The sequence below is a fragment of the Oryza brachyantha genome, chromosome 9, assembly GCF_000231095.2.
Source record: "Oryza brachyantha chromosome 9, ObraRS2, whole genome shotgun sequence".
NCBI classification, from domain to species: domain Eukaryota; kingdom Viridiplantae; phylum Streptophyta; class Magnoliopsida; order Poales; family Poaceae; genus Oryza; species Oryza brachyantha.
The window spans coordinates 6,034,605-6,106,693 of NC_023171.2; the positions used below are offsets into that span (position 1 = coordinate 6,034,605).

General features: G+C 39.1%; 5 protein-coding genes and 1 pseudogene across 11 annotated transcripts; 3 read left to right on the forward strand and 3 right to left on the reverse strand.

Annotated features, from left to right (window-relative positions):
* The first annotated feature begins 3,563 nt into the window (after positions 1-3,563).
* Positions 3,564-5,054, forward strand: LOC102707427 (zinc finger protein WIP6-like). Its single transcript, XM_015841168.2, has 2 exons — positions 3,564-4,400; positions 4,500-5,054. Exons 1-2 carry the CDS (start codon positions 3,750-3,752, stop codon positions 5,052-5,054), a joined length of 1,206 nt encoding a protein of 401 aa, XP_015696654.2. The 5' UTR covers positions 3,564-3,749.
* An 18,698-nt stretch (positions 5,055-23,752) lies between these two features.
* LOC102707707 (histone-lysine N-methyltransferase ASHH3-like) lies at positions 23,753-39,884 on the reverse strand. Of its 5 annotated transcripts, XR_001551095.2 has the most exons (13): positions 39,761-39,884; positions 38,772-38,889; positions 38,202-38,304; positions 37,902-38,001; positions 30,663-30,741; positions 29,172-29,343; positions 29,006-29,086; positions 28,690-28,893; positions 28,225-28,276; positions 28,078-28,143; positions 26,547-26,584; positions 24,535-24,622; positions 23,753-24,247 (listed from the first exon to the last, which is right to left on the reverse strand). XR_001551095.2 is itself a non-coding variant. In XM_015841260.2 (12 exons), exons 1-11 carry the CDS (start codon positions 39,782-39,784, stop codon positions 26,558-26,560), a joined length of 1,026 nt encoding a protein of 341 aa, XP_015696746.1. In that variant the 5' UTR covers positions 39,785-39,884; the 3' UTR covers positions 23,753-24,247; positions 26,547-26,557. The 5 variants fall into 5 exon arrangements, 4 of the variants coding, with proteins under 4 accessions (XP_015696746.1, XP_040383393.1, XP_040383392.1 ...); XM_015841260.2 differs by lacking the exon at positions 24,535-24,622; XM_040527459.1 differs by lacking the exons at positions 23,753-24,247; positions 24,535-24,622; positions 26,547-26,584; ... (7 more) ...; positions 38,772-38,889; positions 39,761-39,884 and adding exons at positions 33,308-34,204; positions 34,280-34,396; positions 34,508-34,657; positions 34,734-34,871; positions 34,950-35,272 and having other exon boundaries at positions 37,902-37,989.
* A 3,613-nt stretch (positions 39,885-43,497) lies between these two features.
* LOC107304964 lies at positions 43,498-44,928 on the forward strand. Its single transcript, XM_015841153.2, has 3 exons — positions 43,498-43,863; positions 44,166-44,433; positions 44,526-44,928. Exons 1-3 carry the CDS (start codon positions 43,646-43,648, stop codon positions 44,652-44,654), a joined length of 615 nt encoding a protein of 204 aa, XP_015696639.2. The 5' UTR covers positions 43,498-43,645; the 3' UTR covers positions 44,655-44,928.
* A 768-nt stretch (positions 44,929-45,696) lies between these two features.
* On the reverse strand, positions 45,697-46,536 carry LOC102707995 (leucine-rich repeat extensin-like protein 3). Its single transcript, XM_006661042.2, has one exon. It carries the CDS (start codon positions 46,515-46,517, stop codon positions 45,882-45,884), a length of 636 nt encoding a protein of 211 aa, XP_006661105.1. The 5' UTR covers positions 46,518-46,536; the 3' UTR covers positions 45,697-45,881.
* A 14,363-nt stretch (positions 46,537-60,899) lies between these two features.
* On the forward strand, positions 60,900-72,059 carry LOC102708276 (putative disease resistance protein RGA3). Of its 3 annotated transcripts, none has more exons than XR_001551088.2 (6): positions 60,900-61,218; positions 61,848-62,976; positions 63,468-65,589; positions 65,694-65,832; positions 65,949-66,099; positions 71,865-72,059. XR_001551088.2 is itself a non-coding variant. In XM_015841237.2 (4 exons), exons 1-4 carry the CDS (start codon positions 60,914-60,916, stop codon positions 65,735-65,737), a joined length of 3,600 nt encoding a protein of 1,199 aa, XP_015696723.2. In that variant the 5' UTR covers positions 60,900-60,913; the 3' UTR covers positions 65,738-65,833. The 3 variants fall into 3 exon arrangements, 1 of the variants encoding a protein (XP_015696723.2); XR_001551087.2 differs by lacking the exon at positions 71,865-72,059 and adding an exon at positions 69,402-70,419; XM_015841237.2 differs by lacking the exons at positions 65,949-66,099; positions 71,865-72,059 and having other exon boundaries at positions 65,694-65,833.
* LOC107304999 lies at positions 69,092-70,225 on the reverse strand (annotated as a pseudogene).
* Positions 72,060-72,089: the final 30 nt, after the last annotated feature.

Below are 72,089 nucleotides of genomic sequence, written 5' to 3' on the forward strand. Positions count from 1 at the left end.
ATTTTCACCGCATAAACCTTTTGGCCACGCCATCAACATTGGTTGAAAACAAGAACTCGGGAAAAATATGTCTTTTCTATTATTTATAAAACAAGAACTCGGGAGTGCTTTTATTTCCTCATTTTTTTTCAATTCCATGTCAGTCATAATGTATTCTAGAAACATGAAGTATAATTCGGGTGCTGAAAAACGTAAGATACAAAAGCCAGATGTGTCAACTCAATATTAATTATATGGATATAATTGAAGATTTCATTTGATGGATCGATGATACTTTTCAGTAGAAGATAAGGTCAGTAGTACCATTTTTTTCTTATACCATTAATATTTGTACAAAATAACACATTAAAGTTATATAGTTAATTGAAAGTATATTTTGTTTATACTATTATATGAAATTTCTAAAATTTAGGGCCCCAATTAGTATTTCGCACAGGGGCCCAAAATTTTTGGAGACGACCTGTGCTGCCTCCGGCACAAACGACCCCCTCGCTGCGGTTGCAGTGCTCGTCGTCGTCCCTGCTTGCGATCGGATATGCCATGGCCTGTCGTCCTCAAGATCGGATCCATGTCATGCTCGCCGCTCGCAAGGGTTGGATCTGTCGCTCCCCGCAACCACAAAGGCTGGATTCACCAAGGCTCACCCTCCCCCTTCAATGGTTGCCATTGCTGCTCTGGGACAACTGCTGTTGAGATAGCGGGAGAGGGTGTGGGTGAGAGATAAGGAGGTTTAATTACCTGATGAGTAGAGCGGACCTCGACGTCGATCCACAGATCTATCAACTCCAACGCCACTCTCTTTATGGTGTCTCGGGACCTAGGCTCGCCCCCTTTTGAAGGGGTTGGGCTGCCCTGACCCCTTTCCTAAGGAGCAGGCATGTCTCCTCAAGACCTCAGTGTCCCTCAAGAGCAAGATGGCTTGGACGTTGGGTACGACCCAATGTCCGATGGCCATCTGGGCGGCACACCTCTCACATGTGTGTGTGTGAGGGGCTCTCCGTAACCAAGGTCATGTCCGTGCTCCAAGCGACCCACTCGGTTCAAATCTAGAAGGCCACATGACTTCCCTTGATAAGTCATGCTTGCTCTACCAAGATCCCACTTTGCCTCAGATTCCACTTTATTTACCTCTTCCCTTGTGGAGATAAGATAGAATCTTCATGATTTTCTTGTGCGCACACCCCGCACACACCTTGGTTAATTGCTCACATGCTTCTCCTTTCCTGAGTGGCTGTAGTTCAACAGCTTGAAGCACAAATACTCTACTCCACTCTCTCTAGCAGTTCATATGCTCCAGCACACTCTTGAGATGATGGGATATCAACTAGTATTCTAATCTTTGCACTAAGCACACACTGAAGACTTAAAATTTTCTTAAGAGATCTTTAATGAACTCTTGGGGCTCTTAGGAGAGCCTCCAAGAGTAATAAGGTTGGATGGAGGCCGATGACAATGCCCAGGTGCTCTTCACGACATCCTCTTCGATTGCAAAACCTAGCTTTCTATGTTTGGCCACTTTTTCTCTAGAGGGCTAAGAACCCTAGAGATAAGGGAAATGATTGGTGGGGATCCACAGGGAGGAAGGTGGATGCAATGCTTGCACACCTCTCCAAAAATATGGAGGAGGCTTAAATAACCCACCAACCACCACTAATTGACTGGCACAAATTTGATTTCTGAAGAATCTAGTGAAAACCATCAGAAACTCATGAAGACCTAGTTTCTTGCAACTACAAATGTCATCGGAGACTCCGATGAATGGACTAAAACGAAGCTCGGACGAATTTTCTATGAATGTTAGAAGGTTATATGTATTTTTGGGCGAAACAGAAAGTACTACTGCTAAATATGAATTATTGCGTACTAAATGGTGTTTGTGTGTGGTAGTGGTGGGGGGCTGAAACCACCAGAAAAGAGGCCGGCCGGCACGGCCACGACCACGGCAGCGCTGCGCGCAAAATATATATACGTGACCCGGCCCTAAGCTAGCCGGTGTCAAGTATCAACCTACCTTGCAATATTAGCATTATATCGGATTAAGTGTGTGTATACATCCTGGGGAATCGGGGCGTGCATGGGTGGGGCCCCCGCGGAGAGACGAGACCAGGAGGAGGGGGGACAGGCAGGTGGGTCCCGGCCGGTGCGTGGTCCCACGCATGCCTCCCACCATGGAAATGTCCCCTCTCTGCCCTAATGCCTCCAACGCCTACCTTCTGCGATGCTACCCTAGCCCTCCCATCTCTCCCCTTTCGCAGCAGCAGCTCCATCACTCTCGTTCGTTGCAGCAAATAATCCGTCCATGTCCTATCTCCTCCCTGTACGTACGTTACCACTGCTCTCTCCCTCTTCTCTCTGATCGTGTCGTGTCAAACTAAACTTGGTCAATGTGTACGTACTCATATATACCATCCCTCCTCTCCGTTCGATATTACCTTGTCTATGTTTTTATACGATATCGTTGACACTCAGAAAGTATAATTACTAAAACTTGGTAATGCCACCTCAAAGGAAATTAGCATGACTTTACAAAGTTTGGCATCTAAATCATCGTTTTTTCATGGACACAACACTGAATTAGAGAGAGTTATATGCCTGATTGTTTGGTTGTTTCATGTAAAAAGCCAAACGACTTATTTAAAAATGAAAAATAATTTATGAATAAAAATTTTATAGACGTATTCTTAGTGATCTAAAAGGCAAGGCTGAAAAATAAACTTCGGTGAAAAAACTCCAGTATAAACTTCAACTTAGAAGTTAAAAAATCAAATATTGACTTATAAGAATAAGCATAAGAGAAAAGATGAGATGATAGTAATTACCATCTAAGTCAGACACTAATTAGATGCCAAAACCACCTAAAAACAAAAATTAAAACCATCATTGTATTGCCCTTTCGGGGTGGTATTAATTCCGACTGATCCATCTCCGGTGCATTCTATTGGCAGTAGAATTTGATCGATACCGTTAATCTATTTTTATTAGACGGTATGATTAAATTATACTACCAACAATATTAGCTATAGTAGAAATTTGAAGGGGTAATATCATCTTTTTTGTTATGATCTTTATTGCTAAAAAACAAAATTAGAAAATACTACTAATCAATTAATTAATAAAGTACAAAATACTCTTTCTAATCAATTGCTGAGATTAGTTCTACTTATGTATAATACCAGCAGAATACACCGAAGAGGGACCATTATGACCTTTTCTAATAACCAAACTGCCAAAAAAAGTTTGATTTTTCTACACTCCACCAAGGGTAAAACAGACTTTAAACACACTACACTATAGCACTAGACAACACATATAATAACATGCATTAATCCACATGATTGTTAGGGTATGTACTACATACGTACCTACATGAAAATGTCATTGCACGTGCAATCACCCCCCCCCTACACTACTACATACCCCCACCCTACCAATCATTCACTATACCTTCAAACACACACACACACTCTCTCTCCTCTCTCTAGCTATATATACACCCTACCTTGGACATGGACATGGACATGGACACCCATCCACAGACACAGCAGCAGAAGAAGAAGCAGAAAGAAGAAGAAGAGAGGGCCATTCATTCATCAACAACATATCACCTAGACTAGATAGAGGCCCCCCTCCCTCCTCCTCCGGCTCTTGTTTGCTCTCCTCTCACTCCTCTTCTTAGAGAGAGAGAAGTGGAGCTGCCTAGACATAGGTGGTAGCTAGAGAGAGAAGATCTAGTTAGAGCGAGAGTGGCCATGCACAGCAGCTACAGAGCCATGCATCCTCACCTGTACCAGGGCCACCGCCACCACCATGGTGCGCCTCCGAGCAAGCATGGTGGTGGCGGCGGCGGCGGCGAGGAGGACGACCAGTCCATGCTTCTGCTCTCGCTGTGGCCTCCTGGCCACAGCCAGCACCAGCACCACCACCACCATGGCGGCGCTGCCTCGTCGGCGTGCTCGTCTGTGTCCATCTCCGCCGCCGTCGCTGGCACTACCGTTCACTCCGGTGGTGGTGGTGGTGGTGGTGGTGGTAATGGTACAGCCGCCGCGTCGTCGTGGTTCAACCCGAGCCACTACCATAGCGGCGGCGGGGGAGGAGGAGGAGGAGGAGGAGGACGTGGTGGTGGAGGGTTCTTGTTCCAGGAGCAGGAGCCCAACGTGAGCATATCGCTGTCCATAGCCCCCCCGTGCGGCGGCAACGCGGCGGTGGCGGCCGGGAGCTTCGCCTCGCCGCCGCAGCATCAGCTGGCGTCGCCGATGCCGTCGACGGTGGCCACGCCGCCGGGAGGCGGGCAGGTGCCTAGCCAGTATTGGATCCCCTCCGCCGCCGAGATCCTCGTCGGCTCCACGCAGTTCTCCTGCGCCGTCTGCAACAAGACCTTCAACCGCTTCAACAACATGCAGGTAATAGTTACAGCTTCTTGCACGCGTGTCGCCATGGACGACGGTGATTCGAGCTCGAGGGAGAGTAAAAAAATGCTCATGGTGTTGCGGATGATGCAGATGCACATGTGGGGGCACGGTTCGCAGTACAGGAAGGGGTCGGAGTCGCTGCGGGGGGCGATCACGGTGGGGACGGCGCCGCCGGCGTCGCTGATGCGGCTCCCGTGCTACTGCTGCGCCGAGGGGTGCCGGAACAACATCGAGCACCCGCGGGCGCGGCCGCTGAAGGACTTCCGGACGCTGCAGACGCACTACCGGCGGAAGCACGGCGCCCGGCCCTACGCGTGCCGGCGGTGCGGGAAGCGGTTCGCCGTCCGCGGCGACTGGCGCACCCACGAGAAGAACTGCGGCAAGCTCTGGTTCTGCGTCTGCGGCTCCGACTTCAAGCACAAGCGCTCGCTCAAGGACCACGTCCGCTCCTTCGGCGGCGGCCACGCCCCGCACATCGTCGAGTCCGTCGCCGCCGACGACGACGACGATGACGACGACGACGACGACCTCGCCACCACCACCACCACCACCCACTCCCGCGCCGGCCACGACGACGCCTCCTCCGACCTCCTCCTCCACGACGACCACGCCCACGACGGCAGCGACAGCATGCTCGTCGTCTGATCTAGGCTAGCTCCATCTTATTACAACCTAGTAGCTTACCTATGTGTCACTGAAACCTTCATCACATGTAGTACGGACGCTCGTACGTGCGTCGTCTCGTCTAGCTAGCTAGCTTCTCTGTTGGGTCATCGTGAGCGTGGGTGTCCGGCCGGCCGGCGAGGAAGACGACCGTACAGCCTAGACACCTCTACTGTAGGGTTAGAGAGAGAAGCAGAGAGAGAGAGAGATGTGTACGTACGGTTGGTGTCATGGTCATTTCTTGTACCTGTCAGTTTGGTCTTTATCTGCACCCAAAGTTCTACCACTGTTTCATTGTGTCTCGTGCTCTCTCAAATCTCAATCTCTCTCTCCCTCTCTCTCTTCCCTTGTCATGGAGACCTTAACATAAAGCAGCTCAGCTAGCTAGAGAGAGAAATACTCAAACACACATATGTATAGATCAGAGAGAGAGAAGGATTAATTAGTTATTGATGATGCAATGCAAATGCATGGATCGTGATGATTAGTTAAGCTAGCTAGAGAAGGATTAATTGCTTATTGATGATGCAAACGCATGCATATGTATCAAGGGTCCGCCCAGTGATTAAATGTTTGAAAATTTTAATTTTATCAATCAAATTTGGTCACTGCAGTTGGATGGTAAAATAAAAACTGCACTTAAGTCAAAAATCTCATACAGGTCTTCCCCCAATCCCCATGCATTGCATACGTGTTTGACAGAGAAAAAAAAATTGCGAAAGTGATTATCAATATATGTGTAGGATGAATGATGCTTTGTTTGTGTGGTTTGCTGGGCGGCGACTCGACTTGTCACGTCGAGCGTCGCAGTCCGGTTTGGTGTTTCACTCGAACAACAGGTGCTTTTTCCAGCTTGTCATTTCGCACGTATTTGTGCAACCTCTCCGTCGACTACTACTAGTGCCAACTGATAAAATCATGTATGCGAGATCCAAGAGTGGTAACAACGAATCTCTCTCTAGCAGCCAGAAAGTGTGTGTCACTTTGTCTCAGCCAATCAAGGTGTGTGATCCATGCATACAGTATACATGCATGCGCATGATTGGGAGGACTGCATATATAACTTAGTTTTGTAGGAAATTAATTTTGTACTTCTGTGTTTTCCAAAATATAAGGTGTAGTTTACTTTGTAAAAGATAATGCTTAATTTGATAGACAATTACTACCATACGAGAGTACTTTTCAATTGGATGCAAGTCTAATAAAATCAAATTAGTGTCATTAATTAAGATTATGCTTTTAATAGATTAAGTATTAGCCAAAGTATTGTTCTAACGAAACAAAATATGACTTATAATTTGAAACGGATGGAGCAAAAATTTTAGGATGTACTATCACAATGCAATGTTCCAAATCATACTCCTAATTCCTAGCAGGGTTTAAATATTGGATTCGGTCTAAATTTTCATAATTTTTTGAATTTTGTTTTGTGAATTTAGCATAAATTTTTTGGAAACTTAAATTAATTCGGACCGAAATTTTGGTTTGATCGATACCCCCGATGTAATGACTGAAATTGAAAATTTTAATCCTGATTCCTAGTGTACATTTACATCTGAAAGCTTAGATCCATTGACGGCATTCGAAAGCATTCTACCTTCTCATCGCCATCTCCTAACCTAGCTAACGGTAACTTCCCTCTAAATCAAGGGAAATTCCTCTTCCCCCGTCTCAAAACCTAATTTGTAACTGTCACCTTCTCCATTTGGAGTTCACGGCAATCATTAGAGATGAAAGGGAAAGGCCACTGAGGCTCAAATGACATAATGGATTAGGAAGTTAGTGAATTGTAAGTTTTACCCCTCAAATGTATCTACTGAAAAGCTTCACTTCCCCCGGTAAAAAATATTTATCGTTCCGGACAACATTTGATCAAACGTCTTAAATTAACAAAAGCATTTTTACATATGTGAGATTTATGTGTGGCTTGCAGTACATATGCAAATGAACAGTAGTGATCTATGTGCTACACAGTAATACTACATTAATCACCAATGGACGCAGCTAGCTCTTGTGTCAAATAAACATGAACCAAGAGGGCCTGCATCTAATGCTGAGGAGAATATGCAATGACAGCAATGTGCAGTGCACCATGAGATGAGTGTGCATAGAGATGGACAGAGAGACGCATGCATGCTAGTTCGTGTTGTACTTGTACTATAACTAATAGTACATGTGAGATAGAGATGGATGCACATTTATGCAAGAGAGGCGTATATGGGAGAGGGGAGTAGCGCTGCACATCACTATGCAAAAAAAAATGCAACGCATGGCATGGATTCAGTGGAGAGTACAGCAAGGAGCCAAACTCCTGAGTTTGCTAACCAGCTTTTGGCTGTGGCGCTCACTTGGCGCCTTCTCACTCCCAACCAGCTGATCAGAGAGAGAGAGAGCTAGAGAGAGAAGCTCAGTAGCTCACACAAACACACACACATAGAGAGAGATAGAGATAGATAGATAGAGAGAGAGAGAGAGAGAGAGAGAGAGAGAGAGAGCTGGAAATGGGTAGCAAGGAGTTCGTCACGGCATCCCATCCTCCTCCTTTCTTTCTCTCTTTACCCAGCCGGCCAGTGAGGCCAGAGAGCTCCCTCTCTTTCTTTACATGCTTTTTCTCTCTCTCTCTGCCCTCTCTTCTGCCAAAGCTATACTCGCTAGCTCAGTATTGCTGCAGCTGCTGCTCGTCTACCTAGCTATCTCATCTACAACCTCTCTCTCTCGAGTTGCAGATGCACATGGAGAGAGCTGCAGATGAATGGGGCTGCATGCAGTTGGGCTCTGCTTTGCGAGGCGTGTGTGTACGTGCATGTGAGACAGTGATCAGAGACGACGACGACGAGGCCGGCCATAGCTTGAGCTGAGCTTGTTCAAAGTTGAAATGAGCAGGGAGGGGGGACAGCACAGAGGCAGGCATGCATGCAGCCGAGATCGATGCAGTACGTGTACGTGCAGAGAGGTCGTCGTCTCAGATCATCAGCAGTAGCTGGACGCATGCATGCAGCCATGAGCTACCAGCTACTACGATATGTGGCTTACTCCTAGCCATGCATGCCACGGTGGTCGTCGTCGTCGTCGCCGTCATGGCAGCAGCAGGTACGTCGTGCATGGGGGTAACGTGGCGGCGAGGGATTGGGCGGGGGGATCGGAGCTCCGGCCGGCAACGCGGTGGCTGCCGGCGAGGGAGGCGACCACGTACGTAACGGCCTCAAAGTGAGCGCCGGCGCGAGCCTCGCACGCTCCGCATGCCGCAGCTAGCGAATCATGCTCTCTGCGTGTCTTGTGCTGGCCTCTTCCATGTCGTCCATCCAACAATCATTTTTACTGCTCTTGCCGGGTTATATGATCTACCACTATACCCACACATGGATGGATGACTAGCTAGCTAGCTGCATGTTTTTTTTTTTTTTTTGAAAGCAGCTGCATCGGGTTGGATTAATTGCTAACAACCTGTACCTACCTCCTGCTCGCTGCTGCAGCCCATGCATGCATACATACTGCTCCATGTATAGATATTAATATCGAGACGTGGTTCAATATAATCATTCACTTATTGATATTTCGATAAAGTATTATAAAAGAAAAATAGTAGTCAAAAGTTACTTTTTGAAGACCGTGTGTCAGTATACAATGACAAGTGTTTTTAATCGGGAAGGAGTAGTTTAATTTTATCAGCACTAAATATAATAATGGTTACGTAGACTAGTGGCATGCTTTGGGTTCCTACTTCTACAAAAGTGGAAGCCCAATCAAGCGGTTTTAGCTCCAACAAAAAAGAAAGTGAATCTAGCGATGGACTAAACTTATTTTTAAAGATAAACTACAGGAACGGAACAGGGTTGATCCAACCACAGCTTCACTCCTAAGTGAAATTTAGGACATTGTTACGGTACCTTAAAGAAGGACAGGTAGCAGTGTAGTAAAATTTAATTCTAATTATATATTTTTATTTAGAAATTTATCTATTTTAATATAAAATATTATACATAAATTTATTGAAATGTTATATATTTTAGTTTAAATTTGACCCTTATAATATTTGTACTACACTACTACTAACATAGTATAAGAAAATTAGATCCGCTGGATCCAAAGTAACGGACGACTTATAATTATTATGGAACGTACCTTGAAAAGTCCTAAATTTAGAAATGGAAGCCGTACCAAGCAGATCTTAAACTAGATTAAACATACTTCCTTAATGGCTAATTTTGAATCAAGTCACCTTAGCCACAGTACATGCACGGCGTGCATGCAGCTCAACGTACGTACGTACGTCGGAGAGCCAATATATTAATATATGGGAGGGGAGGGATGCATCACGGGATGCTACAGTGCGCCGCTGCGTGCATGCATATATTGTCGTCCGACACATCCATCACCCGGCCATGCATGCATGTCCATCATATCACACGTACCTATACGTAACGTACGTACGCACTCAAACTCATCGTGCATGCATGCATGCAACCACGTACACTCCACATGCACGTACGCACAGTAAACACACACATAATATATATATATATATATATACATACATATATATATATATATATATATATATATATATATATACCTTCTAGCTACTAAATTCTTTTTCTCTCCTCTTCTCGGTGAAAGCTACTACGAGCTATCATGCATGCATGCTTGCATTCATGTACAGTGACAATGCTGTACTTGTAGCTCCATCCAGGTTGGATAATTGTTACTCCTCTCTATTTCACAGTATAAGATGTTTGACTTTTATGGTTGTAATATTAGACTATTTATTTTATTCAAAAAATTATGGAAATATTATTTATTTTGCTTGTGACTTACTTTATTATTAAAAGAAGTTTAAGCACGAATTGTTATTTATATATTTGTATTAAATTACTGAATAAGACGAACGGTCAAATGTTGCAATAAAAAAGTCAAACATCTTACATTATGAAACGGAGGTAGTGCAGTTTTGGATAATGATATTCCATTCTAAATCTATCTTTGACTATAACTTTCTATTAGTATGTATAATAAATAAATAAAAATTTACTTTTGTTAAACTATAATACATAAATAAATATTTATTTTTATTAAAAATACTCTTTATCACTCATATATACATGTTATTCTAGTCTTTTTACATTAAATGTTATAAAATTTATTAATAACCAGAAAATTTAAAATTTTAATCATTCAAAACGAATAAAAATTATAGCACTGTATAGAGTGTGAAGTGTCAACTGTTGCATGCTGCATGCATGGCACTGCACGCATATATCTTCGTGTACGATGCATGCATGACCCTGAGATGCTGCAGTTCTTCTCATGCATGCAGCAGCTTGCATATGCATGTGTGTTGGGGCATCGTCGTGGTCGTCGGTCGGTCGGTCGGTCGCTGCATGCATCTTCTCCTCGGTCGGTTGCATCGTACGCAGTGCACTGCATGCACTCTTGCCGGCCGGCCGGTCGCTTTATCCATGCACACACATGCAGCTATCTCTATTCTCTAGCTACAGCTGCAGAGAAAGAAAGTGTGTGTGTGTGTCATGCACACATTGCCACATGCAAATATCCAATATATACATACATACACACAGATATAATGTATTACAAGGAGTATTTATGTAGGTACATTCTTTTTTTATAAAGTAAGACTTTTGATTTTGTCTATATTTATCAATTGATTCACATGTATGATTTATGTATGTGTTTAAATTTATTAGAATCAATATAAATTTATATAAGGTTAAAAAGTCTTGTATTATGAAACAAACGGTATATATAGTGCATTATACTCTTTGTTTTATAATATAAGCTCTATATGCTTACTTAGATTTATATATATAGTATTGAATCTAGATATACATAAAAAACTATATATTTATCGTTGAATAAATCTAAACAAGGATGAAAGTACTCACTCCGTCCCAAAATAAACCAATTTTCTATTTTTTACCTTCAATTTTTGACTCTTCGTCTTATTTCAGATTTTTTTTGCGATTAATGTTTTGTTTTTATTAGACGATAAATAAGTAATTTTTCTAATTTTCTAATTTTTTTTAAATAAGATGGATTATCAAACGTTAGACACGGAAACCAATTCGTTTTTTTGACCGAGGGAGTACGATGTTGCAGCAGTGTGAGAAAAACCGAGGCATAGGCATGGTATGGACGGATGGACCATGCATGAACAGTGCGACTGTATCTGTCGTTGTGTGTACGTTCCTACCCATCACATCGATCCTATGTAGGAGTATGTGTGTGTGCTGTGTCTCGTCACACTGTGCATCGATCTCTTCCCTGCTTGTTTCTACTACTTGCTTTTCTCTCAGTCACTGTGTTCCTCTCTCTCTCTCTCGACTCTCTGGAGAGAGAAAGATAGAGATAGAGAGAGAGAGAGTGATTGATTGATTTGAGTGATACAGTGTGAGAGAGAGTGAGAGTGAGAGAGAGGACTAGTCTGTGAGTAACGTGTGCAGCGTAGTCATGTCACTGGCGCGTGGGCCCACCTGCCAATGCATTTGGAAGCCAAGCATGTCAGTGTCTGTAGGATGCAAATCACGCGGAGCCATGGTCGACAACAACACTATGCTCCCGCGGCGGCTTTCTCCATCGTGCCACGCCTTTTAGTAGTATTTATCATGCACATGCATGTACCTTTCCCAATCTGCTGCATCTGTTATAAAGTATAACTATGTTGTAGGTTGTCTAATTAATTAACTCAAGTATAAGTATTTTTTAGGTTATTTAACCGGAATTAAGTTTTGTACTAAAATATAGTAAGTATTTATAGGTTTAGTGGGGATTAAGGTTAAGAAGAAAAACTATAATGCTCTTTATTAAATGAGTAATAGATAGAGGGGGAGAGTAGGTGGAGATAAAATGAGAAAAGTCTTGATTGAATGAGAAGGGATTAATTGATTGGGTCAGTATATAAATATGATGCTAGAAATGCTTGTATTTTGAAAGATTTAATTGCTAAAAGTCAACCCAGTATGTGTCACATCTTCTATCAAGATTTATTGTACTACTAGATTCATTTTTTTGGGGATGGGGGAGTAAACGGCATCCCCCAATTCATCTCATCAATACCTAAGGCACTGTTCTTTTCATATGAGATTTTCGTATTTTCTTGATTATCTGATTTCATGTTAGTTATTTGAGGATATGAACAATTAAATTGAAAATTTATTTTAGAAATATCATACGTCAGACTTTTATAAAGAAAAAGTTTTACATGATAATCCACAATCAATAAATTATACAAAATATACCTAGTATAACTAAAGTTACTATTCCCATCAAACATCTATTCCAAAGGGAGTACTACATATATTTCTTGCTCGTTTTCATGCAAACATTGAATTGGCAGCTGGTAAATTAAACACAAAAAGCTAGTATGTATAGGCAGCTAGCGGTAGATGGATGAGGATCTCTGTTATCATGAAACCAAGGTGGTTCCCATGTTCTCATGCATATATACAGGTTTTGCATTTAGATATGTTGTCCTTGATGAGCTAGCATGCAAAAGGATGAGCTCATGGCTTCTTTTCTGTTTGGACCGGTGGGCCCACGGGTGCACACTGACATGGGTTGCACCCAGGGCACCATTTCAGGAGAAGAACAAGCACAAGCGTCTGGCTGCATGGATGCCAACCTCCAAGCTATATATGCATGGCCATGCAGACAGAGAGAGAAAGATATATAGAGAGCATGCAGAGGCTGGCTGTAGCATGCATTGGCACTGTACCTCCAGCTTCTTTAAACCGCAGATAGCCCTGCCCTGTACTGCACTGCATGCCTGTCTGTGTGTCTGCACTGCATTGCATGGTCCCTAGCAGAGGTAACTCTACACAGCTAGCTGCATTCTCTCCTCTGATCTTCATCGGTTGAGAGCAAGTATAATAGTATGCTATGAGTTGACTAAATGTTTATGTGAAGGAGAGAGGGGATGAGAGAGTGTAAGCAAGTTGTAAGTTTATAGCCAGCTCAGGCACAAAAAACAAGAAACTCCGTGAGAGTGACATATGGGTCCTATATTAATAATGAAGAGCTAACTATTATATGGATGAGCTAGGAGCTGGCTATAAAAAAAATCTTATAGGCAGCTTATTGGCTATATTATTAGTCTTGCTATAAGAAATCTTATATGATCTGATCCCTGCATCTATGTATGCATATGCATCGCATGTTGCATTTAATAACACCAGTGAGTGTGTGTGTTTGTGTGTGTAGACTAGTAGTAGAGCTTTGGTTGGAGTACTGTCTCTCCCTCTCTCTCTCTCATTCTAGTAGTACCTCTCTAGTCATCTCTCTCTCCCCCAGTTTGCCTTTCTCTGTCTTGTCTCTTTTACCTTTTCTTTTGTCCTTTTTTTTTGCAATTCTGCGCGTGTAAAACTTCTGTTTTTACCTCAGTAGTTCTGTATCCATGCATGATTCTCCCCATATCAAAATGTTTACATTTATAATATTTGAATTTTATATCATATACTACCTCCATTTTTATTTATATGACGATGTCAAACGTTGTAGAATGGACGGAGTAATATGTATTTCTAACACTATTTATAGTAATACTTTTCCCATCAATCACTTTTTATTTATTTATTTTTAATTTTATTACAACCTGCCCTCTCACCTCCATCCATTCCTTAGTCTTTTCTCCTTAACTTAATCCATGCTAGACAACTTAGAAATACTTATATTTAGGAACGGAGGTAACTTAGAAATACTTATATTTAGAAACGGAGGTATTATGTTAGATGTTTTTTGTCCAGTAGATGCTACCGAGTAGTACATTAATTGTACATGAAAATAACAATTAAAGTGTTATTACTTTTTAAACATTGACACGGTACACAAAGCAAGCAAGTAGTTTATGGCAATTTTAATAATATACTCCCTTTCTTCCATAATATAAGTATCTATAGATTGTTTATTAGCGTTTTGGTGGTGCCCTTATTTATATAAGGAAGGCATGATGTGAGAGGCTAGTTTGGGATAAAATGAGAAGATTTTGAATAAGAATGAGTGTAATACTATGAATAGTGTTTGGAATATTTATATATCATGAGACAAGATTTAAATCATATAAATACTTACATTTTTAAACGAATAGAGTATATTCTATGAGTCGGACAAATGAACACATTAAACCACTCTTATCACCCTATCTGAAAGGAGTGACAAATCTATTGTCACTCATTCATAAGAGTAGCAAAATGTTAAATTTCCCCACATGCATGAATATATATGGTCGCATTGAGCAATAATTAGACAGCTCTATATATCCTTACCTTCTCAGAACTAGAATAATTCAACTGCAAGAACAACTAGTAGAAAACACAAGGTAGTACTATATATATAATTTATATACTAAGAAACGGATGAACTATAAATTAGTGATTTTGTACAATAAAGAAGAGAAAGTTCAAGCATTCCCCCATGCGAAAGCTAACTGCTAGTGCTAGGTAGGTTGATTCACAAAATTATCATGGGAGATTGCCGGCGGCCCCATGCATGGCAATCATTGTTTGGAAGGGTACAATAATGCATAGCATTCCAATTAAGTATGCATGACGTGTACATATGGGGATGACAGGAGATATCCAATTGAGGAGACAATACTACATATGTAGTGTGTTTCAGTTATGTGTTTTTTTTTTGGGGGGGTATGACCCACTACTATATATTCATATTCATGCACCTTCTATCTCCTCCACTAGTGTGGGTTGAGACCACTCGTGTCTAAAATGGGCTTTTCCCGCAATACAAAGAGGCTCGAGGATTGGCTTGAATTCTTTATTGGTGCCCTTGACACTTTCTATTTCAGTCCTAACATTTTTTTCTTAATTTATGGGAGTCTAAAATTTTATACTAAACAACCTATAATCAAGACTCTAATATAAAACCATGCACTTCAAACCCCCTTCATCTCATACTCTCATGTTCTCTCTCTCTGGTGCCACCTCACCCCTCTCTCCAGTGTGACAATGCCATCATTCCCCTCTCTATAAATGGTCAAACGATTCGCCCGGCCCGATACAACCCTGCCATGACCAGGCCTGGGTCTGAGATCAGACGGGTTGGCACGACCCGACTTACATACTACATGAAAGCCCACCCACTTGCTTGACTAGCTCGAAGTAACAACCAACCACCTAAACAAGGGGTGGGGCTTTGAAATACCCCACTAGTTAGCTTGAAGTAACGGTTACTCACATATTCAAACACCGAAAACTCTAATGACACTTTAGCTCATTGAAAACATACTCCAGAGTATCCGGTGACAATCATCGGAGGCTTCGTTAGACTTTCTCTACCAGATATAGCATTTACACTAGAGACTCTGGTTTGTAGGACTAGATACTCTGGTGTGAATTTGTTGCCTCACACAGTCAATATACCAAGTGTTCCACTTGAGCGCTTCACAAATGATTCTAACAAGCATCAATACTAAACCTTAGTGTGTAGTGTAGAATGTATCGCTAAAGGACACTAAGGATTTCATGAGAGCACTTGGTGTCACTTATGACCATGTTTTAAAGTCCTCTTAATAGTACAAAGATCCTAAGGATTCAATAAAAATAAAATTACAAATTTATATTCCGAGCCTTTCTCTTTTTCTCCATCTATTTTGTAGAGGTTCCTTTTCATCGCAATCATCACCTATATCAGGACTATCTTCATGTACTTAATCTCGTTGCACGGGTTAACCCCCTAAGTATTTTGTCACTTCATAACCAAAACCTACACAGGGAACACTACTACAGAACCTAGTAAATTTGACGGGTCATCCGTGACGGAACCTAGCAGCCCGTCACACCTACACTCATCTGTGACGGGCCAAAACAAAGCCTGTTGTAGATGACTCTATTCGGTTTGGCCCGTCACCGATGACATATTGTCTGTGTCGGGCTAAAATTTACGCCCGACACGACTTATCTGTGAAGAGCCAAAATCAGCGCCCGTCACCGATGACACTCATCCATGAAAGGCCAAAATAAAGGCCCGTCACGGATGAGTCATCCGTGACGGGCCATAGTTATGGCCCGTCAAAGATGAAATGAGTCATCCGTGAAGGGCCAAAATTAGTGCCCGTCACGGATGACTCATCCATGACGAGCCATAATTATGGCCCGTCAAAGATAACATGAAAAACTTCCCTTGAAAATCTTTCCTCCTCACCACTTCAAAGTTTTTATCTTTCCTCCTCCTCTCTCTCTGTCCTCCTCTGATATTTTTCCCTTCTCCTCACTCTTTCTCTCCCTCTCTCACTCTTTCTCTCCTCTCCCTCTCTTTCTCTTCATCTCTCAGCGCCGAGCTCAAGTGGGCGGCGTACACGTGGCAACCGGCACGTCGCCCCATCGCTCGGGCTGCCCCCTTCGCGGTGGCGCCGACCTCGATGATGGGCGGCAGCGACAACGAGTGTGCGACGACGACGACACGGGTGGTGGCAGCGGCGTTGACACCGACGACAACGACGAGTGGGCGGTGACGCGAGCCTCGTCCTGCCCGAAACCGTAGGCGGGAGTGGGCGGTGGGAGCGGGGGCGGCGCAGCGGATCCAGCTCGGGCGCGGCGACAACAACCTTGGCGACGACGATGGCGGCGAGCGATGTAGTTTTAGCACGCTACTAATTTACTTGGTTGTAATTTTTATTTTAGTGCACTACTGATCTGAAAAATTTCTATATGCTGTAGTTTTTATTTTATTGTTGAAATCAAAATAATTTATGGATGGATATATATGTCTGTGTCTATATATATATATATATATATATATATATATATATATATATATATTGCTTCATTCATCTTTTGAGGGCATCACTACCAACATCGTGAGGCCAGAAAATAAATCAAATTATTTTTTTGTGTGTAAGTGTCTATCACTAATTTTAGCCCGTCAAAGATGAGTCAACCGTGATGGGCTATGAGCATCTCGGTGACGGGCTTTACTTTTGGCCCGTTAAAGATGATACCCATCGGTGACGGACTTTGGCCCGTTAATGGTAGGTTTTTCTCATCAGTGACCACTCATCACTGACCAGACCAATCTCCGTCACAAATATGAGTTTAGGCCCGTCATAGATAACTGGTTGTATAGTAGTGGAAGCCTTGATGCACTTTCAATGGGCTTCCCACCCACGAGCAGCCTGGGGAGGGCAGGGGATTCAAAGGTTGAGATGTGTTTTGAATTAGACATCTCTATATAGGACTCTTTTTTGTTGTAGTGAAACTTGAGCTTGGCGCCAAGCAGCTCGATATGATCCAACTGAGCTCGTCGCAGCTACGCTACGGGAGAAAACAACTAAACAAGTCTGGGCTCTTCCCTCCTCGTGCGGGTTTTATTAATTAAATAAGCAATTATATTAATTTTAACTTTAGCGTCCGTCATAGCTACTTCTTCTGTCCCAAAATAAGGTTATTTTTATCATTAATTCTAGTTTACCTCAAAATAAGTTTATTTTTAGATTAATAATTGCAATGGAGTTTTGAAAGCAAGTAGTAAATGCATTGAAAATAGACAAAGTAGGGGATAATTATATTAAGATTTGATAAAATAGAGCGTGTATTTTAGACTTTTAACTGTATGTGATGAGTGAAAAATAAAATTATTTTGGAATTGAGGAATTATGTATTACTACGAGATACTTGCTTTTTTGCATTGCATATGCTGATCGATTTGCGTACGCTGCTGCATGCATGCTAACTTTTGAGCCGAAAGCTACTGTGTATATCATCAACTAGCGAGCGATGATCATGATATATGTGTACAGAGCAAAGAAAGAATGCTTACAAAAGTGACGAGCTACACGTACAAAAAGGCCGACAGCGTTCATCATTCTGATGAAAGTTCACGGCAGCCATTGTCGTCGTCGATCGCTGCATGGACTTTAGTTTGTGATTTCAGAGCCAGGTAAAGGTACTCATTAACTGTGTGCTTTTCATGCGCATATATATATATATATATATATATATGCATGCATGCCTGCCTCGGTAATGTAAACATACACTAATTTAGGTGTTGTTTAGATGAGGCTAGACTTTTTAGCCCCATGTCACATCGAATGTTTGGACATTAATTTAAAGTATTAAACATACACTAAAAAAACTAATTTCATAAATGAGAGCTAATCCGTGAGATGAATTTTTTAAGCCTAATTAATCAATAATTAGCAAATGTTTACGGTAGCATCACATAGGCTAATCATGGATTAATTAGGCTCATTAAATTCGTCTCGTGAATTAGTCTAAAGATTATGGATGAGTTTTATTAATAGTCCACATTTACTATTTATAATAAGTGTCCAAACATCCGATGTGACTAGGGGCTAAACTTTAGCCCCTAGAAACAAACATCCCCTAGGGCACTCCTAATGCTAGAAACTACCATATATGGTTTCTATATTCTAGGACATTGTGTCAAGAAACTACCTTGCACAATGCAACTTTTATATCTTGTTATCACATGGCCCACTCATCTCTCTCACAATTAGTTTTGTTTTACGTAAAGACACTAGTTCTTAATCTAGAATCAATTTCTTTATTTTTACCTCTCTCTCTTCGATAAATAATCTGTCACATCACCAAATTGCTTATGTAACATAGCAATAAATACAGATAGAAACTACCATCGGGTCTGCATTGCGAGTGCCTTTAGTGACATTATAACTATGATGATACCCAACCTTAAGAAAGTCAAACCACCCTTCTTAAAAAAATAAGAAAAAGCTATAAATTTACCATTAAAATAGGCGCTTGACAAAACTTGTTACTAGAATACATCTTTTTCTCAAGACAGGTGTCATTAGGTCGAGGTCTAATGTCTTGGTACCAATAATGTTAGCGCGTACACCTTTGTCTCCATGGCTGCTAACATGAAGGGGTCGATGCCAGTCTCTCGAGTGTTGAGAATCTATTTATAAATAATTTATTTTATAAATAGGTAATTGGTATCAAATACACCAGTATCAATAAACTATTGATAAAATACATTATTTACTTTTCACCCTTGTGAGAGCACGTGTACATATCCATTTATAAATATGTCTTTAGCATCGTATTTTTCGTGCCAAACTACTCTACATCATCGCTTGGTTGTCGTAAATAGCGAGAATGTCTATATCAGCATTATTCGTATCGAGACGTTGGACTTATTAGGGCCAATTAACTTGTCACCGAGAAAAATATCTATCGAGAAACTAAGTTTTTTATAAGTCTATTTATAAAATATTTTTAAATAAGATCATAGTGTAAAAAATCCAGGTACAGGCCGGTATACCATGCATGTGCAAGTTCGATCATCAGGCACGGGACAAATATATATCATCGTTTGTGCGCAAAGTACATGTACATCTCAACTCATTATATTATACTCTCTCTGTTCCTAAATGTTTAACACCGTTGATTTTTTCATACATGTTTAACTATTCGTCTTCTTTAAAAAATTTACATAATTATTAATTATTTTTATATCATTTCATCGTTGAATATTCTTTTATGCAGTTTACTTATTTATAAAAAAAGATAAATAAGACAAATGATCAAACTAGTATAGAAAAATCAATGGTGTCAAATAATTAAGAAAGGAAGTATACGACAGAGAGCAGATACAGCTAGATAGCTACTACTATGCTGCGTAGTAGTAGCAGCAGCAGCAGCATGCAACGCAAGCTAAAAAATCTCGCAGAAGATCGAAATAACAGCTATAACAGCGTTGCATTGCGTGAGAGATCGTGCGTATACACAAAGATACATAGATACACGCATCACAAAACCTCATATACTTTGGTTTTGGTTCAAGATGTATAAAACCACAAATTTGACCACTTTTTCTTTAATCTAAAATTCATATGATCTTTTACATAATATCTTAAATTTGAGAATTCGTTTAATCCATCATCTAAATGTTGTAGCCACTAATTTAACTATTTTTCATTGTGCTATAATAGTAAGTTCATATTGTAGTATTGTACATATACTTTTCGATTACATGAAATATATACATGTGTGTGTATATATATATATAGAGAGAGAGTTACGACAGACTTATGTCTCCTTTTTAGAAGGAACTAAACTAAATCATCTAAAATTCATATAAGATTATTTTCCATGCATGTGTTTAAAAAAAAAGACACATCTATATAGTCCATTTAGTAAGGGGCGGATCTAGAGTGCGGCCATGGGATCACCAAAATAATCTCAACTCAAGCCTATATATAGAGAAAAATAAACATACAAAAATATAATTTATTAACATATACAAAATAGTTATATTATATGTTATATTTGTCACAATTAAAAAATCTATCTGAGTTGGACCACCCATAATAAAAATAGTAATGGATAATGAAATTCGCTCGTATATATATCGTTTTGAGAAATATTAATCATATATTGCAGCGCGGTAAAAATAAATTAAACAGCCGATGGATATACCGCCGTAGAAAAGTACATATGGTATAATACAGGACGTAGGTACGGTGGGGCACCACATGCATTGCATTGCATGGGCTCTTTCTTTGGTCTTTAGAAATTAAAGGATCGATCCATCCATCTCCATCCGGCAAAGCACTCTTCCTCCTCCTTCGGTGGGCCCGCCCCGACATTCATTTGCTCCCCACCATGGGGTGGGCCCACAGGCCCACGCCACATAATGCCAACCCCACCCACTGCTCTCCCTCCCTCTCTCTTCCTTTGTTTCTCTCTCTAGGCTCGAGCTAATTAACATCTGTCTCACACGCCTGTAGCCTAGTGGTTATATAAAGTCTTAGTAGCACATAAGCTCCTGTATTCGACTCCTCGTTATAGGGAATTTTTTAGGATTCTAACGGCTTTGTGCTTTCAGTGGGGTGCCCGTCAATAACGACGAGGCGCCTGTGGCACTGTGTTCTCATAAAAAAACCTCTGTCTCACACGCTATTTATGGATTGGATTTAATTGTGGATATTATACATGTTTGCTTTATAATTTTGTAGTTTTATATAAATTTATATGAGTGCTAAAAAATCCATACGCATATAAAACATATATATTAATTCAAGGGTTAATCTAAAGTCTTATGATATAGAATTAGAGTAAGTGGTTGACAAGAAAAATAAAAGACCAAATTACAACTTATTAATAATGAGAGAATAGTATTTATATGTGGGTAGGCAAATTGTATTGAATGGATAAAAATTTATCGGTTCATAAGTCAGTATTATGTACAAGTTGATCTATTTGAAGACACAAAGAAAATATATCTATGTTCCTTGTACATCCTACTTACTTTCCATGTAAATTAAAACTAGGTGTTTCTAGAGACAGAAGGGATGAGCTTTGCAGAGAGAGAGAGAGAGAGAGAGGAGATGGATGGATGCATGTTTTTGATGTTTTCAGATGTTGGTTTGGTGCAGGGAGAACATGGGGGTCAGATGCAGGGCAAGGCCATGCATCTTTGTCTACCCTGTAGGATCCTTGCTATCTAGCACGACTAGCTAACTAGCCTAGCATCACAGCATGTACACATCTAAATCATCTGCCCCCTATAATGCACGGATTATTTTAATCGTCCTACGGCTAAAATAATCCTACGGTTAAAATAATCTTTGTAAGATTAAACGATTAGGACGGACCCCAACTTTATTTACATAGACTTTCATATATCAGTGACTTTCTAAATTAGAAATAATCTTACCAATTATAGAGTTTCCATATGTCAACAAATATTTTTTTCAATTAGAAACACTTTCTATATATTAGACTTTATATAAAAATAAATATATAAATTTTTAATCATAAATATTTAAAAATATGCGATGTATATCTTTAGAATCAAAGTTCAATCATAATTTTTAATCACACCATTGAAATATCAACAATGATTATACAACGAAGTTCATAATTAACGTCATACCATAGTTGGGATACATATGATTGATCAAGGCTCTATATCATTATAATTTGACGTTCAAGTAGTCAAATCACTAACAATAATATCAGATATAAATCTCTGATAAAATAGGAATGAGTATCTGATGTTCTAGAAATAATTTATTAACATCATATTTTTATGTGAAATTAGTAAATTATTTGCTATGTGAAATGGCACATCATTGTAGAATATTTTTTAAATCATGAAAAACTATATGCACCTACTAATAATAACGAACTGGAACACAAGTGATAAAAAAATATCATTAGTAATTTTACTTTTTAAAAAATATCATATATTTTTTAAAAAAATACAAAAAACTTGTGCGATAAATATTTGCTATGAGTTATATATAATCAGATTTAAATATCTTTTCATGTAATTTAGGAAGACACAAAAAAATTTGTTTTTAAACTCATAATGAATTTAGACTTGAGAGTTGTATAGTTATTTTGTACTTTTGATATATATAACGTCAATAAAATTTTATGTATTATAGGAAGCTAGAAAGTTGTATGTGATAAAAGTCATGTTTGTATAAAGTGGTTTTCATTATATTTAGCTTTATAAAGTTTAAATTTTATATAAATATCAGATAATATAAATAAATTATTTAATTAAAATTATCCTTGTAATATGTGAACTTGATATTATAGTGATTCTGATATTAGTGTATCAATTTATTGTTGCAATGTTTCTAAAATTAGTATATAAACATGGCCTTAAAGTTCTATAATTACTGTTCAAATTTGAGAACTCTTACTTTAATATAATATGATCTAACATATGATTAATTATGCAAAGATATAATAGTCAGCGTTGATCGATGATTTGCTGCTATTTTATCAGAGGTTGTTTAAATAATCAAATTAACAAATGTTTGATAGACAATCAAATTCGAATGTTTAGTTTATACATAATTGCATTAAAAAGTTTATAATATATTATTTACATTATTAAATTGGCTTGTTGCGTTAGTATGGTTATATTGCTTGTATATACGATCACACGTCCTGATTCCACTCTAGGCAAATATATCATCAGTTTTGTCTCATTGGTATGTGCAGGTACTGTCAACCTGAAAGAAATTTTGAGCTAGAAAGGAAATTCCATTAACTGAAATCTCAAGGCAAATAGCCAGAGACGAGATGAGAAACAAAGCCAGGGACTTGGTCCGTAAACACGGATGAACCAGAGACATGTCTCACCCACACACAGCTAGGCCATCAGCTACTTTGTAAAAACTTCTCAGGCTTACCTAAATAAACCCTACAGGAAGCAAACGAAATACCCATGGATTCCATCACACCGAAACTGACCACCATTCTTACTACAATAATGTTGATCATCGTCTGTCCGCATGTCGACGTAGGGGACAGAGATGCATACACAATTGAGGGTCTATTTTAAAATCAAAGAGTTTTGCAGAAAAAAAGTACTACTACAATGCAAAATTAATATCACATCACATGGTTCGTAAACAGAATTGTTATGTGAAGAGTAAGCAGCTATAATTAAAACATATTGCTACCAATGAGATGATCGAGTTGCTTATTCAGACGTACAATTAGGGCCACGGCAGAAAATAAATCTACAAAGTTAATTATACTACAGCACAAAAGAAATCCGCAAAATTAATTATAGTAACTCACATGTCATTATGTCAGGCAGGCTCCATCTGCAGACAAAGACAAAGCCAGTAGCACACTGAAAATTGTCTTGCTGAATCTGAATGTGTCAGGCATGAGTAACCAGACAGGGAGACAAAAATAACAGCCATATGGAGTATACACGTCTTGATATTGCGTCAGATTATGACACATGATGCGAACTAATACAAGGCATAGCATTAGCCGGAGTACATGCCACTTGTTTCGACAATTAGCACCATCTTAGTATCTACATTTTCCAAAGTCAAGTCCCCAGCTCAGTTCTGTGTCCTCGTTACAAGTAGCGCTTAGTTCAAGCATGAGTGCAAATGGTACAGCACAGCTAAATAAGCTCATCAATTCAACTATGGCAGGATTAAACAACGTTTGCAAGCTCACTCAGCATATAGTTTTTTATAAGCATCACAAGATGCATGCGAAATCGATGAAAATCCAAAAGAAAATTCAACCATTGGAGAAAAGTTTTTTTTTTTACAGTTTAGGACAGAGTGCAGGCTGAAGAACTGATGTGAGGGTGGATGGCTGCAGTTAAGCACTTCGACATGATATATATCCGAACAGCAGCGAATCTGATTGTTCTGTTGCGATGCAATCGATGGTATGAAGCTGTTTGTACAGAGAAGCATGAGTGCACAGAAACAACTAACTTCCAACACGAATGTCAAGTAACATGCAAATTGCAGAATTAAGTTATATAGTTTGCTTGGGCACACGATACAGGAGACAAACTAAAAGGAATGTACAGGAGACAATCTAAAACGAATGTACATTAATATGAAACTTCCATGTATACTAAAGAAAAGCAGAGAAAAGTTCAAATGGCTCTCCAAAAAATAATCTATATCTATACTCCTATAAAGAGTAGTGGTGGTGGGTGGCAGGGTTTCACTTACCGTGCAACTTGCGAAAACCGCGGCACCGCACACCCGTGGATTCCGCGTGGATACCGCAAAAACCACGAAAACCTTGACAAATGTGAATCTAAAAATTTTGAATTTAAAATCTATGGTTACCACGCGGTTTCGGGTCAAAATCGCACGGTTTCAGCTGAAAACCGCGGCTAGTGTAATCCGACAATTAGGTGCAAATTAATTTGAAAAAACCGTAAAATTACAAGAAAATAGAAAACTGGTACGTAGCTATATTTGTGACATTTAGGACATGTTATATAGGAAAAAAGAAAACTTTAACATGATTTTTTCTAAATTCTTGACAAATTTTGACATCATAAGTATACTTACAATCAAACATTACGTATAAAACTAATACATATTTACAACCATGTGACTACATCACTACATATATAATTTACCTTAGTTTGGATACTAGAAATTAACAAAAAGCCTACAACAAAATATTATTAGCTATCTACATCACAAATAGCTAACGCAATAAAAAAATAAGCCTCATGTATCAAGTATCAACTACGTAGTTAAATAAGTGCTGCAAACATTCAAATATTTGCCTCATGTATTAAATACATACTTAAATAGGTGCTATGAAGTGTGAACAATACCGTTTTTTATTTTACCCAACCATTTTTCGGTATTGGATTTTTATTCGTTCGTAAATTTAGTTTTTCCATCAATTTTTCGCACAAATTTTCTTAAATTTTTTAAATTTGGATCAAATTTGCGGACGGTTACAGCGGCATACCAAAGCCGTGCCTTGACGGAGAGCGCGGTTACCACGGTAACCGTCATGGTTTTCGCGGTATCATGAACCCTGGTGGGTGGTGAATCTACCACCTAACCCACCACCAACTCCCTCCTAATTTTTTAAAAGGAAAAATAACAAATACCTATATATCAAACCACTTTTATTAGCTCTACTCTAATAACATGCTAATGATATTTTTTAACAAAATCCCGTTGCAACGCATGAGCAATATGCTAGTCTTTAAAAATGGAAAAAGGGTACGAGAACTGCCCATGCTGAAAATAAACCTTTTTTAGAGGATACCACAGGGCCTCAGATGTAGGGTTGAAAACGGATCAGAATTTTTCCGAAATCTAGACCTGTTTTCGGAAACGGAACCAATCCGTCGGAATTTTTTCGGAATTCTTCGGAAACGGTATCGGAATCGGAATATTTTTGTGGAAAAGGAAACGGATACGGTAAGAGTACTATCCGCCGGAACACGGAATCGGTTGGAAACTTTCCGGATTTTTTCCCGGAATTTTTTTCAGAATTCTGAACAGTAGCTTTAGCAAAATTTAGCCCAATGCCCCAACCGGTCAGGCAGGCCCAAAGCTAGCACTGAGTGTTCCCTGTGCGTGCAGCAGTGCAGCACTGCGTGAGCTGAGCGTCGCCCGTGCGTGCAACAGCGTACGTTCGTGCTGAGTCTACCGATGCGACGCAGCCATCCAGTCCCTTGCCGGAATCGCTGCCCCTTCCAGCCTCGCCAGCCCCTGGCGCCGCCTCCAGCGGTGGCCGTCGACGCCACACCACGCTGCTCGTTCCTCGCCGGTTGTTAGCCTCTACTGTCCATTCTGTATTTTTCTTAGAAAGAGCTGGATACCCATTTCATTTTGATGTGTTCTTATATTCCGATAAATTTTCGAAACCGTATTCGTTTCGCTCCGTTTTCGTTTTCGATAGTGCCCGATTCCGTTTTCGTATCCAGGATTTCCGATTTCGGTTCCGGTTTCGAAAAAAATATGGAAATGAAAACGGTAGAGATGGTTTCCGTCCGTTTCTGAGCCGTTTTCATCCCTACTCAGATGTTGTATCTTCTGATGGTTTAGATCAATATTCTGCTAAAGTAACATTACGTTCCTATTCCTAGCATAAGCAACTTCAACAAACAATATAAACAGAAAATAAAATGCCCAGATAAGCTGCACATATCTAATATAACCAGGTGTTGTAGATAAGATGGAGGTCTGCACATTATTTTTCGTACCTTCAGATCACTCACACTTTGTCAGGCTCGTCTGGATCCTGAAAATAACACAAAGTTATTAGGCTTTGCCAGAAGCAAATGATAAGATATATAGTTTTGAGTTGGTCCGGTTATTTCAGTCAAGAGTATTGCAAACAGTAAGTTCATGTAAACAATCAGGAAACATAAACTAAACTAGGCCCAAACTCAGTGAGTATTGCACTTTGACTACTATAAATAAAATACAAATGCCCTGTTTCACTTATAACACATCCATATGGATAAAATTTACCACCATGGTGCAGTACAAAAGAATTACATATTTGGATTTTTTTAAAGATTATTGTGGAATACCGAGTACAAATACATCGGTGTTTGGGAACATGCATAGTACATTTTGGTGATTAGAATATGAAAAGGGGGGCGAGAGTAAGTTTGTGATAAAGGCAGACATAACACATTCTGGAAATGCTTTGTTTATCTTTGGCACAAGTCTTGAGGTAGTGACCAATGAGGCCAAGGTGAAAAGGTGCTGATGGGTGCAGGAAAACATTTCCTAAGCTTTTGGTCCTCAACTAGAATCATGATCAAGCAAATTAAATCCTAAACATCAGGCAACTTAAATTAAACCTTAAATAACTCATGAGAGTGCAGCTCTACAAGTAAAAACAGAAAAGTTGGTGATCCATACACTGAAGGATCACAAGCGACACAGCTGAAGACAAGTTCATCCAAACATATGCGTTAGCAATTTGTCGAAAAGCTATATTCATTCAAAAGTGTGTGGAGAATGTTCTCTGTTACATAGACCGCTACCTTGCGGGCTTGCGGGTACAGATGTGCTATTAATTTTTTTTTTTACATCAAAAGTCAAAGATGGCAATGCTGAACATGTTTTTGTATGAAGTACAATAGAGACCCAATGAAAAAATAAATATATTAATGATAAGATAGGATTATACAAAAGGCCTACATGCTAACCAAATTGAGCAGAATGTAACAAGTAACAACATCATGGAAACTTCAGACTATGTTCGTTAGAAATATGTGGCTCCCAAACCACTTTTTTGCAAACAAAAATAATTTGAAGGTAAAACTTTCATATATGCGTCCATAGCCACTCAAAAGCAAATGTTGTAAAATAAACCACGATGAAAAAATCACAAAAATTAAGTTTCAATATTCAAAATTTGTCTTATAAGCAGTTGCAACAGCAGAACGATGGGAGTCATAGAGGAATAGAGGACACCTCGTCCATTATTGCAGCACATTGAATCACAAATATCTCTAAGTGATTAATCCAACAAAATAGAAAATCATGTAGGCTAGAAAGGAAACATTATGTGATAATCTAAACTGTTAAAGCGCCATCTGAGGGTAAGAAAGATTAGTGAGGATGTGGCTTCTTGTGGTGGTTTCCTTATAGCAATAACTAAACTAAGTGGGTTCCAATTATAGTTATAATATAGCCAACAAAAGCAAGGTAGATCCAACTGCTATGTAAGGGAAACAGGACATGTTTGTAACTTGGTTAATGAGTAAGAATATATACCGGTAAGAAGTCCCAGTTCTCCTCTCTCAAATCAAATTCTTCAATAGTTGCATCAGTAAACAACAACTACAACAACACAAAACATATAATTTTTTCCATGAAATTGCACACACTATGCATTAACAAGCCATATAATGAGAAACTCACTGTATGTATTCCATTCCGCTCATTGAAGTCATATATGCTTGCTGCAAGATACCTGAAATGATGAGATAAATTATTAAGTGGCTATAATGGATCATAATTTGATAACAGCTGCAAAAAAAGGTAAATCAACTTCCTCGATAAGATAAAGACAAAAACATCCTAAAAGTTAAAAATAGTGTATGTACTCTCAGTGGTTTTGTTACATGAAGTCAATGCCAATGAAAAGTAGCATAACCACTGGGAGCCAACATGTTTCAAATAGGCAGCTATGAAAACTTAACCCCATTTCCAAATTTAACACCCAATTTATCACTTTATCAACCCAGTAGAGAGCAGTGTTGAATTGGATAGCTCATCACATTTTTCTAAATGGTATATAATAACAAGATAGGTAGATTCCCAGATTATAGGAAAGTCTTGTACATCTTCCGATGGTTAGAATAATCTACGGTTGCCAAAGCTTACATGTTGTGCCGCCGATGCCACAAACGGACAATCTCCCCAATACAATTCTCAAAATATGTCTTTCTTTTCTTCCGGACATGCTGATCTTGCGACAAATTTCCATTATGAAGTACAATTGAGTTAACCGGCTTTGTGATGCCGAGCATTTTTCGGCAGTTTGAAGATCCACAGTGACAATCTTGATTGGCTCCAAATTGGACAAACCTGTAGGTAATGCTTAAAAATTAAATACTAGTAGTTCCATATAAATAAAAATAATGAATCATGATGCCTGGATAAATGAAAGAAATCAAAAAAAGAACTAGAATGAAAATACTTGTAATCATAAGTGAGCTCCTCCCCCATTTTTATGTTACGAAGAGCAAAAATTCCAACTCTGGTCTCTCCCTCGACAGTCCTAAAATAGTATAAATACTAGTCATATATCAGGGTAATTTTAGAAGAACAGCATATATAAAAGAACTGGCCAGAGTATAACTAACCATTTCTGCATCTCTGTGTTTGGCTCACAGCTATGATTTATGAAGCGGGACATGTTTCCTTTTTCAGTCGCATCAATGACCATATTACTACTGACCTCACAAAGATAGAAGTTAGTGTCCCCCTGCCTCTTCATTTTCCATAGTCTCTGCTCACATGCTCTGTCATCGATAACTACAATATTTTGCATCGGTAACTTCAAGTTATTGTATATTAATCATTTTGAAAAAAAAAAACAAAGTTACTGAAAGGTTATGATAGCCCTCCAATCCAAAACAATGACTGTAGTTTAGTTATCAACATCTCCAATGTGAGAAAACATATCATATCTATATACCTTAACTAATTGGGCATTCAAAGGAAGATCTGACGTTAAGTAATGAAATAGCGACTAAATATCTGGCCATCAATCTAGGTGGGGCCAAATTATGTCTTGTATTAAAAGAAGAGCCCAAGTAAGTTACAACTTTCTTATCAGTAGTTTTGAATTTTGTAATGAAATTAACAGGAAACAAAGTTCAGATTCCAAGAGGGATACAATATTGTAGAAATTTTTTTGTTAAATAAACATTTTTAGTAAGTAATTCTATTACTAAACCACCGAGCAAAATTTTTCCAAAACTGAATCTTTTGGCCACGCCAGTGTTGGTGGCGTGGCAAGATAACGTTGCCACGCAGCGTAGTCGGCGTGGCATGACGTGGCAAGACAATGCTGCCACGCCACCGACAATGGCATGACAAGCTGTTTCGCCACATCAATGTTGGTGGTGTGGCCAAAATGTTCATACGGTGAAAATATTTTCCCCGGAGGTTTACTAATAAAATTATTTATTAAAAATGTTTAAAAAATAAAAAAAATTCTCATTAATCTGAGTTCCAGAATTACCAAAGATTAAAAACAAATGTAATTGCAAATCCAAGCCAAGTATATAACCTTTTTTTGTTAATTCTGAATTTGTTTTATTATGAACAAATAAGATCGACACACCGTATGAAGTACAAATGTATATTTATACATCATGAGTTCATGTCAGTTAAGACTTGGTAGTTATGAATTTATAATTTCAACAGCTATTAAATTAAGAAAAGAAATAAATTGAGACTCCAGGATGAGTTTAACTCTGTTGAACAAAGTTTAAAATTCAGAATTATTATATCACCAAAAATGATAATTGCTACTTGAAACCAGTAGCAGCTTTGTATTTAAAACTAATTTCGAAATCAGTAATACAATTCATATCCTGAATAATCAGGGACAAACAAAAGTCAAGACTATATAACAAGTAAAACTTCTTTTATATTAATTATAATCTTTGAATTATGAAATAAAATAGATAGTAAGAAAACAATCAGTAGAATGAATGCTGCATATGTTTTGTATATATCAATTTCAAATTTTGGAAGTATTAATAAATTTAAATTATTTGTTCTTACGTACTTCAAAATATAGAAGTTTAAAGTTTACATATGTGAACAGGATGTACAATCCATACCTTCTCCGATATATTCTATTACAAATTCTCCCTTTTTTATATCTTCCTGAGCTATCACCCCAAAGCCACATTTCTCTGTCTAGAAGAAAGAATGTCGTTTAGGATATAGGTAACAAGGGATAAAACTGTAGTAAATACTAAATGAAGGTTTCAAGGTATTAAAATCTATACAGAATAGAAATAGATAGAGGGAATATAGATTTAGAATGACAATCATGAGTTCATAAATTCAAATTATTACATTATGTTAAGACAAAATTCAACTATAAGAATCAATTTCGTTCTATTATATTGTTAATACATAAGGGCATAACTTCCTCCAAACAGTTTCAGTCTTCCTTACAGTAGCCAGGTATTTGGTGGTAGAAGACAACTTCTATAACTTCTGTTCATAAAGGGAAGTTTCAGTATTGCAGAAATTTGGATGGTAGGTAGGGTACAAGATGTGCTGAGGATAGAATATGCCTCCATACCAAGGTAATACTGGATATTATATCATAGTGCACTAAAACATAGACATAAAACCAAACATGCAGAAAAGATAAAAGGATATGGAAATATTTTTTATAAAATCTATGTGTTATTCCGCAAATAAAAAAGCACCATATTATGAGTTGTAAGTGATAGAATCAGGGATTCAAAATTCTGAAACATGCAGGCCAGACAAATGGAGGGCATGGACAGTACAGCGAACAGCATTCCTAGCCCCAATGACCTAGCACTATTGGGTAAGATTGCCCATCCTTGTCCAGAAACAAATTACTTGGATGTCAAAATCATGAAAACCACCATTAAAACCAGGTTAGATTGACAGTTTTAACTAGTTTTGGTAGTTAATTAAGGGGTGTAAAATTTCCAGTTAAATGGTTGAGGATTGATTTCTAGAATCTAGAGTCAGGAAATAGTTGACAGGGTAAAATAGACTTACTCCGGAGGAAAGCCGAAATAAAGGGTTCATTTCCATTTTTATTGATATTATACCAATGGTTCTGACAGAAATAAACAACCTATCTTTTCTTCAAGCAAGAGAGGAAAGTTGCTTATTTTTGCAGGAAAGATTTGTCAAATACCATGAACTGATTGAGATATATGATATACCACACTATAACTGGACAAATAGTTTGACTGTTTTTCTTTTTCATTGAGGTAGCTGTTATTCATCTGGCTAATATTTCCATCAGTATCAGTGTCCTATATTCCTACTATAAACCAGTGGTACAACTTTACAATTCAACAAGAAAAGCTGACAGTTTTTAACAAGGGAAAATTGGTTTCATGCAATCCTAAGTTTCCGAGTTTAGTTTTATACCCTCCAAAGTTTCTGGTACATTTTAATGCCATTCAAAGTTCTTACTATTACTATTTATAGTATTTTCATACACTCCTGTTTTGATTTTCTTGTTCCTTTCTATTTTTTGTCAAAAATGTCATGCAAAATGGCACTACTACCCTTTCTTTACAGATCTGTTTAGCTGAATGGTTATTTTGCTCATGTATTTCCATCCGTCTGAGCAGAATGCGTGGGTTGAAAGGACTAAGAGACACACATTGACAAGGAAATCATGAGCTGTGTGTACATTGTGAGGAGATGAGCCAGAAGGCTCTAGCTCAAGCAAGGACCACATGTCTGCATGGAGGAGCCCTCATCAGGACTCGGGGCTCAGACAGAATTCAGTGGAAAGGATTACAGTAAAAGGAGATGCTATCTCCTGATTATTCTCGTCATTGCAGTAGAGAGGATTAAGCAGACAATAGAGTGAAATTTGCTGAGGGGAGCCAAATCGCATTGAGGCTAGAATGGAGGAGGGCGGTGAGGAAACTGCATCTTTCTGCAGGACAAGCATGGCAGAGGGTACGAGCTCACCTATGGAGACAAGACTTGCTCGCCCTGTGGGCAAAGATCACCAGCGTCGGCTATGAATCCGATCATCAAGCCATGGGCATCGATATGATCGGACAGATTTACCCTCCATCAAGTAAAGGACATAAATTCATACTGGCAGCAACAAACTATTTCACCAAGTGGGTCGAAGCCATACCATTGAAAAAGGTGACTTCGGTCAATGCGATCAGTTTCATCAAGGAGCACATAATCTGTAGGTTTGGGATCCCACAAATGATAACTATAGATCAAGGGTCAATATTCGTCTCGGAGGAGTTCCAACAATTCATCGCCGGTATGGGAATCAAATTACTCGACTCATCTCCCTATTATGCTTAGGCTAATGGGCAAGCAGAAGCGTCAAACAAAAGTTTGATTAAGCTGATAAAGAGAAAGATAGCAGAGCAACCTAGGAGATGGCATACCTCGCTAGCCGATTCGCTTTGGGCATATCGAATGGCGTGCCATGGAGCAATAAAGGTACCACCTTACCGGCTAGTGTATGGGCATGAAGCAGTACTACCATGGGAGAACAACATTGGCTCAAGGAGATTGGCTCTACAAGACCAACTGACGACCGATGAATATTACAATCTCATGGTGGATGAATTAGAAGATGTTGCACAATCCTGGTTGAGAGCACTTGAAAAGATAAAGGAAAACAAAGCTAGAATACCAAGACACTACAACATGAAGGTTAAGTCTAAGACTTTTGAAGAAGGTGAATTGGTATGGAAGCTAGTGCTACCGATAGGGTCCAGTGATAACGTTTTCAACAAGTGGTTGCCTAATTGAGAAGGGCCTTATCGGACTTATAAGTGCGCGCCAGAGAATGCCTATATGCTAGAAGGATTGGATGGGGAAGTATTCGAGAGAGCACTGAATGGAAAATACCGAAAGAAATACTACTAAGCAGCCAAAAGCTAATGGAAGCATCAAGTTGCATTACAAGTGTGACAGAACAAAGACACAGAAGTTCAGGAACTACAAGCCCAGATGTTTCTTCAAGGTGTTAATCGCACGCAGGCGAACGGTGTCAGCTTCTTCGATGACTTTGAGGTCATCGGCATCGGTTCCCGAGATGGTCTTGATCGCCTTATGGATCTGGGCAATTCGCTGCACGGCAAATTTTAAGATCTGCTCTTGGGTTGCAACGACCGATGGCAACGTAGCCAACTTTTGCTCCTCGACAGAAATATTCTCGACAACCTTGGCCAATTCTGCTTCCAGGTCGGCCTTTTTTGCTTTCAACTCATCGATGGTGGCCGAGATCACCGGTGCAGCCGATTTCAACTCGTCCAACTTGGCCTTCTCAATTACAACCTGTTCTCGATCAGCTGAAGCTTTATTTGAGCTAAGACTTGGGTAGCCCGGTCTGCGATTCTTTGACGTGCTCGGTGGACGGGAAGCCGATGAGAATGTAGCAGGTTGGCGCGATGGCATCGATCAGGTTGTCTGGCAGTTGATCTTGTATTTCTTCAATCCTTGACCTAATCGGACCGGCGTCGTTGATGAGGGTGTCAACTGGGAAGTCTAGCCTTGCCAGTATCTCGGTAAGTTGTTCATTAAGGTTGCTTGGCAAAGCAGAGGAAGTCTGGACATCGGCATCGGTTGGATGCAAGTATTGGCCGATGTCAAAGGCAAACAAATCATCGAGTGACTGCAAATAAAAGGGAGGAAGGTTAGATTCAAATCTGATTGGCCTGGGAACATGGACCAGTTGAAAGGTACTTGCCTGTAAAGATGAGGCAGTCACAGCCGATGTGGCAACTTCCTCAGTGGCGGTTGTAGGCACAGGAACAAGGTCGGCCGAAGGAAATGGCACAGTGGTCAACAAAGGCGCTATGAAAGGCTGTTATAATATATAAGACGAGTGTTAGCTATGAGCACAGAGACAGGAGTTTTATCAGGCAGTTACCTTAGCCAGAGAAGCTTTTTGTCGAGAGGGCTGATAGGTTATCACCTTTTTCTTCATGCTAGCTCCAGGTGTGGTATTGGCTGCTGTGGGGACAGGATCTAGGCTCGCCGGTGTGGATGTCACGTTGGCAGCAGGAGTCGGATCGATGGCTTGATCCGGCGCAGGGGTGGTATCGATTGGTTGCACCACAGGTGACTGACCAAGGGAATAAGGTTAACAGGGAGGTCAGTTAAGGAGAAAAATAGCAAAAACTATTTCAAAGGCCAATTACCTGTTGGGGAGGAAACAAATGAGCGATCACCTTTTGCCTAACTTCGGTATCGAAGTCCTCGGCGGCAGCATCGATCGCGGCATCCAGCTCGGCCGATGAAGCTGGAATCGGCACAGCTACCGCCATTGTCTTGGCTTTCTTCTTCTTCGGAGCCAAGATGACCTTTTTACTCCTTTTGGGAGAAAAATAGCAAAAAGTATTTCGAAGGCCAATTACCTGTTGGGGAGGAAACAAACGAGTGATCACCTTTTGCCTGACTTCGGTATCAAAGTCCTCGGCGGCAGCATCAATCGCGGCATCCAGCTCGAACCATGAAGCTGGAATCGGCACAGCTACCGCCATTGTCTTGGCTTTCTTTTTCTTCGGACCAAGATGACCTTTTTACTCCTTTTGGGTCTTCTCAAGGGACTTGGTGGGCCCGAGAATTTCTTGATGTAATCATTTGGAGACGGCGCAACATGACCTAGGGCTGGGAAAGCCGATGTTGAGTAATCGATCGGCTTGCCACTTCTGCTGGTGGTAGGAATTGCAAGGGTTGGCTGCAAGGTGAAACAATGTTAGTCATAATGCAAAAGTTAAAATGCCCAGAAGATGAAGGAAACAAGTTAAGAATTTATCTTAGAGTCAGATTACTCATAATCGGAATCTATCTGATTACAGAAGAAGCCAACGGCGGCAGAAAATAGATGTTGCTGCATTCTTACCACCAGCTGGTATAAGAGTCCAAGACCGTGATCCCAAAGAGAATGAGGTCATCGACCCAAATGGAATTACTTCGGTCATTTTACTGATTCTGTTGAATTCCAAGGCCGAAGTCACTTGACCCGTCATCTCAATTTTTCCTAAGAAGAAAAGATCGGCTGGCAATTGACCACATCCAAATTGTCGGGCTGCGAGAGCTGGGTGGTAGAACTCATAAGATAGCCTAACCGATCGCCCAAAGTAAAAGCTGACCGGTAGCAGGCATAGAGTGAGAGCAAAGGCAAAATTCTCCGATGAGCACTTATCGGCCAGTACTTCTTCCAGTCTAAGTATGTTGGGCACTTCATAGTCTCTGGAATCTGTGTACGCGAACCAAGTGCAGGCATTGGGTTCTGGTCCAAGGTAACAGAACTTGAAAATGTGAGCTAATCGGACTGTTGACATCCGATGGCCCGGGAAGGATGATACTACTTCATCCTAGGACATGCATCTCCGGGTTTCTGCTGGCTCCGATTCCAGGTAAGATGGGGAAGGCTAGCTGCGCTGGTTGAAGGCCGACAACTCCAAAACTCTGGAAAAGTATAACCAAAGCCACAGCTGTAGGAACCACCAGGGTCCAGCAATATGTCCAACTGGCTGGCCAATGGATAGTTTGGAGGATACTTCGTGCAACATTTGGTATACTGCCCAAGCAGGTATTGTCCAAGAGGTACGCTGTTTCCATCGACTAGTTCGTTTATGTTCTCCATGTTGGTAGTGGGGCCTAAAGTTTGCCCGCAGAACATAAATCTCTTGAGCCAGAGACTGAGGAAGGCATTGTGCTCTCTATGATCGGATGGTCCAGAATCTTTACGGCGAGCATCAATGTACTTGGTCCAGCCCCCGATGTTTTTGGTCTGTAGCCAATGCTGGAATTTGGCCTTGAGGTTGAAAGGGTTGACAGGGGCGATGATGTTGAGACCAGTTAGGATCACTACGTCCATCAGAGTGGGGGTAAGTACTCCATGGCCAAACAGGAAAATGTTCAAGGCATCGGACCAGAAGTAAGACGCAGCAGCAAGGGTTCATCTTTTCCATTTCAAATAAACTAAGTCCTATGCAATGGCCTATGTCCAGTTCCTCCCACTAGGTGTCGTAAGACTTTTATAGCGGATTATACCAATCCCTCCCACCAGTCAAAGGAGTAGGGAAAGAACGAAAGGACTAGGTTCGGTAATATTGGATCGGCTAGGAGTTTGTAATTGTCGTATTGCATGTCACATATACCAAACCCGACCGTATCTATAGGATAGATCTTAGTCTTATCATATTAGGAATCTAATATATTTGTAAGCACTATCCTCCACTGTAGGAGGAAGGTACAAGGCACCCCTCAAAGGACATGCAATCATACATCCCCAAATACAATCTCAACAGGACTAGGATATTATCTCGCTAGCAAGGAGCCTGAACCTGGATAAACTTTTGTCTTCATCCTAACCATCAAGTTCCAAGTTTGTTGCCGACACCTATCGTCGACACATAGTAATGTTGGCACTTTGGAGGGTAGTAAAGTGTACGATGGTATAAAACTTAAACTCGGAAACTTACGATGGCACGAAAGTGGAAGTATGATGGCAATCAGGCATGACGGGCATGGGTAGTAACTACCTATGCTCGTACCATCGGACGAATCTATGCTCGCGGGTATACCCGTTGCTACGCCACAGGTATAAAATCTGCCTATACCCATTACCCGCGGGCGCCGTATACACGCATTTACCCGCAGACTACTGGCGGCAATGCGTGTGTCGGGGCCTCGCAAAGGGGGGGTATCGGATCCTCGAATGTGGCATCGTCATCAAGGGGATGGCTGCAACGACGGGGCGTCGAAGCCGAACAGCGTCGAGGGGCAGCGGATGAGTGCTGGGACAGGGGGCAAGGGCGGGGGCATCGACGGATGGGGGTGTCGGCGGCCTGGCGACGACGATGGGAGGAAGTGAGGGCGGCAGTTGGGTGGGAGATTAGGTATTTGGGGCTAGTGGCTAGGGGAGGGAAACCCTAAAATTTCCTATATATAAATATATATATATATATTTATTTATGGAAAGCTAGCCCCACCTGTTAGTCTCGTATAAACAGGTAAACGGGTGAAGCGGGTATGGGTAGTGCCTACCCATATCCGTACCCGTTTACCCGTTGGGTACTAATTTTGATCCAATATAATACCCGTGGGTATTAAATTGAGAACATAACCAGCCCTATTAGGGCTTTCACCCACGGGTAAAGGGGTATAATTGTCATCCCTGTGGAACCAACGTTGCCTTTTAAGAAGGCACATGCACATACAGTAAACGACTATATTGTGTAACATGCATTTGCATTAAAATGTTATTAGCATCACCTGCAGAAATGACGTTTATCTTCAGTTTGTCCAAAATGGTAATCTGCCAACTAAATAATTATGGAAAATTTATTCAATCATACCTTAATTAATTTGGTTTTCCTCAAAGTCCTATGCTGGAATGATTTGTTAGCACATTTATTCTCACATTTACAGGTTGACGAACAACAAGAAAACAACATTCTGCATCAGCAAAATACAACATTTTAGAATGCCTCAACACCAATAAAATTTACAACTTATTCTAACAAGAATTTTAATGGGTCTTCCCATTTTGTTAACAAGGTGATGTTCAAGACAAAAAAAAAGCACAGTATAAAATGTTGTAGGTAGTATCATGGCAGTATGATTAAGTGCAAGTTGGAGAGGGAGAGAAAGCTCACCCGCACTGGCAATCTTTGTCACAAGTTACCGATGATCCAGAAGAAGGGGTACAAGAACAAAAAATGCCATCATCCTCAATGCGTTTTCTAGTAAGGTAGACATCTTCAATAGAATTAAGGAAAACAGTAACATTAAATAAATTTATAGAAAAAGCCGAAATTTTAGTGCAGCAAAAGGCAAGTCTATTTATATTGTGCAGTTTAGATGTTCCAGTCATGCAATTGTAAATGAGTAATTGACAACAATGTTGAATGGGAATCAACTTATTAGAATAACAAAAATACCATCTTAAGCCATCTTGAAATATATCCCTATATCAATTGTCAGAACACATTATTGATAAATAAACCACTATCCTATGCTATATTATACTTTGTAGTGCATTAGGATTTAGTAAAAAAACACAAATATTCAAATAAACCACCATACACTGTTACAACAGAGACTTTGAGAAATATAACTCAAAAAGTGGTAGAATTATTGCTCCCAGAAATGAAATTTTCACCAGTTATTGAAAATTTAAATGAGAAGAAGGCAAGTAATCGCTGCTCAATGGCAGGTATGGATACTCCGTTTAATTGGCACGTAATAGCCTGACTTCCATTCTTTCAACGCAGATGGCAGATCAAAGTCCACAGGTGCTTTTATCGCCTTGATCAGTTGATCAAACACATTCTCATATTTTTTCTGCAGCATTGAGGCATGAAGATAAATAAGCATATAGAATTACAGAACCAACAAAAATGAGGAAAGCATGTAAAACGAAGATAAACATAGTGACTTGATTAGTCTGTCCGATCAGATATGCCCGTAGCCTCTTTCTCTCATGCATGGTTATGCAACTACGGGAGATAAAAATGATGAACCATGAGCATAGAATAGGCTTCTGTGCCATGTCATAATTCCATTCAAAGATAAAATAGATCTGATCAGTAAGACTCCAGTGGAGTGGTCATTCATGTGGAGTTTGCACTGGTAGGTGCATGCCAAAATCCATATTAAGCACTAATAGAAACTACCAGCACAGCGCGCACATCAAGCGGTCCAATTTAACAGCCTGGTAGACACTAGCAGTTATTCCAGGCCATCGATGACGCCGCTATAATCTCAACAAAGTTTCAGTAAGCTATCTTATCAATTCAAAATATTCCGCCGTCACCTGCAGATCCAGAGACCCAACACAACATTGCTTGGTACCAGCGCCTGCCCATCCATCCGCTCGCCTGCCCGCAATTTCTACTTGAACAAGTGCCATTGTAGACATCCAAATAACTAGGTCTAATGAACAACTCTTCCCCGGAACAACAAAAGTAAAAACAAAATCTAGTGAACAACTCTTCCCCGGACCCTGATCCATATACTCCATACATCATTCGGTCGAACCGGCGAATCTCGCAAAAAAAGAAAGAAAAGAAAAGATACGTGCGGTTCTGACCGAACAGTTCTCGGGAAGATTCGACCGAGAAAAAAAAATACTGCAGGAAATTTAGGGGGTTTAGGGCTTATTCCGAGAAGGCGAAGAGGGGGAGGAGAGAAGGTGCGTGGTGAGGAGGGTTACCCTGATTTTCGCCGGCCTCGGCATGGTGGCAGGTCGCCGGCGGGCGGACGGGCGGTGTCGCCGGCGCCGGAGCAGCGCCGCCGGGAGCGGGGGGAAGTGGAGGGGATTTTGGGTGTCTCAAGGGAGGCGGCAGATGTAGAAAAAACCTAGTAGAATTAGGGGATGGCATTTTACATGTAAATAGGTCCGACTTCCATGGGTGAATCTATTTCTCTCGTCCTGCGTAAGCTAGCTCGGACTCGGCGAAGGCCCGGCCCAAGCCGGGATAGTACCTTCATCGGCCCACTAAAGCCCACCAGTTAAGCACAGGACGCGTCCGATTCCAATCATGGCCCAGCTCGAACCCTCGGGGGGTGACACGTGGATTGCACTGGAGAATTTAGGCCCATTGGGCCGGCCTCGAGAAGGAAAATGGAGAACCGGCGAAGGTAGGTTGATTTGCTCGTCCCTGTCACGGGTCAATCCATGCGTCATCTCGACTCGGGCCTATCTCTGTCCCTACATCCTTAAGGGAGCTTCCTCCATCCCAACAATAGAATCGCTCCTTCGTCGATCCCAAGTAGAGGTCATTAAAGGGCTGCAAGATCACTAATGTATGCTAAAGTTCATGCATCAAAAATATTATGTGTATGTAGATTTGTCGTGAAAGTTGATTTAAACTCACGGTTACGATAAATCTAGCTGAAATTTGGAGGGATGGTTGATGACATATAAAAACAGCTTTTATAAATTTTAACTCAATTCTAAATGTGAGATCCACATCTACATTAGTGGAAGAGAGCACTAAGGTACCACTAGAATGAGCCATATCATAAAAAAAACATGAACCATTGGGTACACAATCTACCTATTATAATATAAAGAGAGCCTCTAAAATAAACACCACGTGCGCTCTAGAAGTTAGAAATTACCATATAAATCAGAGAAAAAGAGAAAAATATTGCTAGCTCCATGTAAAACTGTGTGGGAATGTTAGCTTGTTTATATGAAAATAACCACTAGATCATAAAGGCAACAAGCAAATAGCAAGAGTGTCATCAAAATACTAGGTGTGTTATGGAACCTTCAAGCAACTCTCATGCGATGTTAAGTAAGCATAGATTAGAGAACGAAAAATAAAAAGAGAGTATACCTTAAATGTTGATCATTTAATAAGCCATCAGTGATAGGTAGTTAATAGTAATTCTATTTTATCACTAATAACAAGTATGACTGCTGCCTAACTAATCGGATGCTATATATCACATAGCCACCATTACTTCATTACACCTAAATATATCAAGTGGCATGGACAAAATAAATTTTGAATAATTGATTTGACATATGGATATAAGATCTATAGATACTTCTCAAAATAGTCATGACAACCTTAGATGTATATAAAGGTTGTGACTAATTACATTATTACTACAAATGACACATTTAGAAATTGAGGGAGGCAATTAATGGACGTGGTAATGTATCATAACTTATTTATTGTAATGATTAATCACAAGTCAAGATAAATTTGTTAAAATTATTGCTATGTACCGTCCAAAATATGTTTAAAATAATATTCATATTGTTTATGTAATTGAAATTTTTGATTTATTTCATATAAAACAACATATAAACAAATTCAATTAATATGTCACCAAAAAAAGCCACACCATAGTTGATTGATATTAGTTGGATTCGTAAGCTAGGAGAAGGTGGAATGAAGGTCCAATACAAAAGAGTGAAGGCTATTAAAAGAAAAGGAAAAACAATACCCATCAAATCAAGAGGTTCGTAATAATACCACCACACCTTCTCTCCTCTGGACTCTTCCGTTGTTCCGGCCATCAGGGAGAGAGCAGAGAATAAAAAAAACACAACAATAGCAACGGGGATAAATAATCGAGAATGTGATTGTTGCATTTTAGCACTTTAGTCCGATGATAAATAAGTCTTCAAATTCAGATAATTATAAGGTTATTTTATAAACACAGTAAATTCTATAAATTCAGTTATGAATGAGTATTCAAGATCATGATATAGTAGTAAAAAATTTGTATCCATAAAAATTATATGTCCATGTGGTTATTTTTTTATCAATTACTTAGGCATAGGCAAGAGATATAACTTTACAGTTGACACATTTACAACAACTTATTAAAAAACAACTTACATAATTATTTAAAATTAAACTCTTAGATCCAAAATTTCCGGTGACATAGGTAAAAATGAAATAACATATGTGTAGTTAACTTTTTCCAACTACGATACACACATAATATAACAAGTTTAACACGATCCGATTAAATAATTTATTGTCATGATAATATTTATTTATCCCATATCAAAATAAAAAATCTTTTTGTGTTGTACTTTTTTTAAGAACTCATGCACTTTATTTAATATAGAAAAATACACATGCCATGAGTTATCCTCGACACCGTGGATTGGACCGCATGCACAATCAGTTTTACAAAGAGGCTCATTGAAGATGACCAAATTAACATAAGCTCAAGACATTTGCGACAAAGGACTCTAAAAGATCAAAAAAAAGCAACCGAGTCCTTCGTTGCTTCTCCGCTTGGACGAAGACAACTATAACGACGATGATGGTAATTTAAAGAGCATAAGTAGCTATAGATGGATGCCAAGAAGCAAACCTGAAAGGGGCCTCCGAAGATGGAGGTTAAAGCTTCATTGACGGCAACAAGAAAGTTCAGCCACTCTCTGAAGATTCATCTTCGTTGACAAAGAAAGTCGACGTTCCTGTGGATGTATCACCGGAGATGAAGATGATGGCCGGCACAACCTGCTAAAACGCAAACTTGCAGCACATCCAGTTGAAGATACCATGGAAAAACTCGGAGTTGCCACCACGAGAGATCAACAACTATGGTTTTGCATCGAGAAAAAGAGGACGCAACGCCGGCGACCTCTTGAGCTGCACAGAGAAAGGAAAATATAAACAAAGCAAAGGATTAACCCTATAAATTACAAATAACACAAATCTCGCCGCTACACTTGGTTCTACACATATTTCGGCTTATTAAACACCATGTAATAAGAGAAGATTATAGTTACAACGTACGGATGCGCGGCTTAGGTAAATTAGAATATAGGTTAATTAGCGGATGCCCTCTCCAATAATAAACCTACTCTCTATATCACGCTGAGGTCGTGAGGAGATAGAAGCGAACAAAGAGAAAATGAGAATATGTGCGTCACTGTCATTATCTCGTCTGACGTGGCATAAGAGAAAAATTACCAGTTCAATAACTACGTGGTTAATTTAATTAATCAGCAAAGGCAACAACATTTTTAAGAAAAAAGAGTATGACTTGAGAGCAATTAATTGTCGCGAAAAGTTGTTGACTGGTATGCATGGTTTAATTATCCAGACTCTCATCTACAGCCTATAAGGGCAGTCCCAACCCAGACTCTATCATAGAGTCCAAAACCTTGTATTAATGATTTTTTGCTGATGTGTCACTCTTTTTACTGTAGAGAGAGAAGAAAATTGTAGACACCGTTTTTTGTGTGGACGTCGGGTCTTCGTTTCATCCAAGGACGCCGTTTCTTGTGTAGACTCCCATTGGGGAGGGCGGCGTGGAGTCCTCTGGATCCCATACGCTGGCCACCGCTCCCCTTCCGCTCGCGCGCCCCGCGCTTCTCTCCCGCGCGGTGCGGGAGCCGCGCGCCCCTCTCCCGCGCAACCCGCGCTCGCTCGCGAGCAAAGGCGCCGTCGCTCCAAAAATTTCGAGGCAACGTGCCTCTTTCCAGCCCCGACCCCTCCAATCCCTCCCGGTAAATCTCCATCCCTCTACTGCTCATCTCCCATCGAGTTCATCCATACATCACTTTGGTTCCATGTCCTTCCCCATCCACTACCAAAAAGATCCCTGAATCAAAATGAATCGATTGCCCAGGACTGATGCACGGCGAGGCAAAGTCGCCCCTAGATCCCATCCTCGATCCATCCGTGCTGGTGGGATCTGTGGTTCGGTCGCCGGAGGTGATGGATCCCGTGCTCAACCTGAAGCCACAGGTGTTCCTCAAGCTGATGGTGTTCATCAAATTGGTGCTTCTCTCGTTGCTGGATGGTGGCCAACTTCATCTCCTAGCGAAAGGTAAGTCTTCGTATTAGTGGATTTGTGCAATGGGTAGATAAAATAGTGTTCTGGACCATTGCTTGTGATAGATACTTCTGTATCAATTAATTAAGAAGTCATTTTTGTCAAATAGCTACTGGACCTTTGCTTGTGAAAGGTACTCCTATATCAATTAATTTAGAAGCCAACTTTGTCAAATAGTTTACTGGACCATTGCTTGTCAAATATTTAACTGGACCATTGCTTGTCAAATAGTTTATAAAATAGTTTTTTTATGTTGGTAGTATTTGCTTTCATCTCTCTATGCATTGCATCTGCAGGTTATACCCACCTGGAGGGTTCTCCAACTTTCTGCAAGGAAACCCATTAGCTAACCATCCTAATGCAAATGAAGATTTTCATTTTGTTGGGGCCGGAATGAGTCAATCTTCAGTTTCACCAATTGACATGGGTGTTACAAGGACTCCCTCTCCAGCAGAACAAACTAATGATATGGTGGAAGATTTAGATGCAGAAGAAGATGATATCTTTAAGGAGTCTAGAACCGACGAGCGTCTAAATTGGTCGGTATCTGAAGACATACGATTGGTAGGTTCTAAAACATCCTATTTCCATGCACACTAGAAGATTAACGATTTTCTTTTTTTAAAAAAATGTTTTTGTTTTGATGTTTCATGTAGACCAGTGCTTGGTTGCATAATTCAAAGGACCCAATTGATGGAAATGGTAGGAAGGCAGATTTTTATTGGGCAGATGTTACTGAAGAATACAACAAGACAACAGAAACAAATGTGATGTTTCTCTTCTAATTGCTTCTGGTGAATGAGATTGCTTCCGGGTGAATGTGATGTTTATCTTGCCGGCTGAATGGTGATTTTTTTGGTTCAGTTGCTAGCTGAATGGTTCTATGCGTTCTGTTTAAGTTATGTTGTTAGTGATAAAATTGAGAGGTGTATATTGGGTCACATTGTTATGCCACAGCTGATCCATTTTGTCTGTGCTAGTAATAAATGTCTTTAGCTATAGAAACTACTATTACAAACTTTGCACTGGGGATTATAAGTCTTGTGATAGAGGTCGACGTTTAGACTCTATGGGTAGAGTCTGGGTTGGGACTGTCCTAATACGTAGAACGGTATATTATCGGCCATAAAATAATTACAAATAAACTTTATAATCTTAATGACTGGAAAAATATGAAAACTTTCAAATCAACTCTAAAAACTAAAAACACAGTATTATATATATGAATATATAACTTAAGAAAATCACACACTTGTCGTGCTGAAACTCATACATCCAATTTAATTTACAAATGCATCACATAATGAAAATCTGACTCTCTATTTATACAAACATATAAATATATATAGAGAGAGAGGGAGAGAGCAAATGCATGCATGCATGTATGATTAACTACTCTAGATGAAAGCTTTCATATTGTAAGAAGTTCTCTACCTTTACCTAAATTTATTTAATAATGAATGTATATAATTTATATATATATATATATCTAAATTCATTAACATCCATATGAATATAGACAAAGCTAAAGTCTTATATCGTGAAACGGAGTGAGTACTTAGGGGGTGTTTTGTCCCATCGAATATTTGGACACTTATTATAAATAGTAAACATAGACTATTAATAAAACACATCCATAATCTTGGACTAATTCACGAAACGAATCTATCGAGCCTAATTAATCCATGATTAGCCTATGTGATGCTACCGTAAACATCTCTAATTATGGATTAATTAGGCTTAAAAAATTCGTCTCGTGAATTAGCTCTCATTTATAAAATTAGTTTTTTTATTAATCTATGTTTAATACTTCAAATCAGTATCCAAACATCTGATTATGACATAGGGCTAAAAAGTTTAGCCCCAACTAAATAACCCCTTAATTAATATAGTACGTCGTCTGCGACTGTGAGTGCTCGCGATGATCCTGCCAATTGTTAGTTTGTTACTAGTAGTACTAGCATACTTTTGTTCGACGAGTGGCTGCTGCTTCGTGTAGTCGTGCAGATCAGTCACCGGAGGACGCGCCACGTACCGGCGCCGGCGCCGGTGACGGCGGGGTCGTCGCCTTGTGGGGGCACGCAACGATGAGGAGGCACTGTTCTTGCCGCCGCCGCGTATTGCTTCTCCCCGTAGCCGCCGCCGTCGTACGGGATGGCTGCTCCCATGAATTGATCATGAGCTGGCGGCGGCGGAGGCTTCTCCCAAGGCGACGGCAGCGCCGGCTCCGGCGCAGCAGCAGCAGGAGGAGGAGGAGCACGACGAGCAGGAGCAGCTGCCGGCGGCGTATGGGGCGGCACCTGAGGAGGATATTGGCTGCCGTCGTCGTCTTCTCCGGTGCCCGGCGCCGTGGGACGACGTGGCGGCGGGTGCCGCTGATGGTGGTCAGCTGCCGGCGGGGGTTGCACTACTATAACCGGCATCGTCGCTGCTGACTGTTTGAGGGGTGGTTCCTCATGCGACGTCGGCGGCGCCGGTGGTATGATTTGCTGCGGCGGCGGCTTCAGAGGTGGCTCAGGCTGCGGTGGCGGTTTGCCGGCGGCGGCGTCGTTCTGGTGAGGGTGGTCTTTGTTGGGGTGGCAGCAGAACAAGTTGCAGGAGGTGTTGTCGCAGGAGAGGTTCACCGATGGGAATGGGCATCCTGACATGCTTACTTACTTTTCTGGCTCGACCTTACTTGTCTACACATTAACCACCTACCTGGGTCTGTATATATAGGGATTATATATGATATATGTGCACCTGACTAACACTTTGATTTGCTTACTAGCTACTCCCTGATCTTGTGTCATGAGTTGTATGGTTTATGATAAGGAAGAAATCTAAATTACCCCTGAACTTTTATGGTATTATGATTTACACCTGTAAATCTAATACCAGATATTTGACATCCTAAGCTTTTTTCAAACCGAACAAATTAACCCACCCACGACTCAACCTGATCATTTTTGACGTGGTATACAAGGACACAACCGTCTAAAATAATTTAAAAATGGTTGGGCCCACCCAACAGTTCTTCTATCCTCTTCTTTCTTCCACCTCTTTCTCCCTCGCTCTATCCCAACACTAGCTAGGAGAAGGCGGTGACGACCTTAGGGGGAGAAGAAAGGCGGTGAGAGGAAGGCAGCGGCGACCTTAATTGATTGGGATCGGGGAGACACAAGAGGATGTCGTGAGCTTCCCCCTCCATTGATCGGGCTTGGGGAGATAGAATTAAAGCTCCTCCATTGATCGGGCTTGGGGAGATAGAATTCAAGCTGGAGTAGAGGAGAGAAAGTTAGAACTAGTTCATTGAGTCTAGATCTGTGCCCTTGCTATGGGATAAACCCCCCCTAAAATCAACTCTAAATTTAAGATTGAAATTTTAAATTTTGGCTTATAAATTAATCTGGTGATCTCACAATTAATAAATTAATCTGGCTTATAAATTTTGGCTTATAAAGATAAGCCAAAAGACTAGGGTGCCAAAAAATCCCATTAATAAATTAATCTGGTGATCTCACAATGTCCTTCTTGGAAGAGACATATTTGGAACAGGCATCGAATCATTTCTTTTATATCCAGTTGTTCACATGAGGATTCTTCATGTTTTCAAGGAGCCTCAGCATGCATTAGGGGTCCTTTCGGATCGTACAGGAGATAACCATACATGTTTCGTTGGACATGATAATTTAGTTTTTATGGATTGGATTATCCAGTTTCTTGTTTTGTCGTAGTATAACTTTAGACTGGATAAGTTAAAATTTATAAGACCTGGTTATATACTTTAAATAATTTTACAGTCTTTGAGTAGGTACCGAGAGATACCAAAATTTTAGTGTAAAATTTGATACCTCTAGGAAAGTACAAGAGGTACCGAAATTTATATAACAAAAAATGATACCTCCTGGTACCTTCTCAAGTATTGTTCATACTTTTTACATTAAAATATAACTATGATATTGTTTTTTTCAGGAATTCAGCCGTGTAATCCGTTCACAAACAAAATAAATGGTTCGGAAAGGAAAAAAAATATATTTGAAACTTGTTAACAAAAAAGTGAACCAACACCAACCAACCAAAAGATGCCACATATAATCGACAACAAAACATGTACAAAACCGATTGTATTCCTGGATTTTACCATCCAATTTATTGGATGAACATTTGTGTAGTTGGGGCCATATCCCTCTCCTGAAATAAATACTATGGAAAAAAATAGACTGCTATATATACATCCCATGAACCGATCATGATCTTTTCATTTAAAATAAGTATAAGCGAAACACTATCAGCGATTAAAATAATTTATGGATAAATTTAGTAATCTAAATGCAAATATTATATATAAATAAATTATAATAAAATTCTCAAAATTAAATCTAAATTTAAATTTCACTTACAAACATAAATATAAGCGAAAAGATGGACATCGAGTCTATTTGGACTTCTGTGATATGTATATTTGGTTTTGGTATTTTGCATTGACGTAATTTAGTTAATTGACCTGATTGCGGTTTGGTCGGTGTCACTTTTGACGAAGGATCCGATTCAGTCTCGCTTGCAGGTTTGGCCAAATCATTCAATAGTTATCCAATGACTAAAGCGTCCTACGCATACATATAAAAAAACAAAAGAGACATGATTCTCCTTCCAATAATGATGAATGTATAGAACATATCCTATACACATAGAGCTTTCCATGTACACTTCATTTTCGCGCCAAACTAACACATTTTCCAAAAAATTATAGAATATAAATAAGTATAAATATATATATATATATATATATATATAATAGGACTACACTTATGTATAAATTATCATCTTCAAATTCATTATAAGTAGAGAGCAATACAAAAGACAAAATTTTGATATATTTATACTCTTCAAATTGTTATGGCTAAAATATAATATATAATAAATCTGAAGATAAGACTTTATAGATAGATATAGTACTATCGGAATTATGTGTACAAACTTTTTTCTGCAATTCAAATGACATTGTTAGTTAGTGTTTATGAGTGTACTCGGAAAGTTTGTGTGTATAGGATATATTCCTGTGTATCTGTACTGCCATCTTAATAATTTACTATACCTTTTTTTTCTAAGATAATGGATAATAACAGGGCAGACCCACTATATATACACACACATATTTCGTATATGTATAAAAAAATAGAAAATAGGCCTCAAATAGTAAAAAAAAACAATCTACTAGGTTGTCCGTATGTACAAAATAATCAATTTTGGCCCATGCCCATATTTCGTATCATTTCACCATTTTGCATCCTTTATATGTTTCATACGGTACCATATTTAACTATTGAAACTTTTCTATGTTAAATAATTTCAAGTTATGATCAATTATAAGAAAATTTGTGTTATATGCTATACTTCGAAAGATTAGATGAGTTTGTACACTCGAGGAATGTTGTCTATTGTTGCCCGCTTCCTAGTTTTCTTCTCTCTCCATGTTTAAAACATGATGATATTATATTAATTTGTCTTTTGTGTACCCTGATCAGTATTATACTAAGGTTAAATACACAATAAAGTTCAGAATTTGGTTAAATTTCTGAGCGTGAGACACCAATAACAAACATGGTAAGACAGACCGAATTAATCAAGACCAGCCTCCCTCCTACTGCCGTATTCTTTCCTTTCTAGGTGCTCAGCTTCTTTTCTAACTTTTCTTCAATGACTTGCCAATCCTTATTCGATAGCTTTCTAAAATGCATTGGGATTCCTAGGTATCTAAAAGGAAAAGAACTAGCTTGGCACCCAAACATTTGAGAATAGTGTTGTTCATAACCTTAGAGTGACCAAAACAAAAGAGCTCACTTTTGCGGAAATTTATTTTGTGATTTTTTTCAAAGACAGAGTAAAAGCTTCAAATTATTTGCAGCCTATAAATCATGTTCCATAAAAATTAGTGTATCATCTGCATAATATAAGATTGACAACCCATCATCAAAAAAGATGTCGGAAAACTCCAGTAATTTGTTCTCTTGTCTGGCACACTTTATTAGTATAGCAAACATGTCAACAACTATGTTAAAAAGGATTAGAAATAAGGGATCAACTTGTCTTAAACCTTTTTCAAATAAAAAGAAAATTAACACCTACTTGATCATTTACCTTAATACCAACATGACCATCTTGAATAAAAGAAGCAATCCATTGACACCAGTTAGATGAAAGGCCTTTCATTGTAAGTCATGTTAATTGTACAAAGGGTCATTTAACCTTGCCATAAGCTTTCTTAAAATCAATCTATAAAATAACATCTGCATTAATGTACTATACCTGATTTTTGTAATCAATGATTAGTTCCATTCCACATATATATTCCATATCATATTGGCCGACCTCAGTGAAAAGGAAGGTATAAGTTCCAAGCACAAGATAGTGTGGATGATGCTGCCACAAAGACGCTCCTGACCTGGTAATATTCTTCCCAAAGGAATGGGGTTGCTAATTAATGGGCGATCCTTTGGCTTTTTCAGAGAAAAAGTTAGACCGTATATTTGCAAAAAAAATTAATTTATAAATAAGAGTTTTATATATGTGTTTTTAGTGGTTTAAAAGCTAAAACTGAAAAATAAACTAGGATAAAAAAAATCCTAAAATCAACTTTAAATTTAAGGTTAAAAAACAAATTTTGGCTTATAAATAGAAGGGGAAATGGGGTATAAGTGAGGCCTACCTTGATTAGTATGCGGGGTGCAAAATATCCTCGTAATATATGATCTGATAAGCTAAACTAATAATATGTATTACTTTTCTTGATCCTTTTGCTCGAAAGAGATACGATAGTCGCCTCTGCAATTATTATCTAAAAAATGATACTCTGCAATTAGAGTTTAGTTGTGCACATGAATTTATCATGCTTTTGACTGTTGAGTAACTATTGGGATGAAAATAGGTACAAAAGGATATATATTGAACATATGGAATTTAACACAGAGAGGACAAGTAGGTAATAGGATCAACCATCCATCGAGAATAAGAAAAACATTTGTAAGAGAATTCTAGAAAGCAGAGGTCTTAAGATTGAACTTTTGTTATCTTTAAACTTTTTTTTAATTTTAAAAGTAAATCCACACGAAAACTTATTTTCTAAATATGAATCTTTTACCATGCCACTGAAAAGTGATGGCGTGGTACTCTAGTTGGTCTACCACACTAGTTAGATTGATATGAGCAAGAGATTTAGATTTAATAATAAGTTTTAAGTTGTTTATTTGAAAAGATAAAAGGTTCAAAATCTCAATTAAAATCACTAGAGTGATAAGTTAAGAAAAGGGAGAAAAGGGATACTGGCCTAGTTTATGATTAGATGTAACTATACTGGTTATCTAATTAAGAGTAAGTACTATAAACCCTATAAACCCCTAGTCACTTGCTCTAAGGTGTCACGTAAGCTCGTATGATGGGTAAAGGAGATAAGAGAGAGGAGTAAACCCTTATGGCAAGGAACAACCACCACAAAGAATTTAAGAGAAAGGAGAGAAAAATAAAAAGTATATTAGGCAAGCAAATAAAATAAAATACTTAGGGTTAGTGTCGTGTAAAGGTCCATATTATGCATGCTCTCTCTTCCATAATTAATAGCTTACATCTCTTCTATAAAATATAAAACTTGGTCTTATCTAACATGTAACTCTTGACCAATATACGAGCGAAACACAGATGTCAAAAGAGTCATGCCAACAGCTAATACCAAAATGATAAGAGTGTTGCAAGGGTGAAGAGCCCAAGCGGCTGATAACATATTCCCAATTTGGGTTGTTTCCAGCCACTCTTTAACTTCTCCTAAAATCTTCGCCTCCCCAAACAGTTTATATTCTCATCCAAAATTTCAAAAAAAAATGTATTATAAATGTTGGTTAATTTATCGGTTAGCCGATATTTAGGAAAGGATATAACCACTGTAATCCTATCCGCAATCTATCTCTAACTCTAAATCCGTAACCCTATACGGGCCATAACTGCGATCAGTGGTTACGGACCGAAATCGGATTAGGAAAAGCCCCCGAGGCCCACCAGTGTGATATAAAAGAAGAGGAACCCACGGGGACGCTCATGTGGCTTATTCTCGTACTCGAAATTCAAAATTAATCTCTCCCGATCAGAGACGCGCTGGAAGTCTTTCGTGCGGCGATTCAGGGCAGTGTCGTTGGAGACCCGAAGGTCGGAGGTTCAGAATAGATCAGCGGCGATCTAATCTCGCTGGAGACGAAGGAAAGAAGACGGAATTGAAGGAAAGAAAAGAAGGGAATCAGATGGCTTCAGCTGCAAGTTTATTTAGTTTTCCGTATTTGAATTAATCGATGATCATGTATTGATTAGGGTTTAAATTCGTAATCTGTTATTTATGGTTGAATTGAATTATCTACCAATAAAATCTAGAAAATAAACTAAAAACTATGCAAAACGTGGAAATCTAGCTTTTCTAAGTTCTCACCAATTGCTTCATAAAATCTTAAGCTGTCTAAATAATGCTACGAAGGTACCATGTTAGAAGGGTTTGAAAAGGCAGCTAGAATCAAACCGAAAGTTTACCAGGGCCCCATATGAAAAGCTACACCCAAATCCATGTAACAGTACATATTGGATAGGGATGGTAACGGGGAATTCCTCATCGGGTTTTACGTCCCCATACCCGTCCCCATGAGTTAAAATTTTCCCAATCACCATCCCCGCGAATTGCAACGGGTAAAGAATTTTCCCCATACCCATCCCCGCACGGGGAATTAATTCCTGTGGGTTCCCCATCTCCGCTTAAACAATACAGTATACATCTCAAATCATATATATAATCCATATTTTATATTAATATAAATGAATATATATTCATTAATCCATATTATAAAAATATGAAATTATTATTTATTGAATATAACAATGAATATAATCTCATCACATGAAAAAATAAACTTAAAACTCATATATTTCTATTAATCGGGTCTCCACGGAAAACGGGAACATGGGACTAAATACCATACCCGCTCCCGCGAGACCCGACAGGGGCGTGTTTTCCTCCATTTAATTTCCCGCGGGGAACCAATAAGAGTCATCCCTGTCCCCTAATAGAAAAATTCCTCACGGGGAAACAGGTAACGGGGCCCCATTTTGATATCTCTAGTATTGGATGAAGTGAGTGTCATTGTCGTTGGTCCAACAAGTCTAAGCAGAAATATATTTTTGCGTCCAAAAAAAGTAGATTGGGCAGGGTTTGGAAAAGACTTCAAAACAGCATAATATGTAGGCATGGCCCAGCTATAAATATTCTTTAGATAAGATCGCATCACTATATTACTGTATATATGACAGCTTAATTACCCTTTTTCCCACCTTAAGGTACCCTCTAAATTTAGAACACAGTTCTTGAGTACACTGTATTTCTGTTGTGATTTATATATGAATAAGCTGAAAACCATGCTTGGTAGAGTTTTGATGCTATGCTGCTACAAACCAGAATGTCTTTTTTGTAAAACTTTTGTAGTATAAAATATTGGACACTGACCAAAAAAACATACCTGATTGTTCTATGGGCCAGGGAATATGCAGATTGTTGTGTTCCTCCAGAAAATATTATTCTTATATTAGTACATCATAATAGTAGGAACAATGGAAACAAACAAGAATGGAAAGCGATTGTATATATGAATGTGCTAAATATATCTATTTGAGAAATTGATTTTACAACACAAACCAATCAGGATTTTTAATTACTTATTAGGTTTAGCATACAAATCTATTTGTTACAAACTAGTTGTGCACAATAGTCATTTTCTAATATCATGTAAAAGATATCGATATATAAGGCCAGTCTCAATGCATAGTTTCATGACATAGTTATCAAAACTGTAAACTAGGTAATCGGCCAGATGAGTTTCAACTCATGGGAATGAAACTCCTCTCTCATCTTAGGAAACTCCCTCATTTAATGACCTTGTCAAGTCAACAATTTGGACGTAATATTCCTTGTTAGGTTACTTTTTGAGCTTTTAGGCCAGGGTTTCTCCCTCGGTTTGGCTTCCTATATATAAGCTTATGAGTCAATAATTAATGGGACTCCCTACCTAAAGAGTAGGTTAGTAGTTATCATGAGAGTATCTAATTCTCATTCCGCTCCTTTTAGGATGTATATTGCTTTCAGAATATGTAACAAGTTAAACAAAATAATAATATGTACACTCCTGGTCGGTTTGTCTTTTCCGCACTTATATTGTTTTAGACAAAAAGAAAAAAAATTGAATCTATTGCATGATGAGTATCTATGATGTAGCGAAGATAAGGATTAGTAGGATATTAGGATATGCTGTGGCTACTGGAGACATACACCTAAAATCAACTGTTTAGGAAGTTTCTTCACCTTCATGGATTGCATGCTACTTAAGGTCTACAAGCTTCAGTACCCCAAATAGGGTCTATGCATACAACAATCCATTATTGACATTTTTTTTATTTGTGATATCAAAATATATGGCTATGTACATCCTAAGATGCAAGGCAGGAGATGTATTAAACCAAGGGCGAAGCTATAGTGTATTGGTCAGGTCACCCGACCCCATGACCTCCGACGAAATCCATTGTTATATTGCTTAGGCAGCTAAGATAATACTAAAAATTAAGTAAGATGAGTGTATTCTGATCCCGATAAACTAATTTTCTAGCTCCGCCCCTGTATTAAACTTCATATTTAGAAAAAAAATATGTATAAAATAGAGCTAGCCCTATTCATCGGGGTCAGCTGACTCTGACAAAATTCCTAAATCATTTAACAAAGTATCAGGCTTTGATCCATAGTTCACAGTGTCATGTGGTAGGACCGACCCCGATAACATTTTTGGCTGACTTCACCCCGGATACATCTTCCGGTCAAGGTCATTGGGACTAATTTGTAAATATTGGAAGTAACCGATAAAATTTCATAAAGGAAGACTGGTCGCTACAGCTGCGTGTCTACCGTGTAGGGATGGCAATGGGTCAGGTCGGGTACGGACGAAGCAGGAACATACCTGTTAACATCAAAATTTGGTAAATTTCCATATTGGATTTGGATTAGGAAAGGTGCAATCGCCGACATAAATTTTATCCGGAAGAGTTCGAATCCGACAGGGAATCGTGAAGACCAAGGCTTGGCGGCGTAAATTTATCTGTTAATTAGAGTTAGTTAGGATTTTATTTTATCTATAAGAGATTAGAGTCCGATCGGGACTTTTATTTATTTTATCTAGTAGGATTTAGAGATAGAGTCCGCATAGGACTAGTTTGTTATTTCTTTTTATCTATTAGGAGTTGTATGTCGTGTCCAACACGACCTAACCTCAACCCGAGGGTATGAATATGTATGCCCGGGGTAATAGTAAATCATCTACCAATCAATTAGATCAACTTCTTTCGATGCATCGCCATCCTCCTAACCGAGGTTTCAACTCCGGCGGAACTTGGCACCTGACATGGGGCTGCATCGTCTCGATCTTCGACGGAGGGGTAAGTCCTACGTTCCGCCGGGCCATGATAATCGTTCGGCTAGATTAGAACTGTCTCGGTTCGGTCTGATCTTTTAATCTAGTTGTGCGATTGCTAGTTATCGTATCAGTTTCAACTTAGATTACTTTTCATGTTTTGAGTTGATCTGGTCGACCACTTTGGGCGATCTATGTTGGTTTGATATTCTCTATTTGACATATTCAATCTAGTACTGTCTCAGTTAGATCCGATCTAGTAGATTGTGTTTGTGAAATAGTTTATATCAGATTGATGTATTTTACTCATTGTTTTATCGGAGTACCAGCCGATAAGTTACCAGTTATTGGCTAATCGGCTTGATAGCAATCTAGACCTGTTTGGTATTTATCCTGACATTGCTAGGTTTAATCTTGAACTCTCTCGGTTAGGTCCGATCTTCTATGATTATTCTTAGTAATCTGTGCTAGGTATTTTATAGATTTGGGTTGTTTGTCCGTCGTCTATAGCCGATGATTTTGGCTGATCTACATGCTTATCATATTTACATTAATAAAGTAGCCGATTGTTTTACTGCATTATTTCTATACCAATCGGCTTGATTTAGTTAGATCGGCAGTTATTTATGTTGCATCGGCTTATGAGAATCATACACAAATTGGTTTTAGCCGATTGTAATATATGATTCATTGTTTATTCCAAGTAATTTGTCGGTTTATTTATTAGCCTTATCGATCTTCATGTTTTCTATAACCATATCATGCTCGACTGCATACTATCTTGGTTAAGTCCAATCTCTGTATGTCTAGTTCGATCTGGTTATAGGGGCTTGTCCGATCGACTAAGATTAATAATCGACTTGGCGGGTTATATTGGTCTAATATTTATTTCAAACTTATTTCTATCAAGTTTTTAGCCGATCCAAGCTTTTTCAGCCGATTGCTCAGTCTATCGGCTAACTGTTGCAGCATCAACGTTTGATCTGCTGGATTATTAGTTACCTATCGGCTCGATAGCCGATCGACTTATTTTACTGTTCATCTTATCAGTTGCAGGATCAAACTGACTGGCACATTCGCGCATCATTCTAAGAATTTAGGTCCTGCACTGGAGCTGTTTAAGATTGACTCTCGTACCTTCGTGTGTGACGCATCAACATTCATATTTTCGACGTCAACAATACCCGACCCGATATCCGCCCATGAATACCCGAATTGCTTAGCGGCAAAATATTATACCCATACCCATACCCGGCGGGCGCTCGGGTACCCACTGGGTACCCAGTGGGTATTTTGAAATAAATATATCCTTAATTTCGTATTCAATATACATTCAAAAAATAATAGTAAAAGAAACAATGAACTCAAAACTACAAATAAAAGAAATAACGATATCAAAATCATAGTAGCACACTTAAAAATAGTGAAATACCAACCAACCATAATATCACAATGAAATATATATATGGACCAATTGGGGAAAAATTATATTCGGGTCGGGCGCGGGTTACCCACGGATAAAAATTAAAACCCAACCACGACCTATTAGGTAGTTGGGTCGTGGACGGATACACCCACGGATAAAAAATTATACCCATACCCATACCCGTCGGGTCGGGTACCCACGGGTACCCATACCCGTGGGCAAAATTGTCATCCCTACTACCGTAGCGATGCTCAATCTTTTTCATACTGGCACAAGAAGATACATTTCGCCTGCTCATATATATGCACGCAATATGCTCTAAATGGGACACGCTGCATGTATGATTTGGATCAGTGGTTTGCCTTAATCAATTTGTTCTTACTCATTCATTCATGGAAGGAGAATCATGTCTCTTTAAAGTGATAGGTACTGGTCAAGTCCAGCATGGTTATCGATCGAACCCAATACTTCGTGCAGATATATTGCCGAGTAGATCGAATCCAATGCTGTAGCAATGGAGGATAATGATGCTAATTTTGCTGGAAGTATCATTTAGCTTCAAGTCTCTTAGATTGGTTCTTTTCAGTTAAAAACCTACGCAATGTCAGAGTACTGCACTGAATTCATGAGCAAAATATGTCCGGTTTGGTCGAGCCCATTGAGAAATATATCTGCAAGATTAATAGATTACAAGTTGAGGTGCCGTTGATAAATCTGTTTGCAGTTGAGTTGTCAGCAACTTATGAACAAGCTGATCGATGAGACAAAGAGTAGAAATCGCCAACAGCTAAGAAAATGTCGATCCTTGTGCTTTGGCGCTGATCTGAATTTTGTGAATGCCCCGGGTCCATTCCTGGAGCACATTTTGTTTTAGGTCATGGCATGGAATTATTCTGAAAATGTTGATGCCATTGGTCCCAGCTATTTGAGGTCATGACGGTGAACTGAAGTCACGGCAGGGAAACCTGAACAAACCTGCAGCAGCCAGCAAGAAGCTGAATCCTGTTGTCAGGTTCCGAAATTTGGTCCTCCCTCGTTTTTTAAGGGTTAATTAGATCCTGTCATTATAAATTTGTTTGTTTTGAAATATGCTATCACTATTTGACTAATTGTAAAGATATCATTATAATTTTAGAGCTATTACAGATATGTCATTAGAAAAAAAATTTGGACGAAATTGCCCTTTCCACCTGCAAAGGGTGTAGTGGAATAGCAGAGGGGCAACATGATCCAAATTGTTTTAAAAAATGTATCAAAAGGGTATATAATGGCATATTTTGAATAGTTCTGAAATTATAATGGCATCCTAACAATTAGTCAAATAGTAACGACATGTTTTAAAACTGACAAATTTATAATGACATAAATCTAATTAACCTTTTTTTTTAATATGACGACATTGATTTTCAGGTTCATGTTTAACCATTCGTCTTATTTAAGAAATATTTAATTGTTAATTATTTTTTTATAATATGATTTATTATTGTAGAACTTTAAGTATAACTTATAATTTTACGTATTTAGATAAGAATTTTAAATAATATGAATAATTAAATATAGATTTAAAAGTCTTATAAAAGAAATGGAGGGAATATTACATTCTGAACTATCTGCACCAGATTCTGCTTCTCCCTCTTGCAGCACCACCGTAGTCCATCGGAGATGACATTGCAATGGGTAAATACCCGCCATCGGGTATTATACCCCATACCATACCCATACTCGTCACGGGTAGAAAAATTTTTCTTGAGTGTTTGGGTAAACCTTATCCGTCAGGTCACCTATATACTCACAACAGTTTAAAACAATCTAAATTGCATAGTTTGCATATAGTATATTACAATAGGCACTAGATAATTAAGACATCACAGATTCATATAGTATGGTGAAAAAGCTATGGATAGTTTAAATACCTAAGGTTTTAGTTAATTGGGCTAGGCTAATTTGATATTGAGCTATGACGTGTATTTAAACTTGCGGGTGTTTATTACCATAGGTAAACGGGTATAGAGATCATAAGAACGTTTCTATACCCACGTACCCATCGGGTGAAGATATTTGTCCGATTATTTACCCACGGGTGATATATTTAGTTCATATCCATACCCTGATAAAGTAAATACCCATCGGATTTCCGGTCGTGGGTCCCTGTTGCCATCTCTACGTTGCCATGTCCTCAGGCCACCTAGAGAGCCAAAAGTTGCGGCTCATTGCCATCGGCATTTCTCGTAATACTAGCATATTATCCATTTGTTACAACAAAAATTTATTAAAAAATATTATTAGCATATTATTAAAGTAAAATTAATAAAAATGGTTTAATTTATAGGCCTTAGTATTTTTTCGTATAAAAATAGGAGGAAGTTGACGTAGGATTAGTGACAAATATGTTGTTTGGTTACTTGAGTGAAAAAGCCAAACTATCATCCCTAAATTGGTCACTAATGCACTTGCTCTGCTCAAGATTAATGCAAAGCCAATTTCTTTCGGGTGGAGCTTCCTGGGATCGGTGACGGAAGTGCTGCCCGTCACCGGAGCAGTTATTGATGATTCGGAATTGCTGAAAGACGTTCGATAATTTTTTTCTCTCCCAAAATTTTCAAATTCATAACCGTCGGATCACTTTGAGATTCGTGCATGGCAGCGGCAAGGTGGAGTGAAACCTGGTAGCAGTGGAAGGCGTACAGATCGTGGTTTGCGCTTTAGGTACAAGCAAAACACAAGCTATTTATTCGGTTACCCCAAAAGAAACCTTCTTGCAAGTTATCCATGGGTATCGGGATTTAACCTCCTAAGAGCGGATATAATAGTAAGTTATAAGCTAGCTAAATGTTAAGGTAGAGAAGATATGAGAGGAAAAAGAGAAGAATCGAGCTATAAGCTTAATAAGCTTAAAAGACGGCTGACACAGGAACCAAGAAAATATAAGATAAAGATACGTTGGTAATATATTAATTATAAAAGAGCTAATTACTATATAGATAGACTGAGAGAAGACTATACAGAGACTTATAGCCAGTTTGCTGACTATATTATTAGTCTTGCTCTAAGGCTGCGTTCGGCTCCCCCTGAGTTATCCTCAAACTCCCTTTTTTTCCGCACGTATGTTTCCCAAACTATTAAACATTGTATTTTTTGCGAAAATTTTCTATAGGAAAGTTACTTTTAAAAATCATATTAATCTATTTCATAGTTTCTTATAATTAATTATATACTAATATATTACTATGTTTTCCACGCCAGATAACTAACTCTCCTCCTCCGATATGCTGAACGCGACCTAATTTGGTTGCCCCAAAAATATATTCAATAACTTTCGAGAAATTTTTATGTCAGTTTTCCGTACAACAAACATGCTACTATTCATGGGATTTTATCTATGTTCTCAAAATTTATCAATTCATGTTTGAAAAAAATATGAAAACTTGCCTTGAGGCAGTCAAATTTCACAGAATTCTTTCAAATCTCCACGAAATTTCAACGCCGGGGAGTATTAATTTTCAGCTAGAGTACTACCACCTCATTTGACATCTTATTATCATCAGTCGAAACTGATAGGGATAAACATGGTGGTGTGGTGGTGGAAATTCTAGCTATATATAAAATTTAATTTTTCTAATTTCTGTCATGGAAGTCGCAGCGGGATAGTTAAATTAAATTCATAAATATTGAAAATGCCCTATCGTACTCGTACCATTTTCACGCCTCATACCATAGTAAAATAACATAGGCCGGACCGGCAGTTGAAACCGAAAAACTAGAAAGGCTCGGTTCTGCTAAAAAGCCATCCCAACAATCCAATCAGTAAAATACTGGTTAACCACCGGACTTCAACTCGAAGTCTTGAACTATCTATTAATTTGTCCTACGACAGTATTATATTATAAATTTATTAAGTAACAGTAATACAATTATTTTGTTGATGTTGTGGCCATGTAATAATGATATATTGACTTATTTATACATATTTTACTAATTTAGGATGGTCGCATAAAAATAATAAAAATCAACATTATGCTAAGAAATAAAAAATAATCGGTAAACCGATCGGACAGAGCGAGTGTCCAGTATTTTTACTAGGCCTCGGGTCAACTTCTAGACTAAAAAAGAATTCTCTTTCGGCATTTCATGGGCCGAAAGGAGTCGGCCCATCCTTTGCATGTGCGCTGCCAAGCTTGCCGGCCGCCGCCGCCGCTGCTCGCCCCGGCGGCCTCGCCGTCGTCTCCCACCCCATCGCAGCATCGCCGGCGGCTTGGCCCCCGCCCTCCCTACGCTACCTACGCTGTTTCGCGATGCACTCGCCTCGCCTCGCACCGCTCGCGCTACCCCCACTTCTCGCCGCCCCGTGCCCCTGGCACTCCGTCCCCACCGCCGCCGTCGCCGCCTCTTGCTCGGTCAGCTTTGGAGTCCGCACCGTCGATCTGCATCCTGCGCAGTTAGCCCCGCCCATCCTCGTCGATGGAGGTACTGCACTGTTCTTGATTTTGTGTCCTCTTCAGGTTGCGCCGGCCTGGACTCGGATGAAATGGTGCCTTTTGTCTTGATTAGTACTAGTATCCAATACTGTTGTAGCTGGTATAATAATGTCATTTACATGATGCTAGATGAACTAGAGATTGGTTAAATCTAAGAATTTGTTTTACGCATCATTGTCGTGCACATGGGAGAAGCGCCAGCAATTCTATAATTTATAGTGATATACTAGAAAAGATTAAGCAAACTTCAACATAATTATTCTCTCTTTATTAAGGAGAATGTAGTGATGCTTGTTTTCTCCTTAATTTTCTATATCCATTCTTGAAATACCTTGTCTACGTTCCTTGTGTGTCTTGTGCACGAAATACCTCGACTTAAATCTTGGCAGCAGCATATATTCTTGGGCTCCAAAGTGATGATAGGGGAAACAAGTTAGGCATCTGATTTGCTTCGTGTATCAAGAAAGACATCGCTGCAAGGTGGATGCTGCTTGTGCTCCACTCTTAAGAGTCTTAGAGCCTATATTAACAAGCCAGAAGCCACAATAGAAGCATAAATTGTTTGGTGCGGGACTAGTTACCAAGCAATCCCACATTATAATCCTTGCTATACTGCAGGTTAGATCAAAGCAAAGCAAACAACACGATGATCCTGGATGCCTTTGCATCCTACCTTGGTGACGTACTCGTCGAGACAATGAAAGAGGAGGCTGGCATGATGCTCGGTGTCTCTGATGAGATCAGGAAGCTGTGTGCCACTCTGGAGGGCCTCAAGAAATTCCTGTATGATGCAGAGAAGAAGCACATTGCCAGCGACTATGTACAAGATTGGTTCAGGAAGCTGAAGGGTGTGATGTATGAGGCATCTGACATTGCTGACCTTGTTCAGATCAAGGCTAAGGAGCGGCACATGTTCATGGAGAACTCGTCAGGCTGCTTCAACTCCTTCCTGTTTTGCTTGCAGGATCCTCTTTTTGCTCACAAGATAGGATGCCGAATCAAGTCACTTAACCAGAAGATGGAGGATTTACGCAAGGAAGCTCCTCAACTAAAATTCATCATCAGCCATGCTGATGGAAATGAAAACAAGAAGGTCATTGACAAGATGGCGCCAGGGTTCGTCCTTGGAGACGCTGTTGGAAACAAGCTTGAGCAAGATACTAAGATGCTAGTAGAGGTGCTCACAAAAGAGAAGGCTAGCGGCGGAGGCAGTGATAGCAACATTGTTAACATAGTTGCTAGTGGTGGTGGTGAAAGCAATAACGGTAATGTTGTTGCTTACAGTGGAAGTGAAAGCAACAAAGTTGCTGTTGTTGCTATCCTAGGTGTCGGAGGAATTGGCAAGACTACCCTTGCCAAAAAGATCTTCAGTGATCAAACGGTCAGAGACTCATTTAACACGAAGATATGGTTGAGTGTCACTCAGGACTTTAATGAAGTTGATCTGCTCAGAACTGCCATAGCTGCTGCTGGTGGTGAGCACGGTGGCATTCAAGAAAAGTCCCTACTTGAGCCAATTTTATGCAGTACCCTGATGGGGAAGAAATTTTTGCTGGTGATGGATGACATGTGGAATCAAAAACCATGGGACAAGGTGCTTAAAACTCCAGCCAATGCAGGTGCTTGCGGATCTCGAGTTTTGATCACCACGAGAAATGAAGGAGTTGCTCGAGAGATGAATGCTGTACACTTGCACCATGTCAGCAAATTGGGACCCCAAGATGCATGGGCCATGCTCAAGGAACAGGTTAGTGCTTGCCATTATATGTGCCATCAAATGTGGCATCAGAAAAGTTTTTTTTTTCAACTAATGCCTTAACTATATTTTTCATATTGGATTAGCTATTGAATATTTTTTTAGTCATACTCTGAATAAATTTATCCATTCGTTTTGTCGACATAACCTAAATGGGTTTAAATGTATTATACTGCCAGAAAAATTTAATTCTTTTTCTAGAAATCATATATAAGAACAAATGATCCATTTTCTGCCATGGCTGACTGCTCAGGATGTTGGTCTTTAGGTGGTTTTGGTCATTTCTTTCAGTGTGGTGTGCTTTTGCAATGTTTTTTGTATTGTTTGAGGTGTGTGTGTGTGTATGAATGTTTGGGCTAGGATGTTCATCCCGATGTTGTACTTTTGCACTTAATAAAATTACACGCAGCTCTCTTGCGTTGTTAAAAAAAATCAATTCTGGATGTTATTTTGTTAATGTTATAGATTTGAATTTTTTGTAGGTACAGTTGAGTGAATCTGAGAGTAAAAGGCTCAAAGAAAGTGGGATGAAGATTGTAGAAAAATGTGATGGTCTACCACTTGCAATTAAAGTAGTAGGAGGTGTCTTATGCAAGAGAAGTAGAACAAAAAATGATTGGGAAAATATTCTGGACAATCAGGTATGGTCAAAAACTGTACTGCCTGATGAACTAAACAGGGCAATATATTTGAGCTATGAAGATCTACCTCCTAATTTGAAGCAGTGCTTTGTATACTACTCACTTTTTCCTAAAGATGAAATAATTGGTCCAGATAAGGTTGTTGCCATGTGGACTGCTGAAGGATTCCTTGGAACTGATGGGAATTCCACACAATTAGGAATTGATTACTATAAGGAATTAGTTATGAGAAATCTTTTACAGCCTCATGACGACTACTATAATCAAGAATATTGTATCATGCACGATGTTGTCTGCTCATTTGCTCAGCATGTGGCTAGAGATGAAGCTTTAGTGGTGGGGCGCACACAAAATTTGACAAACCTCCCTTCATCAAAATTTTTCCGGCTATCTATATCAGAAAATGAAATAGAGTGGAGTAATTTACAGAAACAACATTCACTAAGAACATTGTTATTATTTGGAAATATTAAGTTTAAGCCTGGTGATTCCTTAAGTAACCTGCCATGCTTACGGACACTACACATAAGAGCTGCACGATGTGCTACATTGATTGGCTCATTGTGTAACCTGAAACACTTGAGATACTTGGAGCTAGGGTACACAAACATATCTGCATTGCCCCAGAACATTGGTAAAATGAAATTTTTAGAGCACATTGGTCTTCGAGGTTGTAACAGTTTAGCAGAACTTCCTGGTAGCATTACAGAGCTAGAGAAGTTAATGCACCTCAGTATCGATGAAACAAAGATTAATGCTATTCCGAGGGGATTTAGAAGACTAGGAAATTTGGAGATGCTTTGGGGGTTTCTTGTCCACATTATAATTGAAGACACTGGAGAGCAGAGATGTAGTTTGGAAGAGTTAGAACCTCTTTCAAAACTCAGGAAGCTTAAGTTAATTGGTCTAGAGGTTGTACCGTCTAGTTCTATGGCAGCACTAGCTAAGCTTAAAAGCAAGGAAAATCTTATATGCCTTGAATTATGGTGCACAAGCAGAGTGACAGTCAATGGGAAGGTCAAGGATCTTGCCATGGATGATAAGGAACATATTATAGAAGTCTTTGACATGCTTTGCCCTCCACCCTGCTTAGAGGAGCTTACTATTGGAGGATATTTTGGGGAGAAGCTCCCAAGTTGGATAATGATGCCAGCGGAATTCATTGAGAACTTGAGACGGTTAGACCTACAGGACATGGCTAACTGTGCACATCTCCCTTCAGGTTTAGGTCAGCTCCCAGGCCTGGACTGCCTAGTAGTCAACTGTGCACCACAGATTGAGCAAGTTGGATATGATTTCTTCTTCCAAAGAGAACAAAAGAAAACTGAGAACAGGAGGCCTGGCAATGATGTATTTTTTCCCAAGTTACATGAATTATGTCTTCAAGGAATGATAAATTGGAAGAAGTGGACATGGGAGAAGCATGTGGAAGCCATGCCTATTTTAAGTGTGCTCAATATCAGAAATTGTAAGTTGTGCAATCTTCCTCCTGGACTTTCCTACCATGCAAAGGCACTTAGAAGATTATCTGTAGCTAATGTTCAGCACCTGCTTTCTGTGGAGAATTTCAGTTCAGTTGTTAAGCTTGATTGCTATGACAACCCTGATCTAGAGAGGATAGCCAATCTTCCCAACATGCAGAATCTAACCATTGTCGGGTGCCCAAAACTGGTGGTACTTGATAATGTGAAATCACTTCGGAGCATTCAATTGGGGATTCGGGAGATGGAAACACTCCCGGCATACCTGCAGAAGACAAAATTGGAACAGTTGGAGATTGCTTGTAGCTTAAAAATGCTTATATTGATGACCAAGAAAGAGTCTTGGTCAGAGTGGGAAAAGATTAGTAATATCATGCATGTTAAGGGGTTTGCTAGTGAAAATGGCAGGAGATATTACGTGTCCTACACAAAATACCCCTTCTCCTTCGATACAAATTTTAAAAATACCCTTGTGCTTCCAGGTACAAGATTCTAGAAGTATCTGTTCATCTATTTTGTTCTCTTTCATCTCCCATTCTTCGCAAAATTCTAAATTGTTATATCTTTACTTATTTGTGCGTACTAGAGGAAGCGGGATATGAAGCTAATGTCGCAATGGAGAGGATATGAATGATCATTGTTAATATAACTATTGACTACTTGGAAAAAATAGCGTTGAACTACACCTCATGGCGTGACATGGAAATTGCGACTATATCTACTTGGTACTTATATATCATTCCTGCACAGTATTTATTTCAGTACCTTTACCTTTTTATCAACTATTTTTTATGCTCTCACACTATGTCTACTCCTGGACTTTATTTTTTTCATGTGTCAGGAGAAAGAGAGGTGAAGATACATAGTCGAGACAATCCATTTTGCAATGAGACTCTACGATCTCCTGCAATTCCAAGATATGCTTCCTAATCGATAAACAAGCTTGATCCCTTTGTAGTTTCAGAATAATCCATGACTTCATGTTCTCTCTAGTAAGCATTCGATATAATATTTTTTTTCAATTCTTTTACATCCTTCAATTTAATTAACATAGAAAGAACTTAAAGTACTCTTTTTAATTACTACCATATTATAAGACTTTCTAGTCTTGTTTAAATTCATCAAATGATGAATGTATATAATTTATATATATGTCTAGATTCATTAGCATCCATATGAATCTAGGTAAGGCTAGAAAGTCTTACATTATAAAATGGAAGGAGTATCAGTTAGATCATCTTCCTTAATCCATTCTTCTAGTCCAGTATGCATAGGTTGCCAGGCCATAAATAAGCGTAGGGACAAGCTCCACCATCATTGCTCTGATGTATTTGCCTCCACTCTAGTCATATGTTTCTCAGCCAACATAGGGCATCAACTGAAAAATGGGGAAAAGGAAATTGGAGTTTTCCAGGCATTTCAGCAAGAATATGGCATGCACACTTTCATACTAAAAAAACTTGTGATTCATTCCAGATTATTTCATTGTGCCCTCGCATCATTGATTCCCCAAAGAGATATGCTAGATATTCAGGTTGATCGACTTGAACAGATATTTCAATCTGGATGACTACACAACAATGAAGTATCAGATTCTTCTCTGTCATGCACACAATTTGAATAACCCTGTTTGTTATCCTAAATATAACCTTGTATGAATAAATTATGTTGGTGCAACTGCACCAAATTATCATGCTTAGATCATAATCGTGCTCTTGAAACATGGAAAATGTTCGAACTCATTCCTAGACTTCTTTTTTTACATTTACCTTCATCAATAGAAAACTCGGTACTTTGATATTCAGGTACAGCTTTCTCTATTTGCATTGACAAAGTATCAGAACAGAAGTATGTAGAAATTACCCATGATTGTAGTAATGCCAAAAAAAAAAGAAACAGAAATCCAAAGAAAAGCAACAAGAAATATGAAGCATCCTACTCTATAGAAAGCAACTTTAGGAGTGAGTCACTAGATAACAATGTTTTAGATGGTTGCTATCTGTATACTTTTCACATCATATTTAGATGTTATATAAACAAGTACAATACATTATCTATTAGTTCTCTGTCATAACTTCATATAATCAATAATTTGACTCAACACATAGTCTATACAATATTATTATATTAATGAGTTAGGCTTTCTATTAGATCATCTCCTAATAAATATGGTAAATCTCCAAGATAGTTGACATAAGACCATTGTACATACCCTCGGTTGGAAGTAGGGATGTCAACGAGCCGAGCTCGAGCGAGCTGGCTTGTCCAGGCTCGAGCCGAGCTCGAATCGAGCCTAGCAAACCTTCGAACTCTTAGACAGGCTCGGCTCGAGCTTGGTTAGGCTCGCGAGCTCGGCTCGAGCTTGGTTTGAGTATATGATATAGATATTTTGATGATATTTGTAAATAAAAATAATAATTTTAAGTTAACTATATTAAATAAATTATAAATAAGATTTAAAATTAATATATAATACTAAAACAAATTAATGTATCATTTAAATATATAATAATTTATTATTAATTTACTATTTTATCAAATAAGAAATAAAAATAGCATATATAGGTAAGCTCGTGAGAAGCTCGAGCTCGGCTCGAGAAAGCTCGCGAGCTTCAGATCAGGCTCGGGCTCAACTCGTTAGAAGCTCGAGCTGTTCACGAGCTTCGAGCTTTTTTGACAGCCCTAGTTGGAAGGCTCAGGTGAGACATACTACCAAGAAAATGAAACCCTCAAATCATGTAAAGTCACAAAAAGTCCAAGGAATAGAAAAATCACTCGATAGTTGTCAATGCAACTAAACAAATGTAGGATCGAAATACAAGACCAAGCATACCAGATGGGGTAAATGTTATGAAAAACCAATTAACCACTTTTAGCAGAAATAAAAGAACCCAAAATTAGTGCACTAACATGTCAATATTGATCACTCTTATGCCGTTGTTCTGACCGCTCAAGAACAAGAGAACACAACTTGATGACAGATCAACTTTATTGCATGAATATGTATTCAAAATTGTATACAAAGCATTCTTCTCAAACCCTAATCTTTCTCTCTTACAAAAGTTATATAAAAGATCTACTCTAGGGCATTAATCCCTCTTCTATTTGTACCAAAAACTCCATCACCAACTAATGACGTGTTCAGTAGAGGCATGGGTAAGTTAAATTACCCGGCACAAGAAACATAGTAATAGATTAATATATGATTAATTAATTAGTAATTTAAAAAAATATAAAATAGATTAATATGATTTTTTAAAAACAACTTTCCAATAGAAATTTTTTGCAAAAAAATACACCGTTTAACAGTTCGGGAAGCGTGAGTGCAAAAAACGAGGGTGTTAAGTTAACTTGGAGGGGTGAACGAACGCAGCCTAGGAGTAAACTCCTGTCCGACAAGGAGTATAACTCTTAGTTGTCGTAGTAGGAACCAAAACATAAATTTCCAAAACTAATTTAATTTACCAAATTAAATTCTCTCATTCCAAATTCCGGCATCCAAATAATAATTTTCTTTCTTAACTTTCTGTTCATATTTCTTCCCAATTTCTTTGGTATTTGCACCCATAATTTGTGAAGCACGTTACGAGTCCATTCTCACATGTTGACCCTCTATTGCGTGCCACCTCGTATTCAACATCATGACCCGATATTCTTGACCGTCTGGACCTCAGTTTGTCCATGAGCCTAGTCCCGATCCCACTGTTAATCATTGTTGACCTCCAAGTATTCTAACTCTAGTCTGACTGTATTAGACCTTGTCTGACCATATAGCATCCTGACTGTATTAGACCTTGGTTCCTCTCTAAACCTAGTCACGTCTTTACCATTGGCTAAATGTTGACCTCAAGTCACATCCACACATAGAAATAAACCAACTATTTTTAGGCACAGATATTGCAATGATCCACACTAGTTACACTCATTTACACCAACACCACAAATATTTCCAAACAAAATTATTAATAAATTAATTTGCAAGGCAATTATTTACCATAAAATATTAATCATGATATGATCTTACAATAGAAACTGTAAAACAAATAAATACAATAGAACAGCAAAATGTTAAAAAGAACAATGTTTATATATGATAATCTTCCTCCCTGTGCAACATTCTTGCTCTCCCCTCCTTCTGGGATAGAAACGAAGATTCAGGCGTCTTTGTAGGGAGAAGTTTGCGCGAGCTACCTTCTTCTCGATGTGAACTTTTATTTTCTTCCTGCAGTGGTAGGATAGGAGTGTAGGGTATCTTTGACCGCGAGGAAGTTCTTTGTCTTTCTTCTTGTTGCAGAGAGAAGTTGCGAGGCATTGCAGCTCTAAGAGGAGCACACAAGACTTCTTCTGTAACTCCACTAGCTTGTTTCATTGGAGGAGCAATAGAGTGATGAGGCATCTTTCCAGGCAGAGGAGAAGCAGGCAATCCTTCTCTCTTCTGTAACACTCTCCCCCCTGGTTGCTCCAATGGAGGATGAGGAGATTGATGAGGAATCCTTGCAGGTAGAGAAGGAGCATCCAAGTCAGCATCTTTCTTGTGTATAACTCTTCCCCTTGGTTGTTCCAGTGGAGGAAGGGATTGATGAAGAATCTTTGTAGGTAGAGAAGCATCGATGCCATCTTCTTTATTGTGTAGAAGTCTTCCCTTCGGTTGCTCCAATGGAGGAAGGGATTGATGAGGCATCTTTGTAGGTAGAGAAGCATCTACACCATCTTCCTTGTGTGGAACTCTTCCCTTTGGCTGCTCCAATGGAGGAGGAAGAGCCTGACGAAGAATCTCGATAGGCGGAGAAGCATCCAAACTATCGTCTCTCTTGTGTTGGACTCTTCCCCTTGGTTGCTCCATTGGAGGACAAAGCGATTGATGATGATGATGAGGAGGAGAAGGAGGACTGTGACGAGGCGAATTTGCAGGTGGAGGAGCACACGGATCCTCGTCTTCTTGCTCCTGTAAGCCACCTCCTCCCTTCCCGCCTTTCATGGAGTCTCGAACAACTACAGATGGAGGTGGTGGACCATTCATGAACTTGGGTGGATCTGGCCCTTGAAGAGGAGGGCTTGAGAAGTTTTCGGTCTGGATTGATCACTTGGGGCATCCTTGCAGCAGCAGCAGTTGCCCATAGATAAAGCTAGCTTGTGTTCAGTACTCTACCTTGCAAGGAATATATTAGGAGATAACTAGCAGCCTGCTAGCTAGGCTGCTACTTTGCTATGTAAATGGAATAATCTTTACTGATAGCTACCGAAACAACCATTCAGGTTTGAGATGCCTAATCATTACAAACAATGGCAGATGATAGCAGATTAAAAGAAAAGTGAGAAGATATGCTTAACTCCTCAGGCCTTGGAGAGAAGGAAAACTAGATGAAAACCTCACGCGTTGCTGCAAGGAATTTTTGCATAGGAAAAATGTTAAAGATGAGGTGCATGTTCGATTTGCTCTGTGCTTAATCAGATGCATTTTGCTTTGTGGCTTTCTGTAGCAACATCCAAAAAGGTGAAGTCAATTGGAACATGTACTTGGGATATGTATTGTTATCCAACAGTAAAAAGAAATTTACTGTTATCCAACTTGCACCATAATTTTAGCCATAAAAAGACTAGAAATAATTGGGATATGGTGTGGGTTTACGAGAGAAGAGAGAATTAACATCAACAATTACTCTCTTAGGTTTCATAATACTTATCGTTTGAACAAGAACATGGTCTCCAATAAACAACTTTGACCATGATTTTCTATTACAATATATATAAAAATATCAATAAGCATGTGATTTTATTGAAATAGATTTTAATATTAATCTATTGTCAAAGTTTCAATTAAAGTAAAATTTTGAAAGTTATTTATAGTCAAAGTTTTAAAAGTTTGATCTTCGTCTGAACCGACAAATATTATGGAATTGGAAGGAGTAATAATTAGTGGTGGCAATTATATCAGTCTATCTGATAAAAGTTGGTACCAACTCAGAAGTAACATTATCTTACTGATTATCTGGGAGGGTGAATTGCACATTTGAATGCACAAGAGTAAACACGTCGTTTTGTATGAATAACTAATTTTTAAATATACTTTACACAACACACAACACTTGTAAAAAAAGTTCTGTTGCAGCCTATGTCCCTGTATGATTCTCTTCCAATTGTTGTGCTATATGTGGTTCCACGTGTCATCAAAATGTCTCTTGCAAGTCTACATATTATCTTCATCTCCTGCTTTGATTGTTTGCCTTCATATGCTTTGGTCCCACATGAGCCATTTAATTAAAGTGATATTTGGGTGCAATTGCACACTATTATGTCCAAGAAATGGCAGAAAGATTGGTGGACACTGCAAACGGGCAACAGCTCTAAGGAATGGCTGTGGGTCATCGTGTAGGTAATTTACACCAGCTCTAGTTTAATCAAATGAGCTAAGTTTTATAAGTTAGTTTATTTAGTTGAACCAGACCTAGCCTTAAATTACCTACGGATCATGTCCATCCCTATAACAACTATTTGTTTAAAATGATATTTTTGTTCAAAATAAATTTGCTTGAACAATAAGTCCACCTCATTGATGGGTTATGAAACAAACAAAATGAGACAGCTAGCTGATCTAGTACTCTTGATGTGGAGTCTGTCAAGAGTCTTTCAACATAAGGTCAAATATGTGATGAGCCAGCTAAAGATTGGGTGATTTAATTAAAAATGCATTTCTAGGTGTTAATTGTCTTACTGACCCGATTGTTCAAAAAAGAAAAAAAAAGGAAATGATTTGTAGAGTTCTGGATGCAGGCTGGAGAAAGGAGAAAGAACTTGGATCATTGCCTCTAGAGGACATGGTAATCAATTTACAGTGGTTATCAAACGTTCTTGTTGAATTGAACATAAGGTATATTATGTCGAATGCTTTGTATAATACTGTTTTAAATTTGGAAGAATGCATTGGTACTGTATGTTGAAGAGCTGCAAGTTTGCTTGAATTTTCATGGATGAATTGACGTGT

Coding starts and splice junctions, on each gene's coding strand:
- LOC102707707 (XM_015841260.2), bottom strand. CDS start 39,784: ATGCCGAGGCCGGCGAAAATCAGG. Junction 38,890..39,760: donor CGAGGCCGGCGAAAATCAGG/GTAACCCTCCTC, acceptor TCAATGCTGCAG/AAAAAATATGAGAATGTGTT. Junction 29,344..30,662: donor AATAGAATATATCGGAGAAG/GTATGGATTGTA, acceptor AAAATATTGTAG/TTATCGATGACAGAGCATGT.
- LOC102708276 (XM_015841237.2), top strand. CDS start 60,914: ATGTGCGCTGCCAAGCTTGCCGGCCGCCGCCGCCGCTGCTCGCCCCGG. Junction 62,977..63,467: donor GGGCCATGCTCAAGGAACAG/GTTAGTGCTTGC, acceptor AATTTTTTGTAG/GTACAGTTGAGTGAATCTGA. Junction 65,590..65,693: donor AAATACCCTTGTGCTTCCAG/GTACAAGATTCT, acceptor TGTGCGTACTAG/AGGAAGCGGGATATGAAGCT.
- LOC102707427 (XM_015841168.2), top strand. CDS start 3,750: ATGCACAGCAGCTACAGAGCCATGCATCCTCACCTGTACCAGGGCCAC. Junction 4,401..4,499: donor ACCGCTTCAACAACATGCAG/GTAATAGTTACA, acceptor CGGATGATGCAG/ATGCACATGTGGGGGCACGG.
- LOC102707995 (XM_006661042.2), bottom strand. CDS start 46,517: ATGTCAGGATGCCCATTCCCATCGGTGAACCTCTCCTGCGACAACACC.
- LOC107304964 (XM_015841153.2), top strand. CDS start 43,646: ATGAATCGATTGCCCAGGACTGATGCACGGCGAGGCAAAGTCGCCCCT. Junction 43,864..44,165: donor ACTTCATCTCCTAGCGAAAG/GTAAGTCTTCGT, acceptor TTGCATCTGCAG/GTTATACCCACCTGGAGGGT. Junction 44,434..44,525: donor TATCTGAAGACATACGATTG/GTAGGTTCTAAA, acceptor TGTTTCATGTAG/ACCAGTGCTTGGTTGCATAA.